General features: G+C 42.8%; 1 protein-coding gene across 3 annotated transcripts; it reads left to right on the forward strand.

Annotated features, from left to right (window-relative positions):
* The first annotated feature begins 29,912 nt into the window (after positions 1-29,912).
* On the forward strand, positions 29,913-46,366 carry LOC110212142 (uncharacterized). Of its 3 annotated transcripts, none has more exons than XM_020992018.2 (2): positions 29,913-30,018; positions 44,058-46,366. In XM_020992018.2, exon 2 carries the CDS (start codon positions 44,081-44,083, stop codon positions 45,938-45,940), a length of 1,860 nt encoding a protein of 619 aa, XP_020847677.1. In that variant the 5' UTR covers positions 29,913-30,018; positions 44,058-44,080; the 3' UTR covers positions 45,941-46,366. The 3 variants fall into 3 exon arrangements, with proteins under 3 accessions (XP_020847677.1, XP_020847675.1, XP_020847678.1); XM_020992016.2 differs by lacking the exon at positions 29,913-30,018 and adding an exon at positions 41,995-42,095; XM_020992019.2 differs by lacking the exon at positions 29,913-30,018 and adding an exon at positions 42,005-42,095 and having other exon boundaries at positions 44,062-46,366.
* Positions 46,367-72,089: the final 25,723 nt, after the last annotated feature.

Here is a 72,089-nt window from a genome sequence, read left to right on the forward strand (position 1 = left end):
ATTGATAAATGGTCAAAGGATATGAACAGGCACTTCTCAGATGAAGAAATTAAAGCCATCTATAGCCATATGAAAAAATGCTCTAAATCACTGTTGATGGGGCAGCTAGGTGGCACAGTGGATGGAGCTCTGGCCTTGGAATCAGGAGGACCTGAGTTCAAATCCGACCTTGGACACTTGACGCTCACTAGCTGTGTGACCCTGGGCAAGTCACTTAACTCCCACTGCCTAAGCAAAAAAAAAAAAGATTAAATAAATTTTGTATCTTTATAGATAAGTAAATTCTCAGGTATTTTATCATTTGATTGTTATTTAACACAGTGCCTGGCACATTGTTAACATTTAATAAATTGACTGATTTTAATGTAATTTTCCTTTGTATCTTTTATCTCTGATTTTTATTAGTAATATACATAAATGCCTCACCGTTTTCTAGTCAGGACCACTCCTGGGCTCCAGATTCTATCTCTGGTCCTTCACTGCACTGCAGCTCTCTAGGTCCATACACTTTTACATTGCTGTTCCCAGGCATCTTCACACCATGCTACTGCTTAAGTACATCTCTCTCTGCTCTACCCCTTACTTTCTGCCTCTAGCTCTGGGAACACTTCCATCCCACAAAAGGAGAAAAGACTCATCAATCAATTGCTTTATGACTTCACTCTCCAGCCCTGGGACTTCCCTAAGACACCCAGCTCTGGCCACCGCTCTTGTACGTGTATTGCCTTCCCTTATTAGAACCAAGGCTCCTTTAAGGCTGGAACTATTTTTGCTTTTTCTCTTTGTGTCCTCACCATTAAGCATGGGGCCTAGTACACAGGAAGTGCTTAATAAGTGCTTTTTCTTTCATTTATACAAGCATAGGCAGACCATATAACAAAATGAATATAAGGTAGTTTGGGGAAGGGATGCACTGGCGGTTAGAAGGTTCTGGGAAGAAAAAGAGGTCCTAGGCAGAAAATAGACTAGACTGAGGAAACTGGAACAGATGGACCCAAAATAAGAGTAGATTTGTGTCCAATATGAGGCAAACTTGGCTCCAGCTTTCTTTTTCATGCTGTCTTACTTGTCAATAGGTTGTACCTGTTTCTATCCTCCATGAATAGTTATTGTTAAGAAGACTGAAAAAGAGAGGCTTTGGAGTGTCTTACAGTTAGGCAGATTTATTAAAAGGAGGGTTACAAGAAAAAAAAAGTAGGCTAAACTGTTTCTAGGTCCTTGCATGGAAAGACTGAATGATGGGAATTAAAGCAGAGAGTAATCGGCTAGACTAAATGAAAGACTGCTGCTAAGTGGAAAAGACAAGGACCTACTATGGAGGAGACACAGATCCTACTCTCAAGGGATGTTCTGGGTCATGGAGGAAGGGAGAACACAGTCCTTCCCTCAGTTATCAGTATGACGTGGCGAAACAGTGCAGATTTCCAGGAACCACAATCTGAGAGAAGAGCTGTCATTGCCTAGTCGTTTCAGTTCTGTCTGATTCTTCGTGACCCAGTTGGGGTTTTCTTGGCAAAGATACTGGAGTGGTCTTGCCATTTCTTTCCCCAGCTAATTTTACCAAACTGAGGCAAAGAGGGTTAGATGACTTGCCCAGGGTCACACAGCTAGTAAGTGCCTGAGGTTGGTTTTGAACCAAGCTGATGAGACATAGTTTTTATTCTTAAAGAGCTTGTAGTCTGATACAAAGGAAATAATCCTGATCGCCAAGGAAATGCTAACCTTAAAGGGGAGACAAAGGGATCCTCCAACCCTACTTTGTCTGTTCCTAGAGTTGACTGATAAAGATGTGGCTATAGACATAGAATCAGAAACAATGATAGAGGAGAGACAAAGTCAGATAGATGATCCAGCCATATACAAGGTATAGCATGCTGTTGTAATGGACACTAGTCTTAGAATCAGAAGATTTGGGTTTCCATTTCTACTGATGCTGGCTGTGACCCTGTGCAAGTTACTTCATATCCTGGAAAGCCTCAGTTTCCTTATGTATAAAATGGGAATAGTTGCTGTTTGTCCTTCACTTTTGAAGAGGACCAGTTAGGAGGCTATTGCAAGAGTTTAGGTGAGAGATGACAAGGGCCTGAATTATGGTGATGGTTGAGACAAGGGAAAAGGTGGCAGAGATGTGGAGGCAAAATGCGCAGGACGTGACAACTAATTAGAGATGGGATGAGTGGAGACTCAAAGAGGACCCTGGTGTTTTGTATCTGCATAACTGAGAGGATGAGGAATAGAAAATAGAAACAGAATAGAAATCAATAGAAATATCAATAGAAACAGATATATTTGAAAGAGACTTAGAAAGGAAGATGTTTAACTTAGTTTGAGGTATGTTTAATTTGAGATAAAGGAGCAAAAGCTAAGGAGGGAAATAAGGGTTGGATACACAGATTCAGGAGACATCTCAGTAAAGGTGGAAATGGAAACCATCAGAAGGATGAGACACTAAAGGAGAGAGTATGTGAAGACAGAGGAGGTCCCAGGACAGAGCCTTGGGGAATACCTACGGTTAGGGGGAGGCAGATGACAAAGAAGCAAAATAGACTGATAGAGAGTAATTAGATAATTAGGAGAAGTAGGAGACAGCAGTGCCACAGAGGTCAGGGGAAGAGATAACATGCAGAAGGAAAAGATGGTCAATAATATGAAAAGTACAGAGAAGTCAAGGAGGATCTGGACTAAGTAAAGGCCATAAGATTTGGGACTGAGACCTTTGGTGACCGTGGGGACAGTAATCAGAGTAGAATTATTGGGTATGGGGCTAGATTAGAAATGGTTGAAGAGAGAGTGAGTAGTGAAGAAGTGGAGGCAGAAAGTGCAGACTACACTTTTTAGGAGTTTGGAAGTTAAAGGAAGGGTAGATATGATGAGGGCCTGAGGGGATATTTGAATGTGATTGTAGACATGAAGGAGGTAGTCAACTGAGAGTGGAATGGCAGAGAAGGAGGGAAAGAAAAAAGAAAAAGAGTGAGAGAGAAAGGTTAGTTTAGAAAGGACAAATGTCAGGGAGACAGCTAGGTTGCACAGTGGATAGAAACTGGTTCTGGAGTCAGAAAGACCTGAGTTCAAATCCAGCTTCAGATATTTACTAGTTGTTCGACCCTGGGCAAGTCACTTAACTCCATTGCCTGGGGCGGGGAGGGGAGAAGGACAGATGTCCCACTTCACCTTTAAGAAGAATGTGAAAAGAACTCCAGGATTCAATTGGCACTCTTTACAATTTTATTTATGCTTTTAATGTTGCTACATTACATTAATTTCCAAACATTACCTTCCTCCTCCCCTGTGAGCCAAGACTGTCACAAAGATCATTTAAAAGCAAGAGAAAGAAATGGCAATTCAGCAAATCCAACCAAACCCATCATCTGAAATGCAATATTCCTTACTAATAGCCTCCCCTACCCCCACCTCTTCAAAAGGAAGGTTTATTTTCTTAACTCTTTTCCCGAACTTTATTTTCTTATTGTTTCCATGATCATGTCAACAAGCCCTGATTAAGATAGGCTTCAGGTAGTTTCCAATTTATAGGATGAGGGGAGTTTGTTAACAAGTGGGTACTGGTTAAAGGGGATAGTGGTACAAAGGGGGTAGATTAATCGAACTGGGTAAGGATGAGAATGTTAGCAGGGAAAACACAGCTTTTCACCTCGACAGATATTGATTCTGCAATGCAGGGTAGAGGAGTGGAAGTTAGGAATCTGCTAAGCATAAGATAAGGGAAATACAGAAAATCTTTGTGAGTACCACTCTCTACAATTCTCTTTTGCTATTCTCTAATAATCTAGCAATCCTTGGACCGCAGAGATAATACATCTCTTTCCCTCCTCCTATTCAATTAGATTGGGGTCCCCGAGGTCAATGACTAACACTTTATTTGGAACTTCCTAGGGGAGAGACAGGGTCTCTTCCCTCAGGGTTCTTCTGAGCCAGAGGCAAGTTCATTGTTCTGCCACCAGATGGCAGCATGTGAAATGATGTGAAGCACCTGCTTGGTAATAGGAAGCTTTAACGGTGATTTCTGACTCCTAAGTCCTCTCAGGTAGTTGGGAAGTGGAAATGAAGACATTGCTTGATTCTGGCCCAAAGTTGACTGAGAGGGGTTACAAAGACAGAGAGAAAAGAAAGCTAATGAAAAGAGAGGGGGGTGGGGAGAGGAGAGAGAGAAAGAGAGAAGAGAGGAGAGAGAGAGAGAGCAGAGAGAGGAGAGAAGGAAGAGAGAAGAGAGAGCAGAGAGAGGAGAGAGGGGAGAAAGAAGAGAAAGGAGAAAGAAGAGGGGAGAGAGAAAGAAGAGAGAGATGGAGAGAGAAAAAAGAAGGAACAGAGAGGGGAGAGAGAAAAGAGAAAGAGATAGAAGAAAAGAAGAGAAAGAGAAGAAAGAGAGGAGAGAAGGAAGAGAAAGGAGAGAGAGAAGAGGAAGAAGAGAAAGGAGAAAGAAGAAGGGAGAGAGAGGAGAGAAAGAAGAGAGAAGAGAAAGAAGAAAGAAGGGAGGGAAAGAGAGGAGAGAAGGAAGAGAGAGATTAGTTTAGAAAGTTAATGTTGCTTTTAATGTTGTTACATTACATTCATTTCCAAACATTACCTCCCCCCCCCCTCCGCTGTGAGCCAAGACTGTTGGAAAGGTTATTTAAAAGCAAAAGAAAGAAACAGCAGATCAGCAAAACCAAGCAAGCTCATCATCTGAAAGTACATTCAATGTTTCACACTGAGTCCTCCACCTGTTTCCCACAACTTTATTTTCATAGTAGAGGGGAGGGAGGGGGGTAAAGGGAGAGAGAGGGAGGGAGGGAGAAAGATAGAGAAAAAAGAGAGAGAGAGAGAGAGAGAGAGAGAGAGAGAGAGAGAGAGAGAGAGAGAGAGAGAGAGAGAGAGAGAGAGAGAGAGAGAGAAATACCTAGAAATCCAGAGGAAGGCAGCGAGACAGAGAAATTCTATTGTAGAGGAGGGAAAGGTCTTGGGAGAGAGGGTCACAAGGAAGCTCCAGACTTCCTCATCTTACCTTATAGAGCAGGGGTTTTTAGCTTATATTTGTATCTTAGACCCTTTTGGCTGTCTGCTGAAAGACATAGAACCCTTCTCAGAATGATGTTTTAAAATGCATAAAATAAAATACAGAGAATTACAAAAGAAACTAATTAAAAATATCAAAGAATAATACCTAGAATTTATGTAGCACTTTAGGGTTTGTTTGCAAAGTGCTTTGCAAATATTATCTCATTCGATTCTCACAGTAACCCTGGGAGGTAGGTGCTACTATTATTCCCATTTTATAGATGAGGAAACTGAGGCATGCAGGAGTAAGTGACTTGCCCACAGTCACACAGCTAATAAGTGTCTGAGGCCAGATTTGAACTCAAAAGATGACTTCAGGTCCAGCACTTCATGCATTGTATCAGCTCTGCTATAATGCTAAAGGTAAGATCAGATAGGGACAGCTAGGTGGTGCAGTTCCAGGGCTGAAATCAGAAAGACTCATCTTTGTTTAGTTCAAATGGGTCTCAGACACTAACTGTGTGACCCTGGGCAAGTCACTTAACCCTGTTTGCCTCAGTTTCCTCATCTGTAAAATAAGCTGAAGAAGGAAATAGCAAATCACTCCAGTATCTCGGCCAAGAAAACCCCAAATGGGGTCGCAAAGAGTCAGACTTGACTGAACCACTACTACATCAAAGGTCAGACAACAAAGGTGATGGATCATTCGATGCCTTCTCTTTTAGTCTTCCTGACACTTACCCTGTAATACTTTCCCCAGTCCAGTGCCAATATCTTGCATGCCCCTGTGAGAAGAGGGCCACTTCTGGGCACTGGGTTTGGGGGATTCAAGGGAAAGAAATGAGGCCCCTCCCTAGCTCCATTGTTATGGAGAAACACACGCTCAGACCTTGGAGAATGGACTGTTACCAGAGGTTATTATTGTAAGTCTTTGGAGTTTACTGAGCAGGGAAATGACGTGCTCAGACCTTTGATTTAGGAATATCACTTCGGTTTGTGCAGGGGCTGGAGATTGGGAGAGGAATTGGGGAACTATTGCAACAGTCTAGGTGACAAATGAAAAGGGTTTGAAATAGGTGATGGCTGTGTGAGTAGAAGGAAAGGAATTCATATGAAAGAGGTTGTAAAGGTGGATTTGGCAAATGATCAGACATGAAGAGGGAGGGAGAGGGAGGAGGCAAAAGATGACTTTGAAGTTGCTCACCTGGGTAACTGGAAGTATGGTAGTGCCCATGATAAAAATTGTTGGTGCTCAGTCACGTCCATCACTTAATGACCCTGTATGAGGTTTTCTTGGCACAGATATTGGAGTGGTTTGCCATTTCCTTCTCTAGTGGATTGGGAAAATAGAGATAATGTGACTTGCCCGGGGTCACACAGCTAGTGGATATCTGAGACTAGATTTGAACTCAGATCTTTCTGACTCTATCCACTGAGCTATCTAGATGCCTCTTGATAGGAACAGGGGAATTCCAAAGGGGGTGGGGAGTTCGAGATGGAGTGATTTAGTTTGGAGTAGGACAGCAAATAGTATGTTCTGTTCTGGCCGAGTTGAGTGTGAGATTCCTACAGGACTTCCAGGAGAGAACTCAGGAAAGAACAGGCTTTTGTATATAGATCTCAGAGTTAACTGTCTAGACCTCAGAGCTGGGAAGCATAGGATGAAGTCTAAGAGGTATGGTGCAGAAAAAAGAGGACTCAGGACAGCCCTGGAGTACACGCAGTCAGCTTGCAGAATATGGGTGTTGGTCTAGTCAAGGAGACTAAGGGAGCAAGGTCAGACAGGAAGGTGGACAGTGGAGAGAGACACCAGGCATTGAAAAGTGAGGGGGAGGAAAGGGACTACAGATGGGAGAAACAGAAGGTGGGGGATGATTGTGGAGGCAATTTTCTAGAGAAAATGAGAAGGAATAGGGACAAAGGTAGAACGAGAGGGAGGGCGTGGTTTTGGAGAGGAGAAGGCCCACATCTTTATCAGGATGGAGTAACAGGGCACTGTACAATTTACAAAGCACTTTTTTTTTAATTAGGGAATTGGGGTTAAGTGACTTGCCCAGGGTCACACAGCTAGTAAGCGTCAAGTGTTTGGTTGAGGTCGGATTTGAACTCAGGGCCAGTGCTCTATCCACTGCTCCACCTAGCTGCCCCAAAGCACTTTCTTTTAAAAAAATGTGTTGTACAGGTGTGTGTGTGTGTGTGTGTGTGTGTGTGTATGGGCGGCATCTAGATTTGTGATTTTATTATTATAGGGAACTCATTGTGAAAACTCCCTCCACAGTTGCAGATCATCAACTCATCTGTGCTATAGATTTAGAAAGCTCTCTGGGTTCGGAAATCAAACTTGAGCCTAGTTTTCTTGGCTAGAGACTGGCACCACACTGCATGTATGAACATGCCCATTTTACAAGTGAGAAAACTGAGGTTCACAAAGGTTACGTGATTTGTGTCACATGGTAATGTGATCACAAAGCTACAAAGTAAAGCACCTCAGAATCACGGATCACAGTGTTGGAAAGGGCCTCTGGGGCCATCTAGCCCAAGGCGGCCTGAAGAATAATCCCCTCTTTGACATCTCCGAAAGGTGGTGATTCAGCCTTCACCGGAGGGGAGCCCTCCACTTCCCAAGACAGCTCATTTCATTATTAAGCAGCTCTAATTTGGGGAAGTTTTCCCCTATAGTAAGCCTAAAACTGTCTCTCCACAACTTCCAATCACTGTTCCTAGTTATTTCTGTTATTATTGTTGTTTGCCCTCTGAGACCAAGCAGAATAAAAGTAATGCTTCTCCCAGAAAGCCCTTTACCGTCCTGTTCACCCGTCTCGGGATACTCCCTAGCTTGTTCTGCCCTTACAAAGATATGGTAGACAAAATAGAAAAAAAAATTTCTCTATCTGTGGCCTCCCCATGGCAAAGTAGGTAGGACAATCACACTTCTTGTTTCGGACACTAAGTGTCTGTGCATGAAGCCCTACGCTAGCATTTAACTTTTTTTTTTGTTGGTTTGCTTTATCTTTCTTTCTTTTATATGGACCTCACAGTCTACCTTCAGCTGATTTGTGAATCATCAGTATAGAGACGGTAATTAAATCCATGGGAGCTGAGGAGATCACCAAGTGAAGTCGTATAGACAGAGAAGAAGGCCCAGGACAGAACCCTGAAGGACACCTGTCATGTATGGTTAGAGATTGTGACCTGGAGGAGGATTCAGCAAAGGAGACAGAGAAGGAGCAGTGGGATAGGGAAGAGGAGAACCAGGAGAAAGGTGTCCTGAAAGCCCAGAGGGAAGAGAGTATCAAGGAGGACAGGGTGATCAACAGTGTCGGAGGCTGCTGAGAGGTCTAGGAAATTGAGGGTTGAGAAAAGGCCATTGGATTGGCACCTAAGAGCTCATTACTTTGGAGAGAGCAGTTTGGGTGGAATGATAAGGTCAGAAGATGGATTTTAAGGGGTTAAGGAGGGTGTGAGAGGACAGAAAGTGGAAGTATCTATTGTAGATGGCTTTTTCCAGGAGTACTTGTGGAATCCATTTTTAAAATCCCAAGTAAAGGGCTTTACACTTATCCTACTAAATTTAATGATTTAAAAAAAATTAGCATTGTTTTTTTGAGACTGAGTCTCTCTATCTCACCCAGAATGGAAATGGAAGGGTAGCCATCATTCTCAGATCCAATCCCAACAATGATCAGCAGGGAAGCTTTCACTTGCTCTTTTTATTTTTATTTTTTTCAACTTGAGCTGGTTCATTCCTTCGTGGGCAGCCTGTGTGGCCTTCCTCAGTTAGGGGCTCATCATATTTGTGCTGACACCTGATTGTGAGGACATCTGACTGGCTTTTGACTTACTGCAGCTCAAGCGATCCACCATCCTCCACCACTCCCCAGTAACAGAAATGTTCACTACCACAACCACGAGTTTCATCTTCTTAGATGGTGATCTTAGTAATTACCAAGCTAGGAAAAATCATTGGAGGGCAGAGGGCAAGATTAAAGCTCAGTGTATGGAAAAACTGGTAGAACATTAGAGATGTTTACTTGTCATTGTTCAGTCACGTCTGACTCTTTGTGACCCCACGTGGGGTTTTCTTGGCGAAGAAACTGAAGGGGTTTGCCATTTCCTTCTCCAGATGAAGAAAACTGAGGTAAACAGGGTTAAGTGACCTGCCCAGAGTCACATAGCTAGTAAGTGTTTGAGGCCAGATTTGAACTCATGAAGATGAGTCTTCCTGACTCCAGTCTGTCCACTGCACCACCTAGCAGCCAATGTTTACTTAGTAGGTGACTAACAGGGGACTTAAACTCAAATCTTCTGACACCCAGTTCTTTATTCTGAGGTAGGCAGTTCTTCACCACAAGTGTTTAAACAGAGGCTAGATTATTTCTTGCCAGGATGCTATTGAGGAAATTAACAAATCAGAGATGGGGGTGGGCTAGATGATGTAGGAGTTCCCTCCCAGCACCATTCTGTATTTCTAAGATGCCATACCAGCTGGCACATGTGAGCCAAATAGATGGACGGGGACTTTTCCAAATTATTCACATAGATTCCAGTTTTAGGCCCAGCCAAGCAGACATAAAGAAATTACAGTCTAAAATCAAGCATTTCCTGTATTGTGATCCCAAACCCATCCTCCTTCCATTCCATACTAATACAGAAACACAGGGAGGGGTGAGGGTGGGAGTAGGGGGTGGGGAGAGGGAAGTCTGAGGGCCTAGAAACAACCTTGCTTACCAGGCCCCGGATCTGGCTGAAGTCTTTGCTCTAAATCCTTTGGGATCTAAGTGCGGGAAGGCAAACACCATCCTCTTTCTTTGCCTTCACTCAAACATCCCTACCCTGTTCTTCCTCGCCCAGGTGATGAGGCCCTGACAATCACACAATTAATCAACAAATATCTATTAAGGTCCAGGCCAGGCACTGTTTGGTGCTGGGAGTACAGAGACAGGAAGTTTACATTCTACTGGGGGAAACAGTGTGTGTGTGTGTGTGTGTGCATGTGTGTGCATATACACACAGACATGTATATATAATGTGTGTTGTTTATTGTTCAGTCATTTCAGTCATGTCCAACACTTTGTGACCCCATTTGGGGGTTTCTTAGCAAAGATACTGGAATGATTTGTTAGTAAGTGTCTTAAACTGAATTTGAACTCAGATCTTCCTGACTCCAGGCCTGGCACTCTATCCACTGCACCAGCCAGCTGTGCTTTATATACAATGAGCACACGTACAAACAGTGCCTGACACATATATGCATATTTGTACGTGTGTGTGTATATATGTATATACATATACATGTATATATGCATATATATACATGCCCATTATATACACACACATCATATATAATGCATATGAACACACAAACATAATACCTGGCACATATATGTATACATGGGTCACACAGAGGCAGCTAGGTGGCACAGTGGATAGAGCACTGGGCTTGGAATCAGGAAGACCTCAATTCGAATCTGACCTGAGACACTTACTAGCTGTGTGACCCTAGGCAAGTCACTTAACCCTGTTTCCCTCAGTTGTCTCATCTGTAAAATGAGCTGGAGAAGGAAATGACAAACCACACCAGTATTTTTGCCAAGAGAATCTCAGATGGGGTCACAAAGAGTCAAACATGACTGAAACAGAGTAAACAACAATAAATGTTCCACACACACACACACAGAGTGCCTGGCATTTATGTGTGTGTGTATGTGTATATGTGTGTGTGTGTGTGTGTGTGTGTGTGTGTGTGTGTGTGTGTGTGTGTGTATAAAATATAAGGTATTTTGGAAATAACCAAGAAAGGCTTCATGTGGAAGGTGGTGCTTGAGCTGAATCTTGAATGGGAAGAAAGAGATTCTATGAGGCAGAGGTAAAGAAGGAGTGCATTCCAGGGCATAGGGTATGGATCTTGCAAAGGCATGGAGATAGGATATGGGGCATCATATGTGAAAAATATCAAGAAGGCCAGTTTGGCTACAGTAGAGTAGTAAAGGAGGGTATAATGAGACAGACAAGGTAGGTTGCGGTCAGGTTGTGAAGGGCTTTAAAAGACAGACAGAGGAGGTTTTATCTTTTTATCTTAGAGGTAATAGGAAAACACTGGAGTTCATGCAGTAGGGCAGTAATGTGGTCAGAAGCTACTGTGAGCACCTCCCACACACAAGGCTCAGTTCCGTAGATCTAGTGCTATAATGGCCATTTAATCCAGTCTCATTTTACAGATGATGAAACTGAGGAAAAGTGACTTTTCCAAGGTCACATAGATTTAAAACATCAATGCTTGGATCTGAACCCAAAGTCTCTGATTCTAATAGCAGTGTTCTTTCTGTTTATACCACCCTACACCCTAGCACTGTACTTGTGGCTTCATGAGTCTGAAGACAGAACAAGCGTCTTTCCTCTCTCCAAAGTGCCTTGGACCACCTCCTACTTCCTACCTCCTACATCCCATTTTGCTGAGGACTGTGCATTTCTGCCTGCCTGAATCTACAACATGACCATCTGGGAAGGATGTTTTAAGCAGGCCTCTCTATCTAGTTCTGTGACGACTCTATGATTTGTGTGGTCCATGGAGAGGAGCGAGAAGGGGACTGGTGTGTCAACAGAGGTTCTCAAACTTTTCAGTGTCAGGACCCCTCTATACTCTTTAAAATGATTGAGGACCACCCTAAAGAGCTTTTGTTTATGTGGGTTTATTTTATCAATATTCACTGTGTTAGAAATGAAAACATCTTAAGTATTATTGTGAAAATAATTTCAAATTTGCAGACACCTGGAAAGGGTCTCAGTCCCTGGATCATGCTTTGAAAACCCCCGTGCTATGGTATACGAAGAAAGTCAAGAGCGATATAGCCCATAAACCTCAGTGGAGTTTACAGGCAGCCTCAGATGCTTCAGCTTTAAAAAATTAAATTGGGGTGCAAGGTCTGTGTTTTAGTTCTAGAAAACGTGTGCAATATGTCTGTGGTTGCCACCAAGTGCCTTCTTCACCTTTAAATACTGTTTAAGCGTGTCCTGCATGCAGATGGAAGGAATGGAGCTGGGCCCTGACATGGGGGGGCTTCTGAGGGGCCTTTACTCTGTCACATTTTCAATTTGTTTCCCTATAGAGTACATAGCCTAAAAAAGCCTAATCCATTTAACATCCTACTCGGATTCAGCTTCTTGAAATACTCTAGTGCTGTGCCTCAGTGGCTCTGTGTGTAATTCGTTGCACCGAGGATACACAACCACCACCCTACGATGTGTACAGGATACTTCATGCCTCATACCAATTAGATGTCCATTTGTTATTGTATTGTTAACCTTTTATCTCTTAGTATTATAAACTCCACTTAAAACTAGAAAAGGTCTCATTCTTGTTAAAAAAAAAAAGAAACCAGATGGTGGAGTAAAAAGGTAGTCACTCTCACCCTCCCCTATCAACCTCTGAACACCCAGAAAATATCACCCTAGGAGAAAAAAAAACCCTGGAACAGCTGAACTAGAAGAAAGATGGGCAACAGCAGTGCAGCAGCCCAGCCAACGGGTCTCCCAGTGCCTCAGCAAAAATAAGGGAAGCAGCACTACAAAGGGCCCCAGGCCGATAAGCACCTTACAGCATTCACCTGAAAGGAGCCAAAGAAAGCAACCTAGAGTCTTCATAAAGCCCCAGCCTTGCTGATTCCAACCCAACACCAGGTAAGCTGTCCTTCAGGAAGAGATCCTGAAGCCCAGGTGGTAGAGCAGGCAAACACCAACACCTGAACCTCCGAGTGCCTCAGTGAGGGCGGGGGAACTGGTGGAAACCAGCTCAGAAAACCACCAGGTGCCTCAGCACTCTACTTCAAAGGAATCTCCCAGTGCATTAGCAGAAACAGGGAGGCAGCATTGCAAGGGGCCCCAGGCAGATAAACACCCTGCAGCACCCATCCAAAAGGAGCGGAAGAAAGCTAAAGGAAAGGAAAAGCAGGCAACCCAGAATTGCCTGAAAGTTCCAGCCTTGCTCATTCCAGCCCAACATGAGGTAAGCTGCCAAAACCCTACAGCCTCCAATTGCCAACATAAGAGGCCCCAGTACACAAAGCCAGTGACCAAGACCTAGGCTCCCAACACAAGAAGCTTGGGTCAGTGCCCTCTGTTCCCCAGCAGGAGAGCTCAATCTCTTTAAAGGCCAGGGAATAAAGAAACCATGAGTAAAAAAGAAAACATACCATGATTCATACTATGAGAAGAGTAGAGATCAAGACAGAAATTTTGAAGACGACAACATTGTCAACAAACCCACATATCTGCAACATCAAAAGGAATATGAACTGGTCTGAAGCCCAAAAAGCCTTCTTAGAAGAGCTCAAGAAGGATTTTAAAAGTCTAATGAGAGAGGTAGAAGAGTCCTTAAAAAATACAATTGGCCAATTGGAAAAAAAGTACACTGAAGAAAACAATCCCTTAAAAAACAATTGGCCAATTGAAGAAGGAAGTACAAAAACTAACAGAAGAAAACAATCTGTTAAAAACTAGAATTGGACAAATGGAAACTAATGACTCTATGAGAGAGCAAGAATCAGTCAAACAGAAACAAAAAAATGAAAAAATGGATGAAAACTTAAAATACCTCATTGGTAAAACAACCACCTGGAAAATCGATCCAGGAGAGACAATTTAAAAATCATTGGACTACCTGAAAATCATGATGAAAAAAAGAGCCTGGACAGTATCTTTCAGGAAATCATAAAGGAAAACTGCCCTGAAGTCCTAGAACCAGAAGGTAAAATAACCATAGAAAGAATACACTCACCACCTGAAAGAGATCCCAAATTGACAACACCAAGGAATATAATAGCAAAATTCCAAAATTACCAGATGAAAGAGAAGGTGCTGCAAGCAGCCAGAAAGAAACAATTTAAATATCATGGAACCACAGTCAGGATTACACAGGACCTTGCAGCTTCTACATTAAAAGACTGCAGGGCATGGAACATGATATTCCATAAGGCAAAGGAGCTTGGATTGCAGCCAAGGATCAACTACCCTGCAAAAATGAGCATGATTTTTCAAGGGAGGAGATGGATATTCAACAAAATAGGGGACTTCCAAACCTTCCTCATAAAAAGACCAGAGCTCAACAAAAAATTTGATCTTCAAGTACAAGATTCAAGAAAGACATAAAAAGGTAAATGGGACAGAAAGATACAAAATGTTGTTAATAAGGGTGGACTGTTTACATCCCTACAAGGGAAGATGACACTTGCAACTCTTGAGAACTGTATTGTTATTACACCATGTTAAAGGAGTATACATAAAGGGGTGGATATTAGTTGACTTTGATGTAATGATAAAAAAAAATCTAATCAAGTGGGTTAAATGGATCCAAGTAAGTGGATTAGTCTGATCTTAGAAAATGTACTGAGAAAGGAGGAGGCAGACAAGGGTAAATTACATTACAGGAAAAGACAGAAAATCCTATTACAGCAGAGGGAAAGAAGGGAGGGGGTGAGCATTGTTTGAACCTTGCTCTCATCAGATTTGGCTCAAGAAGGGAATAACATAATCAGTTAGGTATGGAAATCTAACTTGCCCTATGGGTAGGAGGAGGGAAAAGGGGAAAGAAAAGGGAGGCGGGATGGAAGGGAGGGAGGAAGCAGTGGGGGCCGAAGGGGAAGAGGGGGAAGGGGGATAACAGAAGGGAGGAGAGACTGAAGGAGGCAGTGGTCAAAAGCAAAGTACTGGTGAGGGGGAAGGGAGGGAGGAGAAAGAAAAGCATAAACAGGGGGAAAAAAGGATGGAGAAAAAGACACAGATAGTAATCATAATTGTGAAAGTTGAATCACTATCTTTTTTTTTCTCTTCTGTTGAGTTTTGTCTCCTCTTTCTGATGGTTCCTCCCATTGGTTTTAATTTTTACTTACAACTTCACTAATGTGAAAATATGTTTAATAGGAATGTAAATGTATAGCTTATATCAGATTGTGCATGGTCTTGGGAAGGGTGGTGGGGAGGAAGGGGGAGAAAAATTTTCAACTCAAAAGCATATGGAAGTGATTGTTGATAAATCAAAATAAGTTAATAAGTAAAAAAATTAAAAAAAAATTTAAAAAGATTGATACAGCCTTTACCCTCAAGCAGCTTCCATTCTAAAAGAGAAAGCCCCCTAAAATAGCCAGAAATTATCTACCATTTTAAGGTTTACAAAGCACTTTATATATGTTATCTCTTGGTTTCTTCACAACCACCCCAAGGTAAGTGCTGTTAGTAACAACAATAATGATGATAATAATAATGCTTACATAGCACTTTAATGTTGCAAAGTATTTTATAAACATCATCTCATTTTATCCTCACAATAATCCTGTGATATAGGTGCTGTTATTATCCCCATTTTACAGATGAGGAAACCAAGGCAGACAGAGGTTAAGTGACTTGCCCAGAGTCACACAGCTTGTAAATGTCTGAGACTGGATTTGAAACAAAGTCTTCCTGACTCCAAGTGCAGTATTCTATCCACTGTACCATCTAGAGGTCATTATTATTCCAGTTTTACAGATGATGAAACTGAGGCCAGGTAAGATTAAATAACTTGCTGAGAGTCACTCAGTTATTAAGTGTCTGAGGAAGGATTCAAGCTCGAATATTCGAATCCCCAAGTCAAGCACACTATTCACCATGTCATCTAGCTGCCTTGGTAAAACAACCTTTCTAGAGGCTCATTCACTCTTTCCCAAGCTCTGGTCAGCCGCTAGAATGGGTGTTCCATAGGCATGTACAGGATAAATTAAAAAAAAAAAAGATCCCGATTGATTTTGTGGGGAAAGGCATGAGTGGCTGGGGGATCAGAAAAGGCTTCATATTGACCAGGCTTATTCTTGTCCTTGGACCCGTAAGGACTTGGGTGTGGTCCTAGAAGGCAGGATGGCCTGATTGAAGGAACACTGACTCTAGGGGAGTCAAACCCAAATAGAAACAGCCATATATAAGGATCCTTGCAGGTTGCATAGTGACTTAGGCCTAAACTGTAATGTTTTATTTAAAAACATATTTTATTGTATTTTTTTCCTTATTTTCTTAAATATATCTCATTTACATTTCAAACTGGTTCAGGTTGCCAAGTGTTTGCTCTGGGGGACGTGGATTCATTTCCAGCCTCTTATGCTTACTACCTGTGTGACCTTGGGCAAGTCACTGAACCTCCTAGGGCCTCAGTTTCCTCTACAAAGACCCAGAGATGGGAAATGGAGTTTCATATATGAGGCGCTGGGCCTGGAGTCAGGAAGACTTGAGTTCAAATCAGCCTTCAGATGCTTACTTAGCTGTGTGACTCTGGGCAAGTCACTTAACCCCATTTGCCTCAGTTTCCTCATCTGTAAAATGGGGATAATGATAGCACCTACCATCCAGGGTTGTTGTGAGGATCAAATGAAAAAATAATTGTAAACCCTTAATGCAGCACCTGTTATATAATAAGCACTATATAAACGTTTGCTATTATTATTAATGACAAGAAGGGCATTTTGACTTGACAATGGAGAGTTTAAAGGGAAGTAATGTGTATCAGGGCTGGAAAGGGAAGATGAGTTCAAGTTGTAAAGGGCTTTAAATGCCAAACATTTAAAGAGTGGTTCCCTCAGAAATTGATGGGGTTAGTGTCTGGAGACCTTCAGGGGTTAGCTGCATTCTTCCTAGAAGAAGATATGGCCAAGGTAATCCCCCTGGATCTCCTGTCAGTCACCTGGTCTCCTGGATCTGCTTTGGAGGAGATTTTTGTCACCCAGGAAGAAGCAAAGTAAACTTCATATTGATTTACCTACTGACGTGGAGCACCACTCCCCAGGGCAAAGCCCTAGACAAGGAGATGCAGGCATGAAGAGGTACAGCCAGAGGAAATGGAGACTCAGCCCTCAGTCTGACTGAGGAGATAGAGTCCCTGCGGAGAAGCTTCCAGTCAAGTGGAGAACGCACAGTTCCTCCACTTAGGAGGGCCCCCAGTCTGATGAAAGGGACACAGTCCTTGCCATGGGAGAGCTCTTAGACTGATACTAATAATGAGAGCTAGCATTTACATAGGGTTTTGTTTTGTTGGTTTGAGTTATTTTTTTAAGTCATGTCTGATTCATTGTGACCCTATGTGGGGTTTTCCTGGCAAAGATACTGGAGTGCTTTGTCACTTCTCCAGCTCATTTTACAGATGAAGAAACTGAGGCAAATGGGGTTAAGTGACTTGCCCAGGGTCACACAGGCCAGATTTGATCTCAAGAAAGATGAGTCCTTCTGATTCCAGGCCAAGCACTCTATCCATTGTATCACGTAGCTGCCCCTACTGATTAATCTGTCCCACTTAAAAGTAATTGCCTTTGTTAAGTAAGAATACTTCCTTATGGAATCAATCAGAATTGAGTGTGAATAGTGCTTGCATACCTCAGAGAATTAATCAAAACCATTGTGTGAGAGACTTGGTTATGCTCTGAAAAATTTCCACCATCAAATTTGATCTGTAAGGGCCTTTCTAGGTATAACATCCTATGAATCTGAGTATAGATTTGGAATAATTTGGCATTTTGATGTTATCTGTGTCTCTTCTCTCCAACACTCAAGAATAGTCATATCTTCTTGGGGTCATTGCTGCAAGTGAGACTTGTTTCACTCTGGACACTCCAAATAAGAGCCAAATTTCATGGAAAGTCTCACCAGGCGTGGTGGCACACTTGTAATCCCAGCTACTGGAGAAAAGCTGAGGTTGACACATGCCTCGAACTCAGAAGTTCTGAGCTTCAGTGAGCAGCTTATTGGGTGTTTGTATTAAGTTTAGTATTAATAGAGTGAAGCCCCCAAGAGGGATGGGAGTGTGGGATCAGGTTGCCTAAGGAAAGGTGAACTGGTCTAGGTTGGAAACACAGTGGCTCAAATTTCCTGGACTGATGAGTAGTGGGAGAATCCCATGAGTAGCCCCTACACTTTCAGCCTGGGAGAGATCTGGAGAACTAGGTTTTTTTTTAATTTTTAAAATAACAAAGTCATAGTGTACCCCCTCTCTCCTCTTCCCTCTCTTCCTTCCCTTCTCCTTCCATCCTTCTCTTCTTCCCTCCCCCTTCTTTTTCTCTCTCCCTTTCCTACCCTCTCTCCCTCTCTCTCCCTCCTTCCATCTTCCTCTCTCTTTCCCTCTCTCCCTCCTCTCTCTCTCTCTCTCTCTCTCTCTCTCTCTCTCACACACACACACACACACACACACACACACACACAAACACACATACTCACACTCACTCTCTTTCTCTCTCTCTCCTACCACCCCTCTTTTAGTTAGTTAGTTATCCATCTGCCAGAGAAGCAGCATCATGTCTTAGCAGAGCTCTTCCTAGGGGAAGTCTTGGATTGCATCCCGGATGTATTGCTAATGCTAGGCTCCTAAGGCCATAGGGTAAAGTGCCAGGAGGAACAGAGGGGCATTACAACAGTCCCTACAGCAGTAAGAGCAGAAGGCAATACTTTCTGGTTATGAAGTTATGGAGAATTTATTCTTAGGAGTAGGGTTGGGCTTAGCCATCCATGGCTGCTGCCTTCTTACTGCTAAATCCCCTCACCTGAGAAGTGAAACTGTGGCCTCCAGAACCAGGGCTGGGCTAAGATAACGGCAAGGAATGCTTAGAATGTGAATAATGTCTTTCCAGGAGGTTGAACCTAGGACTGGAAGGTTGGAACTCCTTGATCCACCCACCTTCTTCCTGGTCTGTGGTCAGTGACTAGGGTCAGTCATTAAAAAAAAAATTATTCAGCTCTTCAGAGCCCCAGTGCATGCCCCATCCCCCCAAGCCTCTTGCTTTCCTCCACACTCTCATCTACTGTGCACTTCCAGTGTAGCTCAAAACCTTCAGCTCTGGTTCCAAAGAAGCTCATTTGACTCTGGTATATTTAGCCTAGGAGTTTGGGGGGGGTGGTGGTGACGAGGTGGGGGGAAGGAAAGGAAGGCTTTCTTTTTGATCATAGTATAAAATGTTCATAGATTAAGAGCTGAAAGGGATGTTAGAGGTCATCCAGTCCAACCCCCTTATTTTACAAATGAGGAAACTAATACCACTACTAGGTCTGTATCCCAAAGAAATAATAAAAAAGGGAAAAGACCTACATGTGCAAAAATATTTATAGCAATTCTTTTTGTGACAGCAAAGAATAGGAAATTAAGAGGATGCCTATCAATTGGAGAATGACTGAACAAATTGTGGTATATGATTGTGATGGAATACCATAGTACTATAAGAAAGGATGAGTGGGTGGATTTCAGAAAAACCTGGAAAGATTTACATGAACTGATGCAAAGCGAAGTGAGCAGAATCAGGTAGATGATGAGATAGATAGATAGTGTCATGGAAACAACCAACATGAATTTGGACAGACTTTGAGAGACAGTCCATGGGGTCATGAAGAGTTGGATATGACTGAATGACTGAACAATAACAAAAAGTGGGGAGAATGGTGTTCTCCTGTGCTTTTCAAAGGAAGAAGCACTCATGAGCATGAGTGCTCCTGGTTTCTCTTTCCAGTGGCTTGTCTTCATGAGAAATGTCAAGTTTTCCTCTATCTAGCAAGGAAACAGGCATTCATTAAGCACCTACTATGTTCCAGGCACTTTACAAATATTATCTCATTTGATTTTCACAGTCCTGGGAGGTAGGTGCTCTTGTTTATTCCCATTTTAGAACTGAAGAATCTGAGGTGAAATGAGTGGCCTGAGATCACACAGCTAGTGTGTGAGGCAGGATTTGAACTCAAGTCTTCTGGACTCCAGACCAAGTATTTTATCCACTGGGCCACCCAGCTGCCTCTCGTAATTTGTGCCTGTTTTTCAAAGTCCATCCTCACCTATTCCTGTTAAAAACACAACAGAGCATAAAGATAAAGGGAGTATTCCTTAAAATCATAAGCAGTATCTATCTAAAATCATCAGGAAGCATTATCTGTAATGGGGATAATCTAGAAGCCTTCCCAATAAGATCAGGTGTGAAACAGGATGCCCATCATCAACACCATTATTCAAGATAGTACTAGAAATGTTATCTACAGCAATAAGAGAAGAAAATCAAAGGAATTAGAATATGCATCTTTGCAGATGATATGATGGTATACTTAGATAACTTTAGAGAATCAGCTGAAAAACTACTTGAAATAATTAACAACTTAAGCAAAGTTGTGGGATATAAGGTAAACCCACATAAATCATCAGCATTTCTTTATATGACCAACAAAGCCCAGCAGCAAGAGATAGAAAGAGAAATTCCCTTTAAAATAACTGTAAACAATATAAGATACTTGGGAGTCTACTTGCCAAGACAAACCAAGGAACTATATGAACACAATTACAAAACACTTTTCACATAAACAAAGTCAGATCTAAACTATGGGAAAAATATCAAATGCTCATGGATAGGCCAAGCCAATCTCATAAAAATGACAAATGTACTTATTCAGTGCCATACCAAACTACCAAAAACTTATTTGATACAACTAGAAAAAATAACAACAAAATCAATCTGGAAGAACAAAAGGTCAAGAATATCAAGGGAATTAATGAAAAAAAAATATGAAGGAAGGTGGTCTAGCAATACCAGATCTCAAACTATATCATCAAATAGAAATCATCCAAATTATCTGGTACTGATTAAAAAATAGAGAGGTGATTAAGTGGAATAGATTAAGTACATAAGACACAACAATAAATGACCATAGTAATCTAGTGTTTGATAAATCCAAAGACCCCAGCCTTTGGGATAAGAACTCACTAACTGACAAAAACTGCTGGGAAAAGTGGATAATAATAGGGCACAAATTATGTACAGATCAATATCTCACATCACATACCAAGATAAGGTCAAAATGGGTATAAAAAAAGTTAAAATAAGTGGCAGCTAGGTGGCACAGAGGATAGAGCTCTGGCCTTGGAGTCAGGAGGACCTGAGTTCAAATCCGACCTCAGACACTTGACACTGACTAGCTGTGTGACCCTGGGCAAGTCACTTAACCCCAATTACCTCACCAAAAAAAAAAAGAAAAAAAAAGAAAAATGGGTACATAATTTAGACATAAAAGGTAACACATAAGCAAATTAGAAGACCAAGGAATAGTTCACCTGTCAGGTATACAGAGAAGGGAAGAATTCATGACCAAAGAAGAGATAGAGAGCATTACAAAATGTACAATAGGTAATTTTGATTACATTTAACTAAAAAGCTTTTGCACACACAAAACCAATGCAGTCAAGATTAGAAGGAAAGCAGAAAGCTGGGAAACAATCTTTATAACAAGTGTCTCTGACAAATGCCTCATTTCTCAAATATATAGAGAACTGAGTCAAATTTATAAAAATACAAGCCATTCCCCAATTGAGAAATGGTCAAAGAATATGAACAGGCAGCTTTCAGATGAAGAAATTAAAGCTATCTAAAGTCATATGAAGAAGTACTCTAAATCACTTTTGATTAGAGAAATGCAAATTAAAACAACTCTGAGGTACCACCTCACACCTATCAGATTAGCTAATATGACAAAAAAGGAAAATGATATATGTTGGAGAGGATGTGGGAAAATTGGGACACTAATGCATTGTTGGTGGAGTGATCTAACCATTCTGGAGAGAAATTTGGAACCATGCCCAAAGGCAACTAGTAATACCACTACTAATTCTGTATCCCAAAGAGATCATAAAAAAGGGAAAAGGGCTTATATGTGTAAAAATATTATTAGCAGCCGTTGTGGCAAAGTAGTGAAAATTGAGGGGATGCCCATCAATTGGGGGATGGCTGAACAAGTTGTAGGTTATGAATGGAATACTATTATGCAATAAGAAATGATGAGCAGGCAGATTTCAGAAAAACTTGGAAAGACTTATATGAACTGATGTAAAGTGAAATGAACAAAACAGGAAAACATTGCACACAATATCAGCAACATTTTGTGATGACTAACTATGAATGACTTAGTTCTCTGTAACACAATGATCTAAGACAAGTACAAAAGACTCATGAAAGAAAATGCTATCCACATCCAGATAAAGAACTGATGGAGTCTGAATGCAGATGGAAGCATATTTTTTCTTTATTTCTTTTGTGGTTTTTTTTTCCTTTTGATCTGTTTTTTCTTTCATAACTGTGACTAATATGGAAATATGTTTTACATAATTGTACATATATAACCTATGTCAAATTGCCTTCCATTTTAGGAAGAGGGAAGGGGAGGGAAGGAAAGAAAAATATGGATGCTAATAATTGTCTTGACATATAATTTGAAAAATACTATTAAATATAATAGAAAAAGAAAAAACAAAGTCCATCTAGAGACAGAGTCCCATTGGGTGCTTAGGGAACCCAAGAACAAACCAAGGCTGCCTAACCTTCCACCTGCTGAAACCTCTCTTCTCTTTCATTCAGGTTCCCACAGACCACAGATGGCCAATCATTGTCAACAACAACACTGTCAACAAGTCAATGCCCAGAGCCCAAATCGTAGAACTCAGGTGTGTGGTGTTCAAGTGCGTTGAGACCAAGTGTGTGGCATCTAAGCATCTGGAGCTCCACTGTGTGGTGTCCAAGTGTGTGGAGTGTAGATGAAATCCCCAGAGAGCCATAAAACGCTGGTCAGCAGAGTCCTGGGCCTGCTACAAAAGAAGACACTATTCAGCAGAGCACTGGACCCGTACAACCCAAGTCTGTGAAGCTCGTCCAGAAATGTAAGAGACATCACCTGCATCATGACAAACCTGGTATATAGACACAATAGCCATGTGTGTGTCTGGTTCCAACATTGTTCTTTACAAGATAACATGAAAGACCTGGTTCTGCTAGCCTCCTCCCTCTTCTTCTAACTCCCAGCACCCTTGTTTCTACAGGGCCTTCCAGAGTTACTCCCTCACTTAGAACCTGCTCTCAAACCCATGTCCATCCCTAGGAAAGTTCTGGCTGTCACTCTCTCTTCCTCCTTAGCACGCTGCAATGTGGAAAGACTCTTCCTGGAAATGTGAGAAAGGAGAATTAAGAGCCATCGCCCTGTCTTGGGGACTCCTAGCCCAGCTTGGCCTGTACAAGGACAGATGCCAATAAAATTATTAATTCAAAGGAAAATGTCCCCAGCTCTTCCTTGGGGGACCCCCTCCCCATATCCTCCTCAAGAATGTTAAAAGTCCCTTCTTGCCTCAGTCTCCCTTTTCTTCTCTCTTCCTGGAAAAATTGCGTCTCTGGCCTGTACTCAAAATCTGTCCTATTCAGGTGCAATAAAATGCTCCAGGTCTCAAGAGTACATTAGACAATTGCTTTACTTAAGATAAGTAATGAATGGGGCTACCCACACACAGTCTTTCATTGTCTTCCATTGTGTTCAATAACCCAGTAGAAGTGGCCTGCCTAGAGGTGGAGATTTCTTCTATCAGATCTGAGGAGTTCCAGAGGCCAGGTGGAATAACCCCTATGTGGTCTTTGTCTCCCCTCAAGAGGGGCATCCCTCCCAGGGCCCTTTGCAAGCTATTCCTCAAGATAGCTTGGATTTCTTCCCTTGAGAACTATTCATATCCTTTGACCATTTATCCATTGGCCAATGGCTCAGTATAATTTTTTTTTTAAGCTAGGCAATGGGGTTAAGTGACTTGCCCAGGGTCACACAGCTAGTAAGTGTCAAGTGTTTGGTCTGAGGCCGGATTTGAACTCAGGTCCTCCTGACTTCAAGGCCGGTGCTCTATCCACTGCGCCATCTAGCCGCCCCTGCTCAATATAAATTTGAAGAAACCCATGTATGCTTCCTGACGCTTTAAACAATGCTCCTACATTCTCTGAGACCTCACACTCTGTACCCACTCCTTTTAGCACCTCCCAAACTCCTGGTTACCTGGCCTTCGTTGCCAACACCCAAGGGCTTAGACTTTTACACTAATGACTATAATGACCCTGAGACATCCTCTAAGCTGTCATATTCTGAAGTCTTTCTTTTACATGGCTCCCATTTACATGGCTTTGGTCACAATCCCAATAATCCCCAGGATCCACACCCCTTCCTCCCCCCCCCCCCCTTAGTAGAACCTTTCTTTGTGCCAAAAAAGCGCAATAAGGCAAAACAAACCAACATCTCTGGGTCATGTCTGATGACATGTCTCCTTTTGTAACTACAGTACTTTACTATTCTGCAGGGAAGAGGGCAGCATTATCAGCTTTCTTTCTCCCACTTTCAGAACCAACTTGGATAGAGCAAAGGCTACTCTAGCAATAACAACAAACAACAACAGCAGCATCAATAATAATAATAACGATAGCTAGCATTTTATATAGCACCTATGATATGCCAGATACTGTGCTAAGTGCTTTACACATATTATCTTATTTCATCCTCACAACAACCCTGGGAGGTAGATGTTATTATTATCTCATTTTTACAGATGAGGAAACTGAGGCTAAGTGACTTGTCCAGGGTCACACAGTTAGTGAGAATCCGAGGCTGGATTTGAACTCAGTTCTTCTTAATCTGAGGCTCAGCTCTCTATCTGCTGTGTGCCTCCTAACTACCACTAAATGCCAGTACCTGAGAATTTGGGCCCAGGAATTCCTGGGCTGAAGGAGAGGAATCATGAAGTTTCCTTCAACATCCTCCCACTCTCATTGGGCAAGCTAATTTGGGTTATAGAGCAAAGAAACCCAGACAAGCATTAGAACAAGGCACAGTGGGCTGTGATAGGTTGGGTACCTGAGGAGGGGTGAATCTTTCTCCTTCTTCCTTCCCACTGGTCTGATGGGTAACCAGGAAGAAAATGGCTGAACAAGTTATGAGGGGCATCTTCCTTGGGTGACACTCCAGGGAATCAGTCGGCCAACAAACATTTATTAAATGTCCACTATGTGCCACGTATTGTAGTAAGCACCAGGAATCCAAGAAAGGAAAAAAACATGGTCCCCTGCCCTCAAGGAGCTCACATTGTAAATGGGTGAGACAACATGGAAACTACCTCTGTACAAGAGGTATTCAAAGTAATGGGAGGTAATCCCAGAGGGAAGGGGAAAAGGAGCAGGCAGAGAACAGGAAATCTCTTGTAGGATTTGAAGAAAGCCAGGGAATCTGGGAAGCAGAGATGAAGAGCAAGAGAATTCCAGGCAGAATCAGGGGGAATAAGAGTGCTGCACAGCGGACCCTGATAGTGTCACTGATCCCAGTCTGATGATTTAGCCTAGTCTGCTCTCTATTCTGGTCTCCTCTCATCTGCTCAGTACTTTACTTCTGCTCCCAGTCTGATTTCTTGTCCTGTTCCGTGTTCCACTGAAGAATGATAGGAGGTACTTGATGTCCTTTTTCCACACCAGGCTCTTGGGGAAGAGTTGGAATCTCCATATTATCTTGCCTTCTCCTTTTCATCTTGACTTCATGGCTTCCTTCTCAGGTGGAAGGTTCCTTCTTTGGTCAATGGCCAAGAAGACCTGGGTCACTCCTACATTGCATGCGTCTTCCAGCCCATCAAATCTCTGTGGCAATGTTTGTGGGGAAAGTGTTACATGACATTCCATCTCCAACCCATGTGACCTTGTACATGCTGTCTCTGATGGCCAGAATTTCCCTCTTTCCTCACCTCTGCCTCTTCGAATATAATAATAGTAATTGTAATAATGATAATGATGACAGCTAACATTTATGTAGTACTTCCTACATGCTAAGTACTGTGCTAAGTATGTTACAATTATTAGCTCATTTTATCCTCACAACAATCCTGGGAGATAGATACTATTATTATCCCATTTTTACAGTTGAGGAAACTAAGGCAAAAGTCAAGCTCCACCTCAGCAAGAGGGTTTTACTAATCCTCCCAATTGTTAAAACTCTCTTCCTATCCTAGAAGTCATTTTGTGTTCACTTTGTATACATTTTGTATTTTTCTGATTGCAAATTTGTGGATAGTGGACTTAAAGAGGGCAGGGAATGTCTTCATTCTTTATGTTTTTTGTTTGTAACCCTAGTGACAAGTATAAGGCTTGGGATTCAGAAGGGATCTAGCTTTCATTGAATAGCATGTGAATACTATGTGGGTCGGGGGGAAAAACGAAGTGGCACTATCTTTTTCTTCCTGTCCAGAGAGAAGAAGGGTGGATCAAGATGCTAAAACTGTTTTAGAATAAGCAGAGGTCTGTTAAGTTCCCTTTGGGTGGCTTCTAATCCATTTTCCCTTCCTCCAAGTGAAATCATGACCATAGAGTCATAGTATTGTGACCAGACTCTAGGGTGAAATAAGAACCTTCGAGGTCATCTATGTCAGCTCTTGGTGCACAATTCTGGTCAACAACATTCTTAGCAAGGGGTCATCCAGCCAGTACTGTAAGTACTACAAGTACAAGTGCTACAGTCCTACAAATGATGGACAATTCACTATTCCCACCTTCCACACCTCCATGATATAACCTAGGCTATTTTTGGATGGTTCTAATTATTAATTATTCTAATTGTTAATAGGGACAGCTAAGTGGCACAGAGGATAGAGCACTGGACTTGTAAGCAGGAAGACCTGAGTTCAAATTCAGCCTCAGATACTTACTAGCTATGTGACCCTAGTCAAGTCACTTCACCCCTATTTGCCTCTGTTCCTAAACTATAAAATGGGGCTCCACTGGAGAAGGAAAGGGCAAACCGCTCCAGTATCTTTTGCTACACTCTCTGAGTCTATGATCCTTAGGCATTGGACAAAAGCCCAAACTCTGGACAGAGTCTGGACCTCAGGCCTTTGATGCTTCCTTTTCCTTTAGAAAGTTCAACTTCCAGGGGTAGCTAGGTGGTACAGTGGGTAGAGCACCAGCCCTGGATTTAGGAGGACCTGAGTTTAAATTCGGCCTCAGATACATAACACATACTAGCTGTGTGACCCTGGGCAAGTCGCTTAACCCCATTGCCTAGCCAAAAAAAAGAAAAAGAGAAAAAAAAAGAAAGTTCAACATCCCCTTCTTCCCCTACACGACCTCTACCTCATTGTTTCTCACCTGTCCCTAGCCCACAAGGAAATATCACACCAATAGGTAGGTTGAATTTGCTAGGCCAGTTTTCTAGGCTCCACCACACCTGGCATTCCCCTAACAAGCAGAGTTCTTATTCCCAAAACAGCAGTTTCTGTAGAAGATTAAAAAAGTCTCAGTAGTAGAGGCCAGGGACTGTTTCACCTTTATTTTTGTATAGTAGGCATAGTACCTGGGCTAAAATAGGGGAGCTACTGATGATTCAGCAAAGAACATTCTTTCCACTAACATCCTTCCCACTGTCAAATGATTCAACATCAGAAACTGACGATTTTATCAGTGGAAATGGCATTTTAAAAGGTACCTTATCATCTACTTTGCCACCACATACCAAGGACCACGGGAACTGTCCGTGTGATTTGCTGCAGAAACCTTCCATTTGTGTGTTGTTGTTGCCTTCATTAGAATGTGAGCCCCTCAAAGGCAAAGATTGTTTTAGTTTTCCATTTGTAAACCCAGAACTTGGCACAATGCTTTGCACACCGTTAGGTGTTTAATAAGTGCTCATTTGAATGAATAATAGTTGACCAATAATTACCTGTTGAATTGAATTGAAGGCTCAGGGTTTGGAAGGACGTTGCAAATGACAACTGTCTTCAGTTGTTTTTGGTTGTCTTCAAGTATGTGAAGGCCCATGACACAGAAGAGGCATCCTGTTTGTTCTATTGGACCCAGTGGACAAAACGAGAGGCCAGGATGGACAGAACTTGCAAGGAGGCAGATTTTGGCTCGATGTGAAGAAAAGATCCCGAGAAATTCAAGCCATCTCCAAGTGGAGCAGACTACCCCCAGGAGGCTTCTCATCCCTAGAGATCTTCAGTCACAGTTGGACGACCACTTGTGGGGGGTGTGGTGAAGAGGGTTTCTGTTGAGGGATGGGGGACCAGGTGACTTCTGAGGTCTTTTCCAGCTTTAGGAGTCCACGATTCTGGTACTCTGGGGTGACCCTCATGATGGAGCAGAACAGAGTACCTTGGACTATGGAACTGGAATCTTTTGATCTGATGGCTGGCTACCTGGAGGGAGGGAGGTGTCCACTTAGTGGTGAGAGGCTTTGATTGGGTGCCTTAGCCGGTGCTAAGCCTCAGTCTCACCAAACTTTGCCTTCCCTTGCTATACTCGGGCCTGTTGTTACTCTTGCTGCTTTCTGTCTAATTCTCCATACTGTTAATTGAGTCTGATGAGCAGGACCTATTTGAGCCTGGGAGATCTGGAGCTTCCTGACATTCCATGGAGCTGAGGAAGACAAGTCATGCATACTTGTTCAGGCAGACTTCCAAAATAATAAGTACCCAGGGCAAAGGGCAATGTGAATGTGTAAGTGTTTTAATGTGGATAAAGAATAAAGGAATAGTCAGACTGAGTCAGGAATGCCTTCCTGAGAGGAAGAAAATTTTGAACTGGATTTGGAAGGATCAGGCAGAGGGCAAGTGGGATGATTTCATCAGATGAGAAGGGGGGAGGCAGGGAAAACATTTATCAAATGCCTACTATGCACCAGGCACTGTGCTAAGCATTTTACAAATATTGTCTCATTTGATTATCCCAACAATCCTGGGAGTAGGGTATGATTATCATCCCCATTTTCTGTTTGAGGAAGGTAAGGCAGAAAGACGTTGAGTGACTTGCCCAGGGTCACACAGCTAATAAGCATTTGAGAATGGATTTGAACTGAGGTCTTCTGGTCTGCAGGCCTAGTACTCTATCCACTGTACCACCTATCTGCTTAGGTAGGGATTCAATTCTCCTTCCTTCCCTCCTACCAAGCCAGGTAATAGTCCTGGCTCTGTCACTAACCAACTGTTTGACCTTGGGCTTGGGAGGCAGCATGGCATAGCAGAGAGTCAAGAAGGCCTGAGTTCAATTCCTACCTTATTAGCCGTGTGACCTTGAGTAAGTCTCTTAACTTTTATATACCTCAGTTTCCTCATCTATAAAATGAGGAGATTGGATTTAGTGGCCTTCAAGGTCCTTTCCAGTTCTAAATCTATGATGCTTTGAAATTATTTCTTGGGTTTTGTTTTCCACATCTATACAATAACCATGAGAAAGGAAGTGGTTTGTCCAATGATGAAGTTGTATTTGATGACTTCTCACCTCCCCTCTAGTTCCAATAGTTCATATCAATCTAGGTGTCCATATGGATTAGAGTGAGAAGGTGACAGTGGTGGTGGGAAATGGGGAAGGGGAGGGTTGGAAAAGCTAAGTAAGAAGGAAGGAGAGGGAGAGAGTGAAGGCTCTGGTTCAGCTGAACTAGAGTTTCTGGAGTTTTCAGCAGAGGTGACATTAGGGAACATGGACAGAAAGGAAAGGGCTTGCTAACATAAGTTAACAAGGGCATACTTGCCTTGGAAAGCCCTGAGCTCACATTTTCCCTGTGTCTACTTCTTTCTTTCCATTTTTGGTTTAAAAAAGAAAAAGCTGCAATAAAAGGATTTTGCAGCAGTAGCAGCAGCATACTGGGAACTTATCTTTCCTGTATTCAGTCTCCAGTCTTCCTCAACCGAAGCTCAGAGCTTCTTCATACCATTATTGGGTATGAAGCTTAACACTAAAAATCAGCATCGGATCTTTACTAGGTTCCAGCCTTGGCACTGCCCAACTAAACTCATCTGCTTCAGAAGCCTTCTCTTATTAATCTCACCCATCTTTGCTCTCAGTATTCTTACTTGTCCTCTCAGGGCCGGCATTCTACTTAGTTGGCATTCTATCGATTTCAATATTTCTCTGCATCCCATTTCTCTCTTATCCTCTCAAACTGGGAAGTCCTTGAAGGCAAAGATTGTGTTCTTCCCATTAGGTGGGGAGGGGGAGGGGTCTCCTGTGGTCAGGCACTATGTCACTGCCATTGGATTATGATTTTTTTATGGTCAAAGACTCTATCTCCTTCATCAGATTGTTTCGCCACTCCCCACTTAGGGTAGGGACTGCATCTCCTCTATCAAACCAGGAGTGGCCTGGGGATAGGGGCTGGGTCTTCCCCACAGATTGGGGTTTTCCAAATGTGGGATGTGTGTCTCCATCATGCTGAGGGCTCCCTAAGGTAGGGACTGTGCCTGTTTTTCAGACTGAGAGTTCCCTGAGGTTAGGGATTGTTCTTTCACCATTACATTGTACTTGCTTAGTGTCAGAAATTTCTTCCTCAGTCCCTCTAGTGGGTGACCACTGGACACAGTGTTACTGTAACTTTGACCTTGCCCCCTGGGGGGAACTAAGTCATGGTATTCCCACACAGCCTTGGGAAGAATTTGTTCCTCCTATACTTTTACCAAGGGTAAAGGGAGTAACCATGTTCTCTGGCTGATTGAGCTGACTCTGACTGGCTGATGTTGTATGAGGGAATATTTGGCTTGGTATTAAAGTCTCTGAGTCTCCACTTGGGTGAGCAAGTTACTGCCAGAGGGCATTTGGCTGAACTCTGGGTCCCCATAGAACCAGCTCTTCTAACCCCCACTCTACCCAGCCCCCCACCCCCTCAGAAAAGTCTTTGAAATCATTCTCATGAGCAATTTAGGAAACAATTATACCCGGCAAGAGGCAGCTGATGCAGGACCAGGTGATCGTACCCACACCCCCTCACTCCCTAATTAACCTCAGAGGAAGGGAGAGAGGAGGAAGACGTGTGGATGATGGGTCTGAGCTGTTAAGAGCCCAATCTGAAGATTCTACTTGGAGTGGGGTTCAATATTTGAATAGATGAGTAAACTCAAAGTACTTTGAAAAGGGGGACAGCATTAACAACTAGAAGGATTAGAAAAGGCAACCCCCCCCCAGTAGTTTATGAAGGGACCCTTAAAGGATTCTGAGAGACATAGGAGAGGAAAGCATATTTGAGGTATATAGTAGTCTGCCATTACAAATGCATGGAAGTGAGACGATATGCCGTCATACCATCAGTCTAGGAAACAAGTAGGAAAACATGATGGAATTTTTTTTTTAATTTTTAGGCAATTGGGGTTAAGTGACTTGCCTAGGGTCACACAGCTAGTAAGTGTCATGTTTGGTCTGAGGCCAGATTTGAACTCAGGTCCTCCTGACTTCAAGGCAAGTGCTCTATGCACTGCGCCACCTAGCTGCCCCAACATGATGGATTTTCAAACCCTTGAAGAGCTGTCAAGAGAGATCAGACATAAATTGCTCAGCCCCAGAGAGCTCAACCACAGGCAACAAGAAGTTGCTGAGCAAGATTCAGTCTCGGAGGTGGCTAAGGGGCTTAGTAGCTAGTGTATTGGTTTGGAGTCAAGGAGACAAATTCAAAACCTTCCTTAGACACTTACGAGCTTTGTGACACTGGGCAAGTCACAACCTCCTGGCCTCAGTTTCCTCACCTGTAAATTGAGGATAATAATAGCACCTACCTTAGAGGATCAATCTTAAAAGAATTATATGAACACTAGCTATTATTGTTACCTTGATATAACAATCAGTGGTATCCCAAAGGGACATGGCCTGTGTTAGTAAGCATTGGGCTCCCCATCAGTGGAGGTTTTTTAGTGAGGGATCGTCAAAAAGGCTGTAGAAAGGGTTCTTTCCTAGGTAGAGAATGGGTAGAAGACCTTTGAGGCCCCTTCCAGTTCTGTGCTCAGAGGTGTGTTGGAGCCAGCTCAGATCAGCTACAGAGTCAATTATTAAATGATGGGTATATTTTATCTATTTGATTATCCTGACTTAAGAAAGTGATGGAGAAAATGTTAATGCAGATTAAATTTAAAACTGTATGCTGCTTACGTTTCTCCCCAGAGAGCTGGTGTTAAACATTAACCAGCACTACCACTTTACTTGGTGATCTCATCAGCTCCCATGGATCTGATTACGATTTCTATGCTGGTGATTCTCAAATACACTTTTCTTGCCCTAGTCTCTCTGCTGACCTCCAATCTCACATCTCCAACTGCCTTTCAGACAACTTGAACTGGATGTCCAGTAAACATCTTAAGATCAATATGTCCAAAACTGAACTCATTACCTTTCCCCCTAATAGCATCCCCCATCCTGCCTTCCCTGTTACTGTACAGTGCAACATTATCCTCCCAGCCCGAGGCTCTCAACCTAGGAGTCACCCTGGATTCCTCACTGTCTCTTACCCTGCCATATCCAAGCTGGTGCTGTCAATTTCACCTTTCTAACAATCTCTTGAAAACACCTTAGCACTGACACTCCTCTAGTACAAGCCTTCATCACCTCACACTTGGATTATTTTAATAGCCTGCTGGTCAGTCTACTTGATTCAAGTTCCTCCCGACTCCAATCCATCCTCCATTCAGCCACTAAAGTGATTTCCTAAAGCACAGGTCTGATCATGTCACCTCCCTACTCAGAGAACCCCAGCGGCTCTCTGTTGCCTCTGAAAGCAAATACAAAATGTCCTGTCTGGCATTCAAAGCCCTTCATAACCTAGCCCTTTTACAGTCTTCTTATACCTTTCTCCCCAACATGGACTCTGATCCGGTGACACTAGCTTCCTGGCTGTTGCTCAAACAGGACACTCCATCTTTTGGCTCTGAGAATTTTCTCTGGCTGTTCCCCGTGCCTGGAAGGCTTTCTCTTCTCCACTCCAACTGCTGACATCCCTGGTTTCCGTTAAGTCCCAACTAAAATCCTACCTTCTACAGGAAGCCTTCCCAATCCCTCTTAATCCCAATGATTTCCCTCTTTTAATTATTTCCTATTTATCCTGTATAGAACTTGCTTTGTGTATATTTGTTTTCAGGTTGTGTCCCCCATTAGATTGTAAGCTCCTTGAGGGCAAGTACTGTCTTTTGCCTCTTTTGGTATCCTCAGAGTTCAGCACAGTGTCTGATACATAGTAGGTGCTTAATAAATATAATTGATTGATTGGACCAGGGATTTGGGAGTTGCTAGCTGTCGTTGAGATCATAGAACATTAAAAGCAAAACAAAGGTTCTAGACAGGGGCTGAGGATTTGGTATTTTTCTGTGTCTGCAACCAGCATGATATTCCTTCAAGGCAGCAAATCTTAAATCTCAGGTTGCCTTCTTTTAGAAAAGGATTTCACCCTATGATTGGTGATGGGATTTGCATGTAGGCCAAGTGTGGCAGCACACACTTGTAGTCCTTGCTGTTTGTGGAGGCCAAGGCTAATGGATCACTTGAGCACAATACTAATATGCTGAGCCCCTGAGGGTGAAGACTAGACTGCCTAAGGAGGGGCAAACCAGTCTAGGTCAGAAAAACAGGGCAGGTTAAAGTTTCTGAACCAATTAGTATTGGAATGAGATCCATGAGTGACCACTACTCTTCCAATCCTGATAAGAGAGGGCAATCCAGCCTCAAAAAAAAAAAGAAAGAAAAAAAAAGAAGGAATTGCATATGCCTACTGAGGAGCAGACTTTTGTCATGATAATGAATCTCAGTCTCCTCATCTATAAAATGGGGATAATGATAACTAACATTTGCATAGTTCTTTAAGGTTTGCAAAGTGCTTTACATATATTCTCATTTGACTGTCCCAGCAACCCACATGAAGGTGCTATTATTATCCTCATCTTACAGATGAGAAAATTCAGTCTATGAGAAATTGAGAGATTTACCCACAGCTAATCTCAAACTCAGATATTCCTGACTCCAAGTCCAATGTTCTATTCACTATACCACCAAGATGATACTTGTTCTGCCTATCTCACAGGATTATTGTGGGGAGGGAAATGATTAGTAAGCCTCAAAATATCTTAGAAATGTAAGTTATTAATTATAATTATCATTGTTAAAGGACAGGTATCATAATCCTAAGGATCCTTCACTAGAAGATGGAGGACAGTCAGGCAAGGGTTCTTGAGAACAAAAAGGGCAGTTGGGCTTAGATACAGGAAGGAGGAGCAGATCACAGTTGTATAAAACAAAGACTTATGGGCTTCCCTCCAAACAGCGGTTTCATTCAGAGTAAAGTGTGGGAGTTGTCAAATCAAGTCAAGTCAAGTCAACAAAGATTTGTTAATTGCTTATATGATGTTGGCCAGTCGGCTAAGGGTGATACAAAGAGAGGGTAAAATAGTCCCTGCTCTCAAAGGGTCTACACTTAGCCTATTGAAGCTTGTACCAAACATCGAAGCCTTTGAAGGACGATATTAGGATGATTGCAGAACATCCAAGTTGTATGGGACCATAGCAGGAAGCCATCTACTCAAATCTCCTCTATGTCAACCAACTTCCACTAGAAGATATCCACTGATGGGTAGCTCACTACCTTCCTAAGTAGCTGAATCCACTTTGAGACAGCTCCAAGTGTTATATTGAACCAAAACCTTGCCTTCAGCAACTTCTGTCTTAATTATGCCCTCTGAAGTCCAGTACCTTTTCCCTATTGCAGTCCTTCAAAGCAAAGACTGAGGCCATGTCCTTTCTCAGTCTTCTCTTCTCTAGTCTTAATGTCCCACTTTCTTCAACTGAGCCTTACCTTGAAGGAGGTCACACTGGATTTGGAGGCTGAAAACCTGGGTTCATATCCTGGCTCTGCTAAATGAAGGGTGAACATAGGGCCAATATGTGCTCTAGTGACAGTAGAAGAATTCCTTTTACTCCAGGAGCAACAAGCATTATTGAGGCTACAGAGTAAAATGGAGGAAATGCCAATGGGCTCTAAACAGAGTTTGGGGTTCATGTTGGCTTTAACCTGGCCACATGTGTTTGAAGTACTCCAATATGTCACTTCCAGTCAATTCAACTAACACTTATTATGTATCTGTTAATTACAAAGCACTGAGCTAAGTGGTAGAAATATAAAATTTTAAAAATGACATAGTCCACACCCTCAGGTAGCTTATAGCCTAATGGGGAAATACAACATGTACACAGATAATTGTATGTTTATGCTATGAGCCCCATTTAAATAAAAGCCTGAGACCCATCTAAGTTAGCACATAGTCCAGACACAGCAGAACAGAGGCAAGAATGCTGAGATTCTGGGTCTGAGCCCATCTGGTACATTTGGGAAGAGAAAGACATCAATTGGAAGACGGTGTCCTCAAGGAACATCCGTTCTACTGGGGGGATATTACAATCTACTGAGACTTAAAACAAAATATATACAAAGGAATACAAAGTAACCTCAAGACTGAGTGATTGCTAATAAGGAGAGAGGGTGCAGTTAAGTGCTGGGTTGTGGCATTTAAGCTGTGTTTTGGAGGAAGCTAGGGATTCCATCCTGCAGAGATGAGAAAGGAGTGCATTACAGTCATCTGGAGGTCATTTGTTCAAAGGTACCACAGAAGGAGAGAGAATGATGGATAGAAATGGAGGCCAACTATGAATCAGAAATTGGGACACCCTTTTACTCATATATTTAACAGGGTCAATGGGCCTTTAGACCTCATCACAAACCAGACCCTTGAGCCAGTCCTACTTGAGATGAATCAAATCATGAAAATTTGGATTTGGAAAAGACCTTAGCATTCATCCAGTAACTAGTCTAACCCAGATAGGTGAGAAACATTATTATTCTCCTGCATCTTTATGCCATTTGTGTTCCCCACCCCCACCCCAACACACATCTTTATACCTTTAGCTCTTGGAACAACAATCAAATTGCTATGATTATTCCTGGAAATTTAACAAAAAAGATAAACTGAGGCGAGTTTCCGTGAGCAAGATATCATTTATTAACAGGGGCATGCTATCTGATAATAAAGGGTCAATGATGTCTCCATTTATGCCAAAGATCCTGAGCAGGCAGACAGCTCCCCTTTTACAGGTTTTGGGGAGTACAGAACAAAGAACATAACAGGGTAGGTGACATCATGGGATTGAGGACAACATGATTTGTTACAGAGCTGAGGCACAGGGAACAGTATGATTGGTTGGAAGTTTGGTAATGAGGGGCTAGCAATGACCCCCTCCTTCCCTCCTGAGATTAAGAAGTGCTCATTTTTTGAGTCCAGGTACAAGCTCAAAAGATAACAGACCGACCCTTTTGTACGTACAGCAAATCAGACATCTTTAAAGGATGTCTTGGTGGTGTAAAGATACTAGATCTGACTCCTTTGTGTTCACACACATCCCTCCAAGGTTTAAGCCGAATTCCTTGAAGTAAGAATAGAAGAATGATTAGCAGGAGAGCTAGATTTCTAAAACCCACTACAGGCCAACTAAATTCTGAACTAAGTTCAGAGCCAGAGATCTGTGACTTAAGCAACTATAGGACAAAATCAATTAATTGTAAACAGGATCAATTAGAAAATGATATAGGATCAATTTTGATCTTCTCAGAGCACGTCAATCATTTGCTGTGTAGCTCCACTCACCATTCCTATGACTTTCCAGTCCAAAATTCCTGTCACCAGCCACCACTCCCTCATGTGTGTATTCTTCTCTTATTAGAATGGAAACTCCTTGAGGGAAGGTTGTCTTTCTTTTTGTATCACTATCCCCATCACTTAACTGAGCACCGGGAACATAGTAAATATTTAAAAGATTTTTCATTTATTCCCAGAAATTAGATTCTTTGACATTAGGAGAGGCAGTGGGAAGCTAAGTTGTTGGGAGAGAGTCCTTATGGAAAATCTCTAAGTCCTTATAGACTTAAGGGGTTAGTACATATAGAGGCTTGCCTTGGGATAAATGCTCCCTTGACTCTTGCCTCAATTCCACTTGTTATAGTTTGTTGATTCCAAGTTCTCACTCATGACCAGCCTTGAGGCCAGGTGGCTGACTCAGACAATTAATACTAAGAACTGGGCAGGGAAATAATAGATATGAATTTTGCCATTTAAACTACTTTCTCATGAGAAAATAAGCTTAGTTTATGTTATTAATTAGTGCTTGTAGATCATTTCTCATGGTACAAAGCTGTTTTTCTATGGGTATATAATGAGAAAACTCCTGAAATAAACTAGTCTTGAGCATTAACCTCTAAGACTTGCCTAGCCTGACTTTTCTTTCTCCATTTTTCCTCACTGCTCTGTCCTACACCACACTAGCTGCTGGCACTAGGTGGCCCAGTGGATAGAGCTCCGGGCCTGGAGTCTGGAACCATTCAGCTTCCTCATACACATAATGGGGATAATAATAGCACCAAATAAGAAAATATTAGGGTTTTTTTTTTTTAAGGCAGTTGGGGTTAAGTGACTTGCCCAGGGTCACACAGCTAGTAAGTGTCAAGTGTTTGGTCTGAGGCCTGATTTAAACCCAGGTTCTCCTGACATCAGGGCCTGTACTCTATCCACTGCGCCACCTAGCTGCCCCATAAGAAAATATTTGTAAAGCACTTTGTAAACCTTTAAGTACTATGGAAATGCTATTATTATTATTATTATTATTATTACTATTACTACTACTATTACTATTATCAGTGATGAGAAACATATTTGATTGGAAATTGATGGTTCTGGATTATAGTTCTTTATTACAAACTAACAACATGGTGGTAAGTCATTTTACTTCTTTGTAGTTCATTTTCTCATTTATAAATTGGGGTGGGGTGGGTAAGGGGAATATTAAGACATATATCTTTAAAGTTCCTTATGAGCTCAAGATTCAGATCCAATTGTGAGTTACAGCTTTAGGAAGCAAGGAAGCAAAAGGAAGGACTAGCAAAGGACTAGAATAAGGAAGACTAGCAAAGCCTTTGAGACTGATTTGGGGCATGAAGACTGAGTACAAATGTGAGGGTAAGCATTAATCCTATCCAACAGCCCATTGGAGGGTGAGGGCTGGAACTGCACTCAGGAAACCATGGATTCCCCCATTTCCTGACTCCCCACCCCATCCTCCATGTCCTCCATACCACACACCCAGCCTAGAGAAGGGCCCTAGCCTCTACTCTCTTCTATACCTGCTGCAGAGGGCAGAAGTTCACCCTGCCCCTGCTGACCCAGCACTTGGGAAGGCCAGGATTAGAGAATGAAAGTGAGTCACTGAAAGTTTAAAAAAAAAAAGAAGGTGGCAGGAAGAAGGGAGGAGAAGGAAGGGAAGCCAATAATGCATCAGGCCAGACAGGTAAACCCAGGCCTGGGTAGGGGAGACTGAAGCACTAGGTTCTACAACTCTGATGCCTCAGGGTGGGAGAGTCTGCCCTTCCCCCTCTCAGGTTGGGCTGGGGTCAGCTCAAACTTTCTGTGTGAGCATTTATACCTCAGAAATAGCAAACTACAAATCAGGGCTTGTTTTGTTTACTGTGTTGTTGATTGTCTAGACTAATGATGGAGAGAATGTTATTAATGCAGATTAAACTAAAAAATGTGTCGTGGGCACATTTTTAGGGGGTGCGTCAGAAAGCCCACTGTTAAAATGCCCCTTCCCCTTCCTTTCCTCTTGAAACCTGGCTATTGTTTTGCTTGGTAACTTGCTAATGCATTCATTGTGTTATAGTGTATGTTATACCTACTTGTATTGTGGCTTATATGCTCTGACAAGACTGAAAACCCCAAAAGGGATTGGATTGTGTGTGACTCAGACTTTCCATTGGGAGCAAATGCTAGCAGTCTGCATGCCAAAGGTGCTTAATGGTTGTTGTCCTTCATTCTCAAAGAAGACCAAAATGACATCACTATACTAGAATTAAGTTAAAGTGTGTCTGTGTCCGACTGTGTCTGATCAGACCAATACGAGCTCAGAATGCTCTACCACAGGCGGGACACAAAAAGTCCATGTGAACATTGCGGTGGATTCTCTAAAGTATTACTATCAGTCTGACAATGGACCCTGGATGTTTTCCCTCCTTGCTTCCATTTCTTTTTTTAAAAAATATTTTATTTTTTCCACAATTATATGTAAAAAGACTTTTTGTAGCATTCTTTTTTTTTTAAATTGTGAATTCCAAGTTCTATCCCTTCCCCCTTCCCCTTTCCCTCCCTGACACAGTAATCGATCTGATATAAGCTATACGTGTCCTGCTTCCCTTTCTTTTTCTCTTCATTAGGGGCAAAGAACTTAGTTCAAAGGGTAGGGTTGGGGAGAGGAGGGAGAAGTGAAGACCCTAGTAAGGCCAATGGGTAGAGGAAGCAAGTGAGATCTAGGTGAGAGATTGATCGAGATCTCATCTAATGTCTTCTCAGTTCTAGCTGCCCATGTCAGCACATCTAGATGATGTGAACATGTTAAAAGCTGTCCCTGCCCCTCTCCTTTCCCTACCTCAGCCCTCACCCCAACCCTAATCTCAACCTGAGGTGGAAGGAAGATATCAAGTCTGATACTTAGATGCTTTTCCCCTTTTCCTCCCTAAACATCAGGCCAAACAGTACCTCACTACAGACAGACACCAACAAGTTCCCTGCTCCAGAAAGGAAACTGCCCTTGGACTCCTGGCCCAGGCTGAGACCTAACATTAAGACTGATGGTCTGGGGTAACAGGGGAAGAGATCAGAGAAGTCTCAGGTGTCATGAGGGATGAGCTCATCTTAGTTATCCAGGGCGGTGGCTGGACAGTTACACTCACCATGTGAGTTTGTGGACCTGTGAGGTCAACTTCAAGGCAGGCTAGGGGTTATAGGGAAACCCACTCACAAGTGGTTCCCTCAAAGGGCAGCCAGAGAAGTGGAGGACCTGGTCCTGAAGGTAGAAGCTGGCGGTCTGATTTTTCTAGCTATCCTTGGATTCTGTAATTTCATCTTCTCCCTCACTCTGCTCTCTCCCCTCCTCCACCCTCTTTACCCCCCCCCCACCTGTTCTTCTTGATTTTCCTGGAATGATCAAATGCTCACACAGACACACTCCTCCCCCCAAGGCCCTCATTATGCTATGAATCAGAGGGTGGAGAAGATTTTAGATACCCCGGCCCAAGAAACCCATTCAACCGGTGTGACTTCCTCTTGACAGATACTGGCTCCTCTTGACTGTCACGGACTTGCCAGGGTCATATTTCCCTTCTGAGCTCAGCATCCAGAGGTGAAAGGGACAGGTCATTATTCATGCAAGTGAGGCAACACAGGTTCTTAGGAGGAGCCCAGTTTTGGGGCTTCTTTGAGTTGTACGCTTTTGAAGCCTGTGAGAGACGACGGGAATGTTCACTGCTCTGACATCACCTCCACCATCACCAGCTTAAGTCTAGGATTTTTGTTCTTATCCCTCAGGAGCTCCTCCTGCTCCCTCTCTCTCACTCTTCACCCCACCCCCCTTCAAAACTGGGTCACTATGTTAGTTGAAAAGAAAAACTGTATTGGGTTAAGGCAGGGGGTCTGGCTTCTCTGACCCTCCCATCCCCCAGGAAGAATTGAGAGGGTTTTGGTGTAGGCGGAGGGGATAGAGAGAGAGAGATATGGCATGGATGAGGTAGGCATGGACTGTCCATTTCCAGAAATGGAGGGTCAGAAGCTCCTCTTCCCTCCCTTGCTCCCTGCCCCACCCCAAATGGTGAGATTTATCTCAGCCTTGAATCACAGGAAAAAGCTAGGGAGGAGAAGAGAAGGCTACAGTGAAAGGACACCAGTATGGGGTGTGGGGGGGCAGGAAGGATAAGGTCAGGGGGAGAGGAAAGAAGGGCATATGAGGAAGGCAGGATCCAGAGAAGGCGGGATGGGGGTAGGAATTGGTAGAAAGGGGTAAGTCCAGAGAGAAAGGAAGATACCGCTAGAAGAGGGAGAAAAAAGCTCAGAGTTGAGAAAGGTGAGATCTTTCCATCCCATTGATGTTTTTGAAGGACACATTTTCATCAGTCAGTCAATAAACATTCATTATTTACTTACTATGTGACAGGTACTGTGCTAAGTGCTGGGGAATATAAAGATAAGCAAATACAGTCTCTGCCCTCAAGAAGCTTACATTTTATTTAATTTTAATTTTTTAGGCAATTGGGGTTAAGTGACTTGCCCAAGGTCACACAGCTAGTAAGTGTTAGATCTGAGGCCAGATTTGAACTCAGGTCCTCCTGACTTTGAGGCCAGTGCTCTATTAACTGCACCACCTCGCTGCCCCCAAGAAGCTTATATTTTAGATAGGGAGACAACATGAAAAAAATAAGTAGGTATGCCCACTTCCGTGTGTGTGTGTGTGTGTGTGTGTGTGTGTGTGTGTGTGTGTACATGTATACAAACACACAGAGGAGATGTAAGGTAACTTGGGAAGGAGGGAGGTTACAGCAGCTCTGTGCGGACGGCAAAAGTATTCTGTGGAGCATGGATTTTGAGTTGTCTTGATGGAAGCCAGGGCAACTGAGGCAGAGGAAAAGAGGGAGATAATCTGAGGCAATTATAGACAGCCAAGTACAAAGGCTGTCCCACAGAAATGGGAGAAGGTGTCATTAGGCCAGCATGATTGAAATTCAGAGTGTATGGAGCTGAGCAGAGCTTAAGAAGACAGGGAAGGTAAGCAGGGACTAGACTGTGAAAAGCTTAAAATGACAAGCAAAGACACTTATATTTGATCCTGGTGCCCAGTGGTTTTGGGGACATGGTCATTGTCCAATTTAAAAGGAAATATCCTTGACTTGATGTCTTGATAGGCGCCTTTACAAAATTTAGTCTTATTGTTTATGCCAGCGTTAGAACAAGATGACTTCTAATAGTCTATACTTTGAAGTCATCTTTCATATGGGGAGGTCCAAGGGTATGTCTTAGATAAACTCCACTTCCCTCTTCTTCTTCCTCTGTAGAGGATTCTGTCCTTTTTATTCTTTCTCCCAGGTCCTCTGATCTTCCCAAATACTTTTTTCCTCTAGACCCTTGAGGTTCATCTCACACTCCAATAAATATGATTACCCCATTTTACAGTTGAGGAAATGGAGGTATAGAGGAGAAGCATAGCTAAGGTCACACGGGGAAATGGGCCCAGAACCCTGAGCCCACTTTACAGGTGAGGAAATGGAGAGGTATGGTTAAAGTCACGAGGGAAGAGGAAATGGGGCCCAGGACCCCAAGGCTATATGCCTCACCCAGTAGAGACCCTAGCAAATGCCCGTCAGGGTCAGGTGAGTGTCACGCTGGAGAGCACTTCAGTAGCATAGGAGCTGTCCCTGGGAGAAAGAGCCCCCAGGGAGAGTTTGCTGCCAGATTTGAGCATGAGTCAGGAAGGGACTGGAGGAAGTTGACCAACCTGGGGTGGTGAAACCAGTCAGTCCCCATCCTGCGCCAGTGCCCCACACGTTGAAGGTTGGGTTATAAAGCCTCTCCCACCCCAGTGCTCAGCACTGTATACTTCTGCAGCCTCCTGCGCAGCTTCGCCTGGCGAACACTGGTAAGTCTCAGCCAACTGATCCTGGGGGCTTCAGGGCGGGGTTCCTTCCATTGTGGTTAACTTCATGGCCACAGAACTCACGAAAGCCTGGCTAGAGATGGTGGAGGGGAGGGTTGAACAGGTTATGAATGCTCTCCAGCTGTATCCAGATGTGTTTCCCTGTCTCAGTAATGTATACTTAGCCTGTGAATCTCAGTGTCCATGCTTAGAGAAAGGAAGGGATAGCACAGATAATCTAAAAACATATGACAGTCTATAATAATATATTTGGCTTAGAAATGTAGTCTATGATAGGGTGAGGTAGGTGGGAGGAGGTGGTAGGACTGCATCCCAAGTCTGGGAACTGGGAAGAAGTGTGTCACCAATCCCTTTGTAGGAATAGAATTTGGGGTATGGGGGATCAAAGTGCTAAGATCATAGGATCATAGATTTAGATCTGAATAGGACCTTATGGGTCATTTAGTTCAAATTACTCATTTTACAGATGAGGAAACTGAGGCAAAGAGAAGATAAGTGAATTGCAGAGCCAGAATCCTAACCCAGGTCCTCTAACTGCAAAGCTAGCAGACTTTTCACACACAACGCTGAATGGATTTTATCCAGTGGGTAGAAAGTTGGTTTATTCTGGATTTCAGGTTTTGGAAAGGAAGACTCTCACAGGGTAGGCTCTTTCTCCTTCATTCCTTTTCTCATATTCCCATTTCACCCCTAATGGTAGTGGTATTGGTTATTAAAGGAGGTAGTATGGTATATGAGGCAGCTAGGTGACACACTGGATAGAGCTCTGGGCCTGGAATTAGAATTTAATATTTTTTTTTATTAATTTATTTTGATTTATCAACAATCACTTCCATAAGCTTTTGAGTTTTAAATTTTTCTCCCCGTCCCTTCCCACCTCCCTCCCCAAGACAGCATGCAATCTGATACAGGCTATACATATACATTCCTATTAAACAGATTTTCATTTTAGTGATGTTGTAAGTAAGAGTTAGAACCAGTAGGAGGAACCACCAGAAAGAGTAAACAGAATACAACAGAAGAAGAAATAAAAAAGCAAATAGTATGCTTTGATCTGCATTCAAACTCCATAGTTCTTTCTTTGGATGTGGATAGCATTTTCCATTGGGCCTGGAGTTAGAAAGACTCATTTAGTGAATTCAAATCTATCCTCAGAAACTTACTAGCTTTGTGATCCTGAGCAGGTCACTTAACTCTATTTGCCTCAGTTTCCTCATCTGTAAAATAAGCTGGAGAAGGAAATGGCAAACTCCTCTAGTATCTTTGCCAAGAAAATCCCAACCAGGGTTATGAAGAATTGGACATAACTGAAAAACAACTGAACAATAACAAAAATGTATTTTATTGGAAAGAGGTAAATTAGAATAGAGTGCCTAGATCCAAATTAGACCTTAGAAAAGTCATTTATCTCATCTGTCATATGAGGGGGGTGGCCTACATTTCCTGTAACCCTAAATGCATGCACCTCTTTCAGGGTGACACTTGGAGGGCCATTGATTCACTCTGTGGTTAACAAAGACTCAATCTCCAGGGATTGAGCGTCTGCAGGGCACAGTGTATAAAGGGCTAGACTTGGAGTCAGAAAGACTTGTGTTCAGATTCCTCCATAGACACTTAGGAGCATATGGTTGTTGGGAGGATCAAATGAGATGACAAACGTAAAGTGCTTTTGCAAGCCTTGAGGTCTCCAGGGCTCAGGGTGCCAACTTAATGTCACCAATATGGATTATCACCAAGCTACAAAATTGTCCCTCTCCCCACCCTCATCCATAAGCCTAAGCTACTGACCGACCTCTTCCATTTTCAGGAGAATGGTAGAGCTCCTCATTTCATAGTGGAGTGTGTTACAAATGAGAAGCTAGGTGCTGCCTGTGGTTCCTGGCTTCTAACCTCTCAACTAGGTCCTGAGCCCCTGTGGTAACTTTAACACTTTTTTTATCTTAGGTAGAATTAACATCACCTCCAAGATGTCTCATTATCAGCACAAACAGCCCGTGAGCCTTCCCCCTGCCTTTAACCAGGAGCAGCGTAAGCAGCCCCTGCCTCAGATCCCTGTCCCTGTCCCATGGGAACAAGTGAAGCAGCCCACACCAGTACCTGCACCATGCCCAGTGCCTGAGCAAGTCCCAGCTGTGCAAGAAGAGCCCACCATTCCTGTGAAGAGAGTTCCTGTTCTTATTCCACAGCCAGAGCAGAAAGGAGATCAGCAACCAGAACAGCAGAGGGAACATAAAGAAGAGCAGCAGCTGGAACATAAGCAAGTGGAGCAGCTTGAAGAGCAGCTGGAACATAAACAGGAACAGCAGCTGGAAGAGCAGCTGGAGCAACAGCTGGAACATAAACAAGAACAGCAGCTGGAACATAAGCAAGTGGAGCAGCTGGAAGAGCAGCTGGAACATAAACAAGAACAGCAGCTGGAACATAAACAGGAACAGGAGCTGGAAGAGCAGCTGGAGCAACAGCTGGAACATAAACAAGAACAGCAGCTGGAACATAAGCAAGTGGAGCAGCTGGAAGAGCAGCTGGAACATAAACAAGAACAGCAGCTGGAACATAAACAGGAACAGGAGCTGGAAGAGCAGCTGGAGCAACAGCTGGAACATAAACAAGAACAGCAGCTGGAACATAAGCAAGTGGAGCAGCTGGAAGAGCAGCTGGAACATAAGCAAGTGGAGCAGCTGGAAGAGCAGCTGGAACATAAGCAAGTGGAGCAGCTGGAAGAGCAGCTGGAACATAAACAAGAACAGCAGCTGGAAGAGCAGTTGGAGCAACAGCTGGAAAATAAGCAAGAGCAACAGCTGGAGCATAAGCAAGAGCAGCAGCTGGAAAATAAGCAAGAGCAACAGCTGGAGCATAAGCAAGAGCAGCAGCTGGAAAAGCAGCTGGAGCATAAGCAAAAGCAGCTGGAGCAACAGCTGGAACATAAACAAGAACAGCAGCTGGAACATAAGCAAGTGGAGCAGCTGGAAGAGCAGCTGGAACATAAGCAAGTGGAGCAGCTGGAAGAGCAGCTGGAACATAAACAAGAACAGCAGCTGGAAGAGCAGTTGGAGCAACAGCTGGAAAATAAGCAAGAGCAACAGCTGGAGCATAAGCAAGAGCAGCAGCTGGAAAAGCAGCTGGAGCATAAGCAAAAGCAGCAGCTAGAAAAGCAGCTGGAGCAACAGCTGGAACATAAACAAGAACAGCAGCTGGAACATAAGCAAGTGGAGCAGCTGGAACATAAACAAGAACTGCAGCTGGAAGAGCAGCTGGAACATAAACAAGAACAGCAGCTGGAAGAGCAGTTGGAGCAACAGCTGGAGCATAAGCAAGAGCAGCAGCTAGAAAGGCAGCTGGAGCAACAGCTGGAAAATAAGCAAGAGCAGCTGGAACATAAACAAGAACAGCAGCTGGAACATAAGCAAGTACAACAGCTGGAGCATAAGCAAGAGCAGCAGCTGGAAGAGCAGCTGGAACATGAACAAGAACAGCAGCTGGAGCAACAGCTGGAACATAAGCAAGAGCAACAGCTGGAGCATAAGCAAGAGCAGCAGCTGGAAAAGCAGCTGGAAGAGCAGTTGGAGCAACAGCTGGAAAATAAGCAAGAGCAACAGCTGGAACAAAAACAAGAACAGCAGCTAGAAGAGCAGCTGGAGCAGCAGCTGGAGCAGAAGGAAGAGGAGCTGAAGCAGCAGCTGGAGCCAGGGCAGGAGCCTGAAGGGTGCGTTGAAGTTACCATCCCCATGAAAGATCCTGAGCAGGTCCCACAGGCTCCAGAAAAGAGCTTCCCTTCCGCGGAGCAGCAGCAGCAGAAGCAGCAGGTGCACTGGCCCTTCAAACAATAATAACTTTCTCCAGCTCCCCACACCCCAAGATCTCTTCCTACAAAATGAAGAGTTAGAGAGAGAGAGACACGGCCCAGGCTTACCTCATGTTTTCCCCAGCCTAGGTGGTCCGCCTCATCCCGTGAATGTCCCTGATTCCCTTCCTTTCTTTGTGTATTTCGTGCATCTCTAGGACAGGGGGCAGGCACTTAAAGAGGGGAGACCATTCTCTCCCTTGTCCTGTCTTCCCCCGCCCCCATCCCAACCTCATCCACACCTTGGGAATTGAGCCTCTGCTCAGCGGATTGTATAACCTTTGTGGTGTCATAAATATCATCCTTGTTTTGTGTCCTGCTAGTGTGTCTATGTGTGACCGTCTTGATGTGAGTGGGCATTTGTGCTCCTACCAATAAATCTTGGAATCCCTGAAACACAGTGTCCTCTTCTCCTTTATTCACCAAACACTCCCTCTGTTCCCAGTGCCCTCCATGGCTGACTTTCCTTTGGCCAATCCCTTTGTTCTTTAGCTTGATGCACTAGAGATAAGAGTGAACTGGGATTCAGCAGACCCGGGTTCAAATCCTATCTCTACCACTTACTACCTTTTGTGCCTTTGGGTAAGTTACTGCTCTGGGTCTCAGTCTCCTAGGGGTGTTGTGTTAGTGGTGGGGTAGGTAGTTAAACTGGGATCAGGGGTGGGGAACTTGCTGCCTTGAGGCCACTTGTGGCCTTCTAGATCCTTAAGTGTGGCCTTTTGACTGAATCCAAATTTTGTGGAACAAATCACACGTGGCCTCAAGGTTGAAGGTTCCCCACTCCTGAGCTAGGTGGACCAGATCTGAAGAGCTCAGAAACTTCCTGCAGCTGCCATACATTCCCATAGATGCTATAGCTGTAATAATTCCTGGCTTAAAGTAAAACAAAAAGGAACAAGGAAATCAAAACTCCACCAAGTAACTAGCTTCTGCAACATTCCCTGAATGCTCCTTTTGCATCTGAATCTAAGGTCACTGATTCACAGCTAGAAGGGGCCTTAGCAGTCTTTGTATCCAACTTTCTCATTTTTCAGGTGAGGAAACTGAGACCCAGAGATGTTAAGTGACTGGCCCTAGGACACCTAGATGGCAAGTGAGATTTGAACCCATTTCTTCTCTTTCCGCTGCTGCCGTTATGCTGTCTCAGAGATCTGTCATCTCTTTAATAAAATTAGGTCACCTCCTCCTATGCCCATGGGCATGTCTCAGCCTGCCTGTCAGCAGATTCCCAGGGAAAGAATCTTGAGGAATAGGGAAGAGAGAAGAGAGAGGCATAAGGGTCAGCAAGTAGGGGGTATACATTCTCATCCTGGTTTTCTTTTCCCCACCTCCCCTTTTTTCTACCTCAGTTTCTCTCCCTACAAGTGAGGAACAGGTGCTGTTACTCTGGCAAAATGTGGGCTGGCTAGTGGCTTGGTTTGTAGCCCTGAGGACTTTTGTCAGCTAGTGATGGGATGATGGGACCTGGCCCAGATCACTGGCACCTCAGCCCAAGGCACCTGGCCCACCCCAGCCCGCCTGGAACACCTAATTAGCTTACTTGACATTCCTTTCACTACTGCTTCTTAATTCCATCTAGATCATCTAATTGGCCTACTTGATATTCCTTTCACTGTTACACCTGACCCACCCCAGACTACTTACCACTCCTTCATTCCTTTCACTGTCCCTTTTGTATATAAGCATCATCCGCATCCTTATTTGTTTGCAGGTTCACCAAGAACCCTGCTCACTTCTATAGGTATTATAATAAACTTTGCCACTTGATTGGAAGAGGTTTGAGTACGTGAATTCATTCCAGGTGGATGCCTCCCTGTACCCTGATATTTTGGAGTTCCCAGCGATCCCAAACTTAATAATTAGGCCAGTGAAGGCTCCCTAAATCTATGATGTCAGTTTCCCAGATCTAGGCTGGTCCATTGTGACTCCTTCCATACTGGACAGCCACCAAAAATGTTATCTTCCCTCTCAGAACACCCTCACTGATTTGGGGATATTCAATCTTTCTCTTCTCTCCACCATGAATCAAGTTCTTTCTAGGTTAATTCTCAACCACTTAGGAAGCCTTCTGATTGTGTAGATGAGGGGAGGTTTGTGGCATTTCAACTAAATAACTAGACTGTATACAATACAATACTTTCCCTTCCTTGGGCTTGTGTTTGGAACACATTCTCAATTTACAGATAAGGAGCCTCTTATTGTGTTAAGCACTTTGCTAATTGCTCATTTGATCCTTACAAAACCCTGAGAGGTAGGTGCTATTATTATCCCCATTTTACAGTTGAGGAAACTGAGGCAGACTGTGATTAAAGTGACTTTCTGAGGGTCACACAGCTGGTAAGTGTCAGAGGAAACATTCAAACTCAGGTCTTCCTGACTCTAGGCCCAGTCCTCTATTCAGTGTACCACCTGGCTGCCTCTGTAAGAAGAGCTTCTATTTCTACAGCATTTTATATCCTTCTCATCAGCTGAATCTCAGCTTAGAGACTTGCCTAATGTTGTATGGCTAGTAAGTGCCCAAGCCAGACTCTCTACTAAACCATGATGTCACTTTTTCACTTGCATGGACATATCACATACATCCTGGTCAGCAATCCCAGAAACTGAGAGCAAGAAACCAGCTCAGTTTAGGAGCATAGCCTGCCCTAAAGCTTAGAACAATTCCACCCCCACCCCACCCCCTCCCATGATGATTGATTTTAGCAATCTAAAACAATAATTGTCCCACCCTTTCCAGATACTTCAAAGACAACCAAGAGCCTCATCTCTTTAAGTTCAAGGCTTTTGCTCAGGTTAAAATGCACATATCCCAGGGAGCCCAAATACTTTAAGCTGGTTTCAGTCATTTACATCTTAATGTGAATAAGTTGATTTTAAGATTTTGCTGGAGGTGTGAGAGCTCAATAGGGCAGAGCACTTGAGTGAATTACCTACAGAAGAGGGAAAGAATTCTGAAAGGGGGAGGGAAAGTGTTGGTTGGGACAAAATGACTGCTGGGTATGCTTACTTTAAAGAAAATGTCTACTTAGAGGCTACTCCCTCCTAGATGTCTCTGTCCCTGTCACCCCAGACTCTCACTCATTATAAGCCTTTCTGTGCCTAAATCTCCAGGAAGTTTTTAATTTACTTCTAGGAAAATCTAGTTGAAAGAGTGCTGAGCTGGAAGTTAGGAGATCTGGGTTTAGGTCTAGTACTGATTGTGTGACTAAGTCACCTTTGGAGTAGCATGACCTGGCCTCAAATCCCAGCCTTTTCACTTTCTACTAGAGTGACCTTGGGAAAGTTCTTCAATCTCTTGGGCCTCAGTTTCCTCATCTATAAAGTGAGAGAGTTGGATTAGATGATTTCTAAGTCAACTTTGAGCTCTAAATCTATGAATCTTTGATCCAGGCGCTGCAGTTTGGGGTTGCTGGGAACCCTGAAGTGTCAGGGTACAGGGCAGCACCCACCTGGAGAGAATTCAAGCTCTCAAACCTTCTTCCAGTCAAAGTACCAAGGTTTATTGCAAAGCCAATAGGAGCAGGAGGCAGGGGGAGATTCTTAGGGAATCTGCAACTTGATGAGGGTGAGACTGGTACTTATATATATATTAAAGAAAAAAAAGAGACAGTGAAAAGATCTGGATGGAATTAAGGAGTAGTAAATAAACTGGGGTAGGCCAGGTGTAATAGTAAAAGGAATAAAGTAGTCTGGGGTGGGTCAAGTGCAACTGGGAAAGGACTGTCATATATCTAAGTGGGCTGGGGTGGGCCAGATGCTTTGGGTGGCCAGTGATCTGGGCTGCTGAAATGTATGGGAAAATTCAGGGACTGGGTTGCTTTCAAAAACATGGTCTTTTCCTTTTAGGGGTCCAGGTTCCATTCCCCCATTACAGGGACACCTCTCAGGGCCTCATCCAACAGAAGGGAACTAGCTAATTCATTACACAATTGGGCACAACTGGTGGTTTGGTTGGAATTCCACAAACTTCCTTTCACCCATGCATCAGAAAGCTTCCTAACTGGATGAGAATTAGCTTAGGATTCAAGAATGAACCAAATGAGCTCGATTTATGGTGGAGAGAAGGGAAAGATTGAATACTCCCAAACCACTGAGGGTGTTCTGGGAGGAAAGATTATATTTCTCTCCATTTCCCTAGCTTAGACATGGGGACTTCATAGATTTAAAGTGGGAAGGAATCTTAGAGGTCTTCCAGTCCATTGGTTTCACTTTACAGATGAGGAAACTGAGATCCAGAGAGGTTAACATACCTTGCCCAACATCTCTCTCTCTCTCTCTCTCTCTCTCTCTCTCTCTCTCTCTCTCTCTCTCTCACACACACACACACACACACACACACACACACACACACACACACACACACGATTTGGAACCGAGGTCCTTGGACTCCAAATCAATACTTTTTCATCTTTCATAAAGAAAGCTTAAGTATTCATTTCCATTAAAACAACTTTAGTACTTATTGAATGATTTCAAACATCTGAGTACCCCCCCACTGTTGCAAATCACAAGCATATTTTGTAAATCATAAAATGCTTTACAATATGAGTCATTTTCACTGTTTAGTAGATGGTCAGATGTTCCTCATGAGTTGTGGTGATGGAAAAAAAAATCATTTCCTGGGGTCGAGCCAGGTGGTGAGTCTTCCTGAATTTAATTAGGCTGACCTACTCATGACATATCTCCAGGCTGGGCTTGTGTGTATGTGTTTCCTACTTGGTAAGCCTTGCCTGAGCTTGCTGACTTAGCCTGAGAACTCAAGGCCATGATGAGGCATTCCAGGAAGACATTATGTGGGAAATTTATTTTTTTTACTATACACTCCTAATTAGGGGATGCAGTGAAGTATAGTGGAAAGCAGGCTGACTTTGGAGTCCAAGGACCTGAGTTCAAATCTTGCCTTTGTTACTATCTGTGTGACTTTGGGCAAGTAACAGCCTCTCTGGGTTTTCTTATCTGTAAAATGAGGATGTTGGACTAAGGTCTCTTCTGATGCTACATGTATGATTGATTAGAGAAGATGTTATGATTTCCCCTTGCAAATAGACCTTAGAAAATATGCTTTAACAATTGGAAATTGAGGAGGTCTATCAACTGGGAAATGGTTGAACAAATTCTTATATACGATTGTGATGGAGTACTATGATGAGCAGGATGCTCTCAGAAAAACTGGGAAAGACTTACATGAACTGATGCAAAGTGAAATAAGCAGAACCAGGAGGACATTGTACTCTGTAACAGCAACATTATATGATGATCAACTGTGATTGACTTAGCTGTTCTCAGCAATACAACGTCCCAAGACAATTCCAAAGGACTTATGATGAAAAAAATACTATTCATCTCCAGAGAGAGAACTGATGGGAGTCTGAATGCAGATTGAAGCATACTTTTTCTTTGCTTTCTTTATTTTTTTCTTGTTGTTGTTTTGTTCTGTGTTTTCTTTCACAACATGACTAATGAGGGGAAAAAAAAGAAAATGCGTCTTTGAGGTTTGGAAGATAGGGAATGGAAGAGAAAGGGAGCGGCTGCTAGGCCTTTTCCCAACCCAATGGATGTAACCTATACCTAGGGCTAGAAGGGAAAAACAAAGAATGATCAGAGAAATAGGAGAACCTGGACAATGCTATGTCATTAAAGTCAAGGAAGGAAAGAGTATCAAGTAGTCACCATTGCATTGATCAGAATTCCTGTCTTTCAAATCTGCTTTTCTTTACAATGCCGTTGTAATTGTTCTCTGAGGTGATGAACTCAAGGAATAAAAAAATGACATACTCTTTTTGGACATAGCCAATGTGCGGATTTGTTTTGCTGGACTTGGCTTATCAGTCATGGGAATTTTCTTTTGCTTTCAATTTGGTGGGGGTCAGGGAGAGGCTAGTAATGATGTCATCAAAATTTTATAAAAGAGAAAAAGAATCACTGATGCATTTAAAATACACTGAAGAGGACAAAACAATGGTCAGAAGGAAATGGGGATAAGCAGTAGAGCTTTGAAAGATATCCATTGAATTTATTATATACTTAAAAAGAAAAGCAAGTTGTCCATAATAGATTTTCAGCTCTGTGAAATAATAACTAAAATTTATATAACACTTTCAGATTCGCAAAGCTTAACCCATTTGAACTTCATGACAGGCCTGGGAGGTAGGTGTTTTTATTATCCCCATTTTCCGGGTGAAGTAACTGAAGGCGAGAGAGTGTAAGTGACTTGTCCAGCGTAACACAGCTAAGCATATGAGGCAAGATTTTAACTCAGGTCTTCCTGATTCTCAGCCTAATACTCTATCCACTGCCCTGCCTAGCAGTGTTAACTGTACAATTTTTTTTATCTTGTTCCACTTTGTATATGGAAAAACTCATCTTCTTTTGAGTTGGTTAAATTCAAATTAAAAAAAAAAGGAAGAGGGGGGTTACTTGTGTCAAATGCTGCAGAAAGACCCCTCTGTCCCTTCAAACTCAGTGCTGATAGAAGTGGAAAGAATGCTAGATTTAGAGTTAGCAGATCTGGGTTTGAATCCTAGCTCTGCTAATTATCAGTGTGTGATTTTGGACAAGTCTCTTTACCTTTCAGGGTCTTAGTTTCCTCATCTGTCAGATCAGAGTTTTGGACTTGATCACAGGTTCTTAATATTTTCTGGGTCATGAATCCCTTGGGCAGTCTGGTGAAACCCTTGAGTCTCCTTTCAGAATAATGTTTTTAAATGCATGAAACAAAATGCATAGGACTACAAAAGGAAAAAATTGTATTGAAATACAGTTATCAAAAAGTTAGGAAAACAAACCCCCAAACCCAAATTCATGGACCTCCTATTTAGAGAGTAGAACCCAAAGTCAGAAGGTTGTTGTTTTTCAGTTGTATACTCTTTGTGACTCTACTTGGTGTTTTCTTGGTGAAGATGCTGGAGTGGTTTGCCATTTCCTTCTCCAGCTCATTTTACAGATGAGGAAACTGAGGCCAACAGGGTTAAGCGACTTGTCCAGGGTCACACAGCTAGTAAGTATCTGAGGCCAGATTTGAATTCAGAAAAAGGAGGGTTCCAGACTCCAGGCCTGGCACTCTATCCACCGTGACACTTAGCTGTCCTGGAGTCAGGAAGATCTCAGTTCAACTCCCACCTCACTCATTTACTAGCTATATGACTCAGGGTAAGTCACTTAACGTCTGTCTGCCTCAGTTTCCTCATCTGTAAAATGAGGATAATCATAGCACCTACCTCTTATGGTTGTCATGAGGATCAAGTGAAATACTATTTGTAAAGGGCTTTGTAAACCTTAAAGCATTATATAAATGCTAGTTTTTATTTTTTATTATACTCATGCCCTTTGGGGGTCTATAGTCCCCAGGTTAAGAAGCCCTGGACTAGATGGTCTCCAAAGTCCCTTTCCACTAAAACCCAAATTCTTTGTTCTTATGAATCATAGAAACTCTTCTTTCTCCCAAACCTGCTCGACTTTCTAACTTTCCTGTTTCTGTTCATGACACAACCCTCCTTCCAGTCACCCAGGCTTGTAATCTCAGTGTCACTTCTGATTACTTTCTTTCCTTTGGTGACCACGTCAAAGTCCTATTGATTCTGCCTATGAAATAGTTCCCAAGCCCTCTCCTTTACCATTTCCAGTGTAACCACAATGATTCAGACCCTCAATTACTTCTCCCTTGGACTACTTAAAAAACAACTCCTAACTGGTCTCCCAGCCTCTACTTTCTCTGACTTATTCTTTGCGCATGCACATACACACATTATATACGCATATATGTGTGTGTGATTTTATTTATTTTTAGTTTTCAACTTTCACTTTTATAAGATTTAGAGTTCCAAATTTTCCCCCCTCCTTTCCTTCCCTCCTCCCCAAGACAGCATGTAATCTGAAATAGGCTATACATGTATGATCATATTAAACACATTTCCACATTAGGCGTGTTGTGAAAGAAGAATCAGAACAAAAGAGAAAAACCACAAGAAAGGAAAAGAAAAGAGCAAGTAGTATGCTTTGATCTGCGTTCAGACTCCATAGTTCTTTTCCTGGATGTGGACAGCATTTTTCCATCATGAGTCTTTTGGAACTGTCTTAGATCATTGCATTGCCGCGAAGAGATAAGTCTTTCAAAGCTGATCATTGCACAGTGTGGCTGTTACTGTGCACAGTGTTCTCCTGGTTCTGCTCACTTCAGTTTCTATCATCTGTCATCTATTCTTTACTGGAATGAAAAAGTAACCTCTCTAATGCACTGTTTAGGTGGACACTGCTGTTCCCCTGCTGAAAATGCTTCCTTTTTGCCAATAGGAGAAAAAAACATCATGATGTCATTGGTCTGTTTTGAAAATGAAGGTCGAGGGGCAGCTAGGTGGCGCAGTGGATAGAGCACTGGCCCTGAAGTCAGGAGGACCTGAGTTCAAATCTGACTTCAGACCAAACACTTGACATGTACTAGCTGTGTGACCTTGGGCAAGTCACTTAACCCCGATTGCCTCACTAAAAAAAAAAAAAAGAAAATGAAGGTCGAACAACAACAAACAACAGGAGAAAAACCAAATTGTTTCCCTAATATTCAAGGACCTGGGCTCGAATCCAGCCTCTGATACTTGGCTAGTTATGTAACCCTGGGCAAGTCTCTTAACCTCTCTGGGTCTCAGTTTCTTTGCCTATAAAATGGAGATAATAAAATCTGTATTGCCTCCTTCAAAAGATTTTTTGTTGTAAGACTCAGATGAAATAATGATGTAATCTTTTGCAAACCTTAAAATGCCATATAAAATGTCAGTTTTTATTAGTCTCACTTCCATGGCTTCAACCACAGTCCAGAGGTGGGGAATCTGCTGCCTCGAGGCCACACATAGCCCTTTAGGTCCTTTCCAGTCAAAGGGCTGCACTTAAGGACCTAGAGGGCCACATATGGCCTCGAGGCTGCAGGTTCCCCACCCCTGGCCCATACAATTCCTAATGCCTTTAATGCCTTCCCTACACAGCTCCAGCAGTTGAAAATCTATCCCATATGGGACCTCACCCATACGTACTCCAGGACCGTCATGCAATTGTCAATGCTCCCCTCCTGAGCTCTGGATTTATTCATATTCCTCAGGGATTCTCTCTTATATGGAGACTCTAAAGGAAAGGAGAAGGGGAAGGCTCAGAAATGTACCCATTCTGATATCCAGGATCTGACTGAGAATCCTCATCACTGCTCTTCAAAACTGGTATTTGATGTGAGTGGGCAGGGGCCCTGGGCCTCAAAGTTCACACTCATTTACTAAGTCTCAAGGCTCAACACACAGGTGGGCTTTATCAGCCTCTGCATTCAGTCTATTACTCATTCATCTCACACTCCCTCAAATCAAAGCTCACTTGCCTTTAGAGGACAGGCACAAGCTGACAGGGTTTCTAAGCTCCTGGGTTTCCCCTCATTCCTCAGTGAACTGATTCTCACTTGCACTAAAGCATTTCAGACTCTGGCTCTCCAACTTTCTTTCATCCACCCTGGGCTGGTCTCTGCCAGCATGGCTTCTCAGTCACCAGCTGATGCATACACCTAAGTATGCCTGCAAATTTGTGAACAGCTGTATCCTGCTACAGTGTCTAGCTGCTCTGCCCCAGAGTCTAACATTCCTCCAGTGCCTGGCACACAGTAAGCTCTTAATAAATGTTATTCTGTCTTGTCTTGTCTCCTGAGCCAAACTATGGTCCCAAAGGAGCCCTGATTCTTGAGGGCTATTGCAAGGGAGCACAAACTCTGTCAGGTCCTACTAAGGTGAAACGTTTTAATTCTAGGCTTTGTGGTGGATCGTGTATTCAGCTCAGGGCCAATTCAGCTAAATTGACTGAGGCTCACCATCAGGGGCTGTTTTGAGGTGATAGTTGTCTTTGGCATAACTCATGAATATTGTCTACTAAGGTGTGGAGGGGTTGATACGTGCATCCATGGAGTGAGCATTTCCTCCTTTACTTCCAAAAGAAGAAAACAAAGAGCTCATTAAAGAACTACAATACTTATTGACAGCAAAAACTGTGTTTTACTCAATTTGAACACACAGTGTATATAAAGAGCTCTGTTCTTTGCCCTCATCCTTGCCCTCCAATCCCTCCATCCCTCAGTTTCTCCCTAGGTCTTCACCCCCCTACACTGGCTACACTCTCATTCTTTCTCCATCTTGAAACCTTGGTAAACCAGCTTAATTATACATTGTTCTCTTTTCTTGAGTTCTTTGCCCCTTTATCCCATGGCTGATCTTGCCCTGACAAACCTCAGCCCACTATCTATTGCGGGCACCTGTTGAAAGTCGTTCTGTTCTCAAGGGAAAGACAGCACCTGGGAGGGGTCGGAGAGCCTAGGTTCTGACTTAGGTGGCTCTTGGATAAATTACAGAAAACAAGAAAAACCCGGCCTGGCCTAAATTCTCAAACCCATCAGTGCAAGCCCTCAACAACTATCCTCTCTGCCTTTGTTCTTACTTACTTAATGAAGTGAGTAGGATTAATCCTTAATGCTTAATGAAGCTGGAGAAAACGAGGAAACCGTGTTGATTGGGTCCACTACAGATTTTTTGCACAATCTTAACTGGGCCATCACTGCCACAAAGCAATTCTTTTATGCCTTCCTAGTTGATGTGTTAATCTACTCGCCATGGCAGTTTTTTCAAACATTTTCTTTCCTCCTCAAACTTCCCAAGACTCTTCCTCCCCCTAGTGTCTGAGCTGAGAATCTTGCCTTATATTTCACTGAAAAAAATTGAGGCTATTTCCCAAGAGCTCCCTGTTCTCTCCTCTTTATCTCACATTACTCAGGTGCCTTTTTCCGTTATCTCTTTCTTCTCCCCTGTATAATATGAAAAAGTGGCCTTTCTCTTTGCCAAGGCTAATCCTTCTTCAAGCACAAATTATCTCATTCTATTCTGTCTCCTCCAGCATATTTCCCCTTCTGTCATTTGTACTCTCTCACTAATCTTCAATCTCTCCCTACAAATACTCCCATGTTGCCCCCATTCTCAAAAACCAAACCAAACCAAACCAAAATAAAACAAAAAAACCCAAACCCTCACTTGATCTCCACTAGATATTGTTGCATACTTCTCCTGTTAGTGGTAAAACTCTTCTACAATTGTGCCTCCCCTTCTTTCCCTCTCACTCTCCTCTGAACTCTGTACATTCTGACTTCTGACCTCAGCATTCAAATGAAACTACTCTCTCCAAAGTAATCGATGATCATTTGGGTATCAAATTTAACAACCTTTTCTCAATATTCATCCTTCTTGACCTCTCTGTAATCAATACCATTGATCATGCTGTGCTCATTTATAGTCTCTTCTCTTTAGGTTTTTGTGATACTTCTAGATTTTTCTCCTACTAATCTGAACAGCCCACCACAGATCTTTATCCAGGTCCATGATCACTAATGTGAGCTTCCCCCAAGACTCTGTCCTGGTTCCTCTTCTCTTCTCCCTCTATAGTATTTCACTTGGTGATCTCATCAGCTTCTATGGATTCAATTATTAACTCTCTGCAGATGATTCACAGATCTTCTTATCCAGCCCTAACCTCTCTCCTAACCTCCCTCCTAACCTCCAGACTCGTGTCTGCAACTGCCTATTGGACATTTTAAACTAGATGTCCTATAGACATCTTAGATCAGGGTTGGGGAATCTTCGACCTCAAGGTCCTCAAGTGCTGCCCTTTGAATCCCCCTAGGTCCTCAAGTGTGGCCCTTTGACTGAATCCAAACTTCATTTGTTCTGTATTGTACAGTTGTTTCAGTCATGTCTGACTCTTTGTGACCTCATTTGGGGTTTTCTTGGCAAAGATACTGGAGTGGTTTGCCATTTCCTTCTCCAGCCCTGCAAGTAGTAGGAGCTTTATACATTTATTATAATCAGAGCTTAATTAAAATGTGTCTGTGCCTTAGTTTCCTTATGTGTAAAATGAGGCTGTTGTATCAGATGATTTCTTAGTCTTCTATCTCCTTCCAGTTACACAAGTCTATGAATGATTTCTAGGAATACAAATACAATGAGTGGGAGGGAAAGAGCTTTTCTTCACAGGCTGCTGTCCAACGCACCCATTTATTGGATGAAAGTCACCACATGTTAAAGTGTGAAAGATTGAGTCCTCTAGTCACTGGGACTTGTCCAGGCCGGGAGCCTGTCTCCTGTAGCTTGTGTATGTGCAAGATTGTGGGGCAATGGGGGATGTGCTTGGGCAGGATGAAGCTGGGCAAAGCCAATCTCTTGGCTCTTTTCCCTGAGAGGAGGAAATGGGCAACAGGGAAAGTGACTAGATTAGATAGATATGAACAGATCTGGGCTTTGTGGTGCAAACTTGGACAAGTGATTTTGCCTTCACAATTCTAGGTTTCCTCATCTGAAAGGTCAGGAGCTTTGACCGGACTCTATGTTAGATCCCCTCCAGCTCTGAGATACTTCTCTGTTCTTTGATTGGGGCTTATTCTACAAATAGCACCTGGCCCTGCCTTGGGCATTAGGCCATTTGGGAGGAAGAGAGAACAGAGAGCCTTGAGGGGACTCTGGAACTGGTGAGTCCTGTTTGCACAACTTTCTGTCCTTTCCTCTTTTATATGTCCACTCCTCTTTGTCTCCCTGCCCTACCTCCCATTTCTGGGAACACAGTGAGCTATAGTGAAGAATATGGTGGTGGTGGTGGTGTTCGGTCATTTCGGCCATGTCCAACTCTTTGTGACCCAATTTGGGGTTTTCTTGGCAAAGATACTAGCATGGTTTGTCATTTTATTCTTCAGCTCATTTTACAGATGAGGAAATTGAGGCCAGCAGGGTTAAGTGACTTGCCCAGGGTCACACAGTTAGTAAGTGTCTGAGACTGGATTTGAACACAGGTCTTCCTGACTCCAAGTCTCTATCTACTGTGTCACCTAGCTGCCCATGGAGAATACGGCATGTCAGTCCAATGACTCATTCATTCATTCATTCTTTGATCAGGAGCACTGTGATGTTATTGACAAAAACCACTAGTCAGAAGATCTGGATTCTATTCTCACTTTCATTTTGAGTCTGTATAAGTCCTCAAACCTCCTCTCCTGTAAAATGTGGATAATAATCTTCATATTACTTATCTCCCAAATTCTTGTGTGCCTCAGATAAGGCAATGTTTGTGACCTTCCTCTGAAAGTAGTAGAGGTCTATTTTGAGGTAAAGAACTTACTTCATTTGGAAATTTACCTATTGCTAACATCAATTAATTAATTGGTTGATTAAATATTTGTTGAGCATCTACATAGCATGCAGAGACCCAAGATAGCTGCTAGGGCGAGTCACAGATGAGTAAGGCGCAGTCCCTGATTTTCATTTCTAATTCCAAAGGCGAGAGCAGATATGTACAATTAGCTAATGTATACAACAGAATGTGAGAAGACAGTTTCTTCATCTGTAAAATGAGAGGAGTTTTACTACATGACCTCTTAATGAAGCCATGTTAGCTCTTTGCGACAAGGAAAGAGGAAAGGAGTGAGCATTTACATAGTGTCTATTATGCACCAGAGGAGTGTCTGCCCCAACCATGTGAAGACTTCCCCCAGTAGAATGGGCAGCAATCTGTTTCAATGGCAGTAAAGGCTGCTGAAGCAGGTGCTGTGGAGCACTCAGAGCTTTGTTAGACATCGAAGACGCCAAGGTCATCCACTGCATCCTGGGCCGTCGCCAGCCATCTTGACTTTTGTCTTGCCCCTGGACTTTGATGAGGCTAATGACTTTGTGCAGCTCTGCCTCACTTAAACCCAATTCTCACACAAGTCAAGACATCACCCTGTGATGTCATTGGTCCTCTCCGAATATGGACAAACAACAACTACATGCCAGGGGCTGTTACCTTTATTCTCGTTCGGTCCTCACAGCAGCCCTGTGAGGGAGGTGGTGTTATCCCCATTTTACAGTTGAGAAAACTGAGTTAAACAGGTTAAGTGACTTATCCAGAGTTATGCAGTTAGTGAGGCAGGTTTTGAACTCAGGCCTCCCTTCCTAATTCCAAGTCCAGATCTCTTACATAATGCCCCTACCTAACTACCTAGCCATTTTTATTCTTTCCTTTCCAGTCCAAAAATTGTTCTTCTTGGCAGAGAAATCAGAAACAAACAATTCATTCAACAATTCTTTCACTCATTGTTGTTCCATCATTCAGTTGTATCTAACTCTTTGTGACCTGGTATGAAGTTTTCTTGGCAAAGAGGCTGGAGTGGTTTGCCATTTCCTTCTCCAGTGGATTAAGGCAAGCAGAGGTTAAGTGACTTGCCCAAGTTAGCCCATGAGTGGGGGCAGCTAGGTGGTGAAGTGGATAGAGCACTGGCCCTGGATTCAGGAGGACCTGAGTTCAAATCCGGCCTCAGACACATAACACTTACTAGCTGTGTGACCCTGGGCAAGTTGCTTAACCCCATTGCCTAGCCAAAAAAAAAAAAAAAAAAGAAGATAGCCCATGAGCTGGATTTGATCTCAGATCTTCCTGACTCCAGTCCCAGTACTCTACCCACTGAACCACCTAGCTGCCTGCTTTCATTCATAATGTACCTAAATAATTTATCTAAAAAGAACCACATATAAACCTTTGTAAAAAAGATTTACTAAAAACTTAACATCTAACATCAATAGAAACAAGAAATATGTGAAATCTTTTTGAAGCTAATTATCTTTCAGCTTATATCATTTCTTAAGGAACCAAGTTTTGTTTTCTTGCTAACCTCTGGGTAAAATAGAACTTTTTAAAAATTTGTCCTTCTTCAAACCCATAGACTTAAGAGACCTGGGTTCTAATTCCAAGTCTAGTTCTGCCACTGACTGGCTATATGACCTTAGATAAGTCATTTTCTCTTTCTGATTATCATTTGGAAAAAGAAAGAAAAAAGGTATACAACATTATCAGCAAAGTCCCTTCCACTTTAATCATTCTGTACCCTACATTCCTTTTTTTTTTTTTAAATTTAGGCAATTGGGGTTAAGTGACTTGCCCAGGGCACACAGCTAATAAGTGTCAAGTGTTTAGTCTGAGGTCAGATTTGAACTCAGGCCCTCCTGACCTTAGGGCTGGTGCTCTATCCGCTGCACCACTTAACTGCCCCCCACCCCACGTTCCTTCTTGAACTCTACTGTTCTATGTCTAAATTTCTGTATCCTGTGTTTCCTTTCAGCTCCAACATTTCTATGTTCAAATGTTCTGTGTTTCAGTTCTACTACTCTGTGTTCTTTGTACTGATGGACTGTGTCTGAAGCTCCTTTCCAGCCCTAATATTCAATGATTCCCCTAAATCTAGAAGCTTCTTGTATGCTAGAATTCAAGATCAGACCACTTGGTGACCATGCATACATATCACCCTTTTCCCACTGACTCCATGAATTTATGGATTGAGTAACATCTTCTTTCAACCTTTTGAGACTGTTCACACAATGCAACCTTTTCTTACCATTTAAAAATAGGTATTGATACATTTTTTTTAACACTACTGGACAATTCCTAACTGTGAAGATAATTTTGATATTCCTACTCAATTTGATTGGTATTTACTCAGCTGCTCAACTCTTTTTTTAAATCTAATCAGGGTTAAGCGATTTGCTCAAGGTCACACAGTTAGTAAATGTCTGGGTGGATTGGGCCCTCTTGACACCAGGGCCTGCTCTATCCACTAGCTCACCTGTTTTACTAAGTATCAATGATTACTTTAGTTAGTTAAGAGAATAGAATCAGGTTTGAGTCAGTTAACACTCTTAGGAGTTATGTGTGTTAGATTTAATTAACCCACCATGTATCAACAATTACATTATTTCTATCTGATTTATAGGGAAGAGTTATATTTTCTTAGTTATAGATTTATGATTTGTTAGGCCTATACTGACATGTGTTAGAGGGAGAGAGATAGAGATCTATTGTATTAACACTACCCCTGAATGTACTATGAGAGCTTTACTGCAAAAAACAGTTTCTTTATGTCTGTCTTCACTTATGCCTAAAGTTTATAACTTTGTAGAAAGTCCCAGAGTTGTGTTGATTAAACACTGGTGTTTGATGACAATCTCCTTTAGTCAATCATAAGATTTCTCCTGACTTCGAAACTGACCAATTAATGAATTGTAGTGCCTAATTCTATTTTTAGTGATCTTTCTATGCCTATAAAAAGGACCAGAGTCCAAAGCAGATGGATCCTTGATCAAAAGGAAGATCTTGGATCTGATTGCTTAGAGACCACCAGTCTCCTTAATAAATTAATATGTACAGAGCTCTGCCTCAATTGCCTTTTGTGGCAGATAAACATTCCCTGAAAAATAGTTTGTCCATGGCCAACAAAAAGGATGTGCCCTTTAACTCTGATCTGGGAGGGTTGACATTTACATTTGGACAGTGTTGTTGCCTTCCCATCTTGCCTTTGTTTATGTCATTGTAGTCATTGTGTATGTTGTTATTTTGGGCTGTACTTTTTTCATTATTCATGAAGTATAAATTTTCACTTTATTTTTCTTGATGTTTTGGTGACATGGCTAATATGGAAGTGTTTTACGTGATTTTATGTGTATAATTGATATATTGTTTGCCTTCTCAATGGGCAGGAGGGAGGGTCTTGAGGGAGAGAGAGAATTTGGACCTCAAAATTTAAAAGGTATTAAAAATAAATAATAAATTAATTTAAAAAGAAGTTGCATCCAAATAATTGATTTTTAGGGGCTATTATCCAGGCGACAGAAAGCTGAAGGCCAGCCTGAGAGGAAGAAGCTGCTTGTGCACTTGTTCGATGCTCCAACGAACGTGGTGATTTCTTTTGCCCATTTTTTTCCACGGCGGAAGTTCTTTAGGGCTGTGGGTGTCTGATGCCCTCTGGTGTCTGTATTTTGTAAAGCTCTATTTCAGTCAAGTCGGACTTTCCTTAGGTCATCCAACAACAAAGACTGAACTGTCTCTAAGTCTGATGCTGGGGATGTGGAGCCTCGCCAGCAGAGTAAGAGGCAGCCCTCCGATGGAAATGTCCCTCTGTTTCCCTCCAAACAATTTTAAAATATCAAGTCAAATCAAATTCTAATAATTCAGCACAACCAACAGAAGGTTTGGCTGAGACTTTTTCCCAGCCCAGGATGACTTAGGAGATCAGAAGGAGAGGTCTGCTGCACTGGGGTGGGGACTGCCTAGGAGCACAGTGTGGCAGCAGCAGGGTCACCAGCAGTGGCAACAAAAGCAGCAGCAAAATCACCAAAAGAGATGGTGAGGGGATCAGATAACTGGTCAGAGAGAGATTCCAGGGGACCCTGTGCTAGCACTTGGCAAGCGTGGGACTGAGCTCTGTTTTGCAACTTTATTGCCTTCTATGCAGTTCCGGGTTGTAGTTCTGGGGTGGAGAAGAATGCTCCTTTTATCCAGTTCTGGGTCACAATTCCAGGGTGGTGAAGAGTGCTTGCCATAGTAAGGGAGCAAGGGCCTTAGTTCTGGGTCACAGCTTCAGGGTGAAGAGTGCTAGTGCTTGCAGTTACAAGGGAGTAAGTAGGGGCCCTACCTGGGTATGGGTCAAAGTCCCAGAGGGGAGAGGAGCTGTGGTCACTAGAGAACAGGACCCTTCCTGGGTAAGGACCTGAACCAGAATACAGACACAGAGAGCAATGACCACACCTGCCCCTGGATCACATCACCTTGGCAACACTGAAAACTTCCAGACTTTCAGCATCAGCCATGAAAACAGCAGGGGAAGAAGCCTGAAACTTGGGACAGTGAACCACCCCCCTCCCCCAACAGAAATGAGCACAGCCCAACTCTAATATAAAATTCAAAGTCAAGAAATAGGCTGGGAAAAAGAAAAGAACCTGACCATAAAGTGCTCCTATGGTGACAGGGAAGCTCAAACTACAAACACAGAAGAAGACAATAAGGTGAAAACACCTACAAGCCAAGCCTCAAAGAAAGGTGCAGATTTGACACAAGCCCAAGAAGAATTTCTAGAACAGTTAATGAAAGAAATTAAAAAGAGTAAAAAAAAATTTGTTTTTAATCAAATAAGGGTATTAGAAGAAAAATTGGGAAAAGAAATGAGACCAATGCAAGAAAATTATGAAAAGAGAATTAATAGCTTGGTGAAAGAGGCAAAAAAAGTTATTGGAGAAAATAACATTTTAAAGAAAAAGAATTGACCAAATGGTAAATGAAGTACCTCACTGAAGAAAATAATTCCTGAAAAATTAGAATTGGTCAAGTAGAAGCTAATGATTTCATGAGATATTAAGACTGGGGCTGTGTATTATAAGAGGGTGTTCCCCACCCCAGTGCCACAGACCTCTTCTTCTGATCTCCTAAGTAGTCCTGAGTGGAAAATGTCTCACCTAAACCTTTTGTTGGTTATGCTGAACTATTAAAATTTGATTTGACTCTATATTTTAAAATTGTTTGGAGGGAAACATCGAGAGGGTTTCTATTGGAATGGTGCCTCTTACTCTGCTATCTAGGCTCCACATCCCCATCCCTCCAGAGAATATCCCTATCCCTCCAGAGAAAATAGACAGATTATATTCTTTAATGATAATTTCAAATAGCATGAAAAACATTTACAAGCATTAAACTCAGCATATAGCAGGCTATGATAGAATGTACAGCCAAGAAAGTTGTATCTCTTTCCTCTACCATCCCTCTTTCCCACTGGCTGGATGGTGAACCATGAAGGAAGTAAAAAAAGTCAACACAGTGCTACTTCAATGGATAGCGCTCCTTGGAAAGATGGGAAAAGTTGGTGCTATGAATTGGACTGCATCAGTCTCACCAACCCCACCCATTTGTTCTTCATTCCAAGTAGTCAACACCGGTATGCCGGACAGCATCTTTGCCCACCCCTGTGCACACTCTTATCTCACCATGAGGTCTTAGGTAGGCTTGCTTTTTCTGCTTTCTGGCTCAGCTCCAGTGCTTCATTCCCCCTTCTCCCCCCGCCTCCCCATTCTCTTCCAGCCCTTCAGGTGAGGCATAGCAGATCAGCATGGCTCCCAGTCCTCTCCATCTTGTGTCTCTCTATGTCGTTTCTCTCCTCAGTCCTGTAGCTTCTCTTCTGGAAGAAAGTTATTTGCAAGATCAAAAGTACCCCCAAACTGGAAAACTGGTGAAATGCATATGTACCTGTCATGCAAATGCTCCTTAGCCCACCAATTCTCCATGGCAGCAGCTTGGGGAGCAGCTACAAAGGGAAGGGATTCAAAAAACGGAGATGGGGAAAGCCAATTACAGGGTAAAGTGAAGAGACTGATAACAAATTGTCCTATGCGGAAAACATTCAAGTAGGGTGTGGTGGGGTGCGGCCGCAGAATAAGGAAGTTGATCAAAGTGAGGTAGGGTTAATGTGGGCAGGTTTCTTGGAGAATGATAAATTTGACTTTGAGTCCTGAGGGAGGAGTCTCCTATCTTTGGGGGACCAGAGAGCATTCTTCAGTGTATGCCCTTTTTCTGAAGTGAATATCTAAGCACTGAAACACAACTCAGACGCTCGAGGAAACTGCCTGATTTTCAATAAAATGATAAATAATAGCATTTACTGCAATAGTTTAAGGATTTGTAAATCCATTGGTGGGATAGCTAGTGGATAGAGTTCCATGCCTAGAGTCAGGAAGACTCATCTTCCTGAGTTAAAATCTGGCCTCAGACATTTACTAGCTGTGTGACCCTGGGTAAGTCACTTAACCTTGTTTGCTTCCGTTTCCTCCTCTGTCAAATGAGCTTGAGAAGGAATGGCAAACCACTTTGTGATTTCTTTGCCAGGAAAATCCAAATGGGGTCATGAAGAGTCGGTTGCAACTGAAATGATCGAAACAACAACGACAACCCTATTGGTGTGGTTGTAGCTATCTGTCTCTCTTTACCTTTGTAGGTAGTTCTATGAGTTACTGTGGCCAAAAATAAATTTGACCTTCGGGTGGCCAACACTCTGACAATGGGCCCTTTTCAATGTAGGAAAACTGGTGCTTCCTCCAACCAAAAGACTGTCTGGTGCCAAGACCTGTGTCTGAGACTGGGTAGAGGCTGCGCTCAAGCTGGCATAGCCTGGAGTCCTCCACGACAGACGGGAGGATGATTTCCTAGGCTCATAGATATAGACTGGGAAAGGACCTCAGGGGTCCTCTAGGACCCCCCAACTATTTTACAAATTATGGACGCTGATTTCCTCAGAGGTTACACCAGAGCCCATGCTCTTCGCATCGTTCATATTAGCATAGAAATGTATAAAGTACTTCTTAGCCACTTACGCCATTTGATTCTCATAGCTCCTTGGTGAGGTTAGGAGTCCAAAGTAATAGAGCACTGGCCCTGAAGTCAGGAAGACTTTGATCTGAGATCAAATCTGGCCTTAGACCAAATACGTGACACTGACTAGCTGTGTGACCCTGAGCAAGTCACTTAACCCCAATTGCCAAAAGAAAAAACAAAAAAAGGAGTCCAAAGTAATAGCATTTCACACTGCCTTGCCTCCATGCCACAACCTGGCCATCTCTGTGCTATGCTACTGACAGCTCCAGCTTCTCCCTCCATCTGGAACTGGGTCCCAGACCTGTGGCTCTGGTCTCTGATTGGAGAGCACCACCATCCCACTTCTAGGCCATCTTCATTTCCTCCATCTCCTTTCCTTCCATCTCTTCCTACAGGCATCCTTCACCTCCCCCTTTTCAATTCTAGTTCTGAGAGCAGTAATCAAAATAACACTACATATTATACTATATGTAGTATACAATTATTATACATATTGATACTATATCTCAATTAATTGCCTTCTGTCTCAGTCACCATTTTCTCTGACATCCTTCTCCAAGATATCCCTCCATGGACCACCATTCCCCTACTGGTGTTGTCCTTTCCTTTTAGAATGTAAGCTCCTTAAGAGAACAGACTCCTTTGTTTCCTTGTATTTGTATTCCTATCCCTCGGGAAAGTACATAGCACGTAGTAAGCACTTAATAAATGCTTTTTTTTTTTTGGCTAGGCAATGAGGTTAAGTGATTTGCCCAGGCTCACATAGCTAGTAAGTGTTATGTGTCTGTGGCTGGATTTGAACTCAGCTCCTCCTGAGTCCAGGGCTGGTGCTCTACACACTGTGCCACCTAGCTGCCCCAATAAATGCTTTTTTCATTCATGTATTGAATATAGAATAGGACACAGATTCAGGAAAGTGAAATGATTTGCCCAAGGTCATATGGCCAGTAAGTAGGGATGTTATTTGAACCCAGATCTCATGACTCCAGGTTCACTAAGTCCTCTATATCATGGTTGCCTCTCTGGACTTCCAATGACCTCATGGTTAGTATTAGCATTGATGCTTTCCTGTTGGTAGACTTAACAATGGCTCACAGAATCTCACAATTTCAGAGTTAGATGAGACTTTGGTGGTCATCTAGAGCTACCCATCTACAAAAGGAATGTTCTGTTTGAAGACATCCAAGGAAGGGGACACCCAAGCCATTCTAGGTAGGGACAGCTCTAATTCATAATAACTGCTTCTGTGAGCCTTGTTGGGGAAGGGTGTTAGCTTCTGTGGGTATCTGCTCTTTCTTGGAATTGATCACTGAGAGGTGAGCTTACCCCCTGGACCTAGGGCTTCCTCCTTTGCTAAGCTCTCAGCTTTATCGGTGCTTCCCTCCTTTACTAAACTGTTATCAGGAAGCCCTGATTCAGAATTCTGGGTCCCCAATATTACTTTAATATTGACTGGAATTAGTATGCTGTTAAAGCTTACAAGCGCATCCTATGCACATCATCTCCTCACAGCCACCCTGTGAGGTGGGTACTATGGGTATTATTAAACACCTTACAGATGAAGATACTGAAACAGATAGAGATGACTTGCCCAACACAGCTAGGCGGCCCAGTGTTTAGAGTACTAGACTTGGAGTCAGGAAGGCCCAAGTTCAAATCCTGCCTCAGACACTCCCTAGGTGTGTGGCTCTGGGCAAGCTACTTAACCTCCATCTACCTTGGTTTCCCCTTCTGTAAAATAGGGATAATTATAGCACCTACTCTCCAGGGTGGTTGTGAGGATAAAATGAGTTAAAATATGTAAGGTACTTTGCAAACCTCAAGGTACCATATAAATGCCAGCTATTATGATGATGGTTATTATTATTATTATTATTACTAGCATGTATCAAAGATGAGATTCAAACGAAGACCTTCCTGAATGCAAAGCCAGCTTTCAATCCTCAAGACTGGGAGTTCCCAAACTGGGGTATGTGTACCACCAGAGAGTATGGGGAATTTGTCATAAAGTATGAGGATTATCTGGCAAATAGTCACATTATACTATTGAAATTAATGTATTTTATTTCTTACGTGCATGTGCGTGACAAATTCTAGAGTTTATTTCCTTTCATTTTGAATGGTGAGTATAGGAAGGTTTATTGAAAGCTGAGGATGGGGGGAGCAGAGAAAGTTGGGAACTCTTACTCTATACTACAATGTCAAGTCAGTGTGTGAACAAGTGTTTATTAATCACTTGCTATGAGCCCGGCAAGGTGCTAAGCTCTTCGAATGCAAATACAAGCAAAAAAGGAAGACAGCCCCTGCCCTCAAGGAGTTTCCATTCTAATGGGAAAGACAACACATAAAAGGAAGCAGAAAAGGGATGAGGGGTAGAAGGTACTCTGCACTGGGGCATGTTAGAGAAATCTAGAGGAGTGTAGCCTGCTGGGAAATACAGAGACATCAGTCTTTGGAATCCTTAGATGGAGGCTCTGGGAGGAGCCCTCCACCTCCAATTAGAGGGAGAGGCCCCAAGGGTGGAGGGAGCTTTGCTTCTCATTTTTGTCATTCTATCACTCTTTGTCACCCTTGTACTCCAAAATACCTTTCCTTTAGTCTTCTGTGGCAGGCCCTGAATCTTGGCCTAACACTCCCCTCAGAGAGGGAGATCCTTTTCATTCGAAGAGTGTCTAAGCTGTTCTTCTGGATTGGGATCTTCTAAAGTATCCATGTAGCCTTAGTCCCTTACCCTAGTAAGGACAGGACTCTGCATCTTTAAATACTATTTTCCCCATTTTGCTGATGAGGAAGAGTAGTCTCAGAGAGGTTGTGATTGTTCCCAAGGTTCTTCAGCTAACAAGTAACAGGGCCAAGACTAGAACTCAGAGGTCACCCAGCCACCCCATGGGTCCTTCCCCCCTTAATATTCATTTGACAAAATCTTGACTTGTACTTGTGGAGGGATACTGAGATCCATGAATCGGGACATTGGGCAGTGCCGTAAGTTCAGCTCTTCCTGGCTCATGCCAATCTCTTCCCGCTGTGCAACCTTTCCTAGAAGGAGGATGGAGTGGTTATGGATAATAGGATTATGTGATGTTAGAGCTGAAAGGAATCATTTGAGATCATCTAGTCCAATGCTTTTGTTTGTTTGGATTGAATTGAAAGTTTGGCAGGGGGATGACCTTTTTGCTGTTCGTTGCACATGAGGTACTCTGAACATTTTCACTAGTTGTGCACAATGTCTAGAATATTCTCTCTTCTTCTCACTACCTCCTGGCTTCCCTTGCCTTCCCTCAAATCTCAGCTAAAGTCCTACCTTCTGCAAGAAGCCTTTCCTAGTCCTCCTTAATCTTAAGACCTTCCATCTAAGCCTACCCCCAATTTATTCCCTATATATTTTGCTAGTATGTAATTGTTCCCCCCCCCCGATTGTGAGTTCTTCAAGAGTAGGAAATGTTTTTTACTTTTCTTTGTATCTCCAACCCTTAGCTCTGTGCCTGCCTCATAGTAGGTTAGCTGAGTGAACGACTGATGGATGAAGTGACCTCCAGAGAATTCTGTAAACCCCTGAGTTTTAGTGAATCCATGGCTTAGATGGGTTGAGGTTGTGTTATGCCTGATCTCTCCTGGGTAACTGTGGGTTTAACAGCTTCTCTTTTGTAATCCACTCTCTCCACGTTACTAAATAAACATTTGAAAAGCACAAGTGATTCCTCTTCTTAAGAAGCTTCTTTGGCTCCTTATCACTTCTAGGATAAAATACTGACTCCTCTTTTAAGGATATAATATATTTTATTCACTTAGCATGTAATATATTTTTGATTACATGAGCATGTAACATACATGATGTAATAATAATATTACTTAAGCATGTAATATATTTTTATTCACTTATTCACTTGGGGTTGCCTGGCAGCCCAACCCATAGTAGAAGATAAGATCCTCGTGAAGTGGGACTGCTTTATTTTTGTCATTGTATGTCTAGCACTTCACAAATGAAGTGAATAATAATATAATAAGTATAATAATATATAATATTATTAATATAATAAAACATATTATTACTATAATAAATATAATAGTATATAATATAATTAATATAATACTAATATAATAAGTATAATAATGGTTAGCATTTATATAGCACTTACCATGTGCCCAGCACTACATTAAAAGCTCTGCAATTATCTCAACTAATCCTCACAGTAGCCCTGGGAGGTAGGTACTATGATTATTATTCCCATTTTACAACTGAGAAAACAGAGGCAGACAGAGTTAAGTGACTTGCTCAGGGTGACACAACTAGAAAGTGTCTGAGGCTAGATTTAAACTCAGGTTTTCCAGGCTCCTGGCCCAGGGCTCTATCCACTGTACCACCGAGTTGCTTTGTACATAGTGAGTGGTTAATAAATGCTTCGTTTGAATGAAAATGGATGCCAGCAAACAGATCTTCCCAGGGGAAGGGAATGCGTATTTATATAGTGCCTACTCTGTGTCAGACACCCGTACTAAGCAGTTTTCAAATATTATGTCTTTTGCTTCAATGACCTGACATCCTCATCCCAGATGACATAGAAGAGCAGCCACCCAGCTCTGTGACCTGAGTCATAGGATCAGAGGCTTTAGCACTGGGAGACAACTTAGAGATCATCTATTCCAATCCCTTCACTTTGCAGGTGGTGGGGCCATCTCCAGTTATCCTGATCTATATCTCGCTACTGGATCCAGATGATTCTGGAGGAAAAAAGTGAGGCTGGTGACTTTGTACAGCCCTCCCTTACTTAAATCCAATTTACTTGCAAGTCATGGCATCACCTTCCTGGTGACATGGTCTTCTTTGGGAATGAAGGACAAACAGCAACAATTTTGCAGGTGAGAACGCTGAGTCCCAGAGAAGCTAAGTGACCTTTCCAAGGTCACACAGCTAGTAAATATCAGGGGCCACATCTGTCAGTCTCATGCTCTAGGCAGGAAGCCCTGGATAGCCTTGTGACTAGAGGCCCCAGGGGAGTGACAAGGAACAATTCATACCCCTGAGTCACCATGATATTATTCTATTTATACCCAACCATGGAAATAGTCATCTATAAACACAGAAATATTTAGGCATAAGTAGCCTTGTGGGTGCTGTTGAATATCTGTATATGTGGGGGGTGGATATACTTTTATTGGTCTAAGTATAGACCTCCCCATTTTTTCCTCTAAATGAGTGTACCGATGTTGTTTTTCACAGAATCTCATGGTGGGAGGAGATCTCAGATGCTACCTGATTCAGCCTGTACCTGATGCAGGAATCTCCTCTCCAGCACTGTATCCCTAACAAGGGATTGTCAAGCTTCCACTTGAAGAAACGACACCCATTGCCTCTGATGATCCATTGCCCTTGGGGATAACTCTAATTGTTAGCAAGTTTGTCCTGACATCAAACCTGATTCTATCTCAATGCAGCTCCCACCCATCACTCCTCATTGTGCCTTGTGGGGCCATGAAGAACAAATCTAATCCTTCTTCCATATCACTGCCCTTCAAATACTCAAGGACCACTACCATGTGATCTCTTCTCCAGGCCAAGCATCTCAGGTCTTTCAGCTAATCTTCACATGGCACAGTCTCCTTTTAAACTCATTTCAATTCAGCATCAGTACATCGACAGGAGGTTTGTGTGCATGAAGAATTGTCTCCAGCCCATTTATCAGCTTGGTCACCCTTCTCACAATTCCACCTTGAGCTCAATATTCTTCCTAAAAGGTGGCAGCCAGAACTAAGCAGAAGACTTTAGATGTAGTATTTTCTTCTCAAAGAAATTGACTTTTAGGGGTGTCACTTGGACTCAGATGGATAAAGCAGAGGGTTGTGTGGCAACCCTATTCACTCTTCTACTCACCATCCACAGATTCTTTTTGGACCACATTGCCTCATTGACATATTTGGGGAAA

This window comes from Phascolarctos cinereus, unplaced genomic scaffold, assembly GCF_003287225.1.
Source record: "Phascolarctos cinereus isolate Bilbo 61053 unplaced genomic scaffold, phaCin_HiC Scaffold_5;HRSCAF=322, whole genome shotgun sequence".
In the NCBI taxonomy this organism is placed as follows: Eukaryota; Metazoa; Chordata; class Mammalia; order Diprotodontia; family Phascolarctidae; genus Phascolarctos; species Phascolarctos cinereus.

Bases quoted from the DNA above. Each gene is read 5' to 3' on its own strand.
- LOC110212142 (XM_020992018.2), top strand. From the start codon at position 44,081: ATGTCTCATTATCAGCACAAACAGCCCGTGAGCCTTCCCCCTGCCTTT.